The sequence below is a fragment of the Oncorhynchus clarkii genome, unplaced genomic scaffold, assembly GCF_045791955.1.
Source record: "Oncorhynchus clarkii lewisi isolate Uvic-CL-2024 unplaced genomic scaffold, UVic_Ocla_1.0 unplaced_contig_3171_pilon_pilon, whole genome shotgun sequence".
NCBI classification, from domain to species: Eukaryota; Metazoa; Chordata; class Actinopteri; order Salmoniformes; family Salmonidae; genus Oncorhynchus; species Oncorhynchus clarkii.
Window position 1 is genome coordinate 1 of NW_027258809.1, and position 52,993 is coordinate 52,993.

At 46.3% G+C, this 52,993-nt stretch overlaps 1 pseudogene; it reads right to left on the reverse strand.

Moving 5' to 3' along the window:
• Positions 1-1,208: 1,208 nt before the first annotated feature.
• Positions 1,209-30,879, reverse strand: LOC139398597 (LIM domain-binding protein 3-like; annotated as a pseudogene).
• Positions 30,880-52,993: the final 22,114 nt, after the last annotated feature.

Consider the following 52,993-nt stretch of genomic DNA (forward strand, 5'->3'; position numbering starts at 1 on the left):
CACACACACACACACACACACACACACACACACACACACACACACACACACACACACACACACACACACACACACACACACACACACACACACACACACACACACACACACACAGACTCACACACACACACACACACACATCGACACACACACACACACACACACATCGACACACACACGCACACACACACGCGCGCACAGTATACCCCCCACACATATACACACACACGCACATATACAATATACGGAAATAAACCCACAAACCACAAACACATGCACACACACACACATACAGTATACCCACACACAAGCAGTATATACACACACACACAAATGGACTTGTATGAGCGTGGCTATTTCCTGGACAAATGTCAGATCTCACATACTGCCACACTTGTTCTAAACACTTCTGTATGCCTACTGTCACATTTGAACTCAGCCAAAATGCGTCTCATGCCAAATTGTTTCGGCGGGATCATAGCTTGTCCGCTAGGTTTTCTCAGGGACACAACACGGCTGTTGCCATTTGCAGCGTGCTGAGGGAACTCGGCTGTTGTCAAGCAGCTAGCTAGCTACATTTCAGAGGCGGTGGCTTTAAAGTTCAACTCCCATAGACGGCTCTTTGTTGACACTAAATTGGCTATTCCCAAATGGCACCCTAATCCCTATTTAGTACATTATTTAAAGTAGTGCACTATGCAAGGGTGCACTGCTCAGTACACTTTAAATAGTATACTAAATAGGGAATAGGGTGCCATTTGGGAATAGCCGAAGACTCTCAATCAATTCCAAATGAACCCTTAGCCCCTCCTCTGTAGGCGCTCCTGTAGGTCTGAAAGGTTTTCAAAAGGGGTCATATGGTGCTTGATGTTATCTTTCATTTGAACTAGACTACACCTCTTCTTAAAGGCTGGATGGAATTTCCACCATATTGCTAATATCTATTCATTCTCTTCTGATCTAACAAGGTCGATATGGAATCGAGGGAAAGAACAGGGGCTAAGTTTTCTCTAGCTGCCTTTCGTTATGTTTTTTTTTTGTTTTGTTAGATACGGTTGTTAGTTAGTGACCCACACTATAACATGCCGTCATGGGGAAATTGTGACATAAGTAATTAGTCATCGTTAACGGTTCATGTCAACAGGTCTTCAGTCTACATGGTAGAGTGAGTGATCGCCATACATTACATCACACGATGATGTCACCCTTTACCTCTTGTTGTTGGGCAGGTGTAAGGCACTAACACTCCGACGCTTCTTCTTCCTCAAGCGGAGGGGCGGGAGGGTGGTGATAGGCGTAATGAGCAAGGCATCCAATAGGGACTGAGAGACCGTCCCCTCAGGTGACCTGTGTGGGGTTCTTTTAACGAGGTAGTCATGGAAACACAAGGGGTTGACAGGACAGGACAGGAGAGGACAGGAGAGGAAAGGACAGGAGAGGACAGGACAGAAGAGGACAGAAGAGGGAGAGGGGAGGACAGAAGAGGACAAAAGAGGAGAGAAGAGGACAGGGATACATAATAAGACAAGACAGGACAGGAGAGGACATTAGAGGAGAGGACAGGAGAGGAGAGGACAGGACAGAAGAGAAGAGGACAGAAGAGGGAGAGGGGAGGACAGAAGAGGACAAAAGAGGAGAGGACAGGACAAGAAGACATAATAAGTAAAGACAGGAAAGAAGAGGACAGAAGAGGAGAGGACAGGACAGGAAGACATAATACAATAAGACAGGAAAGAAGAGGACAGAAGAGGAGAGGACAGAACAGGAAGACATAATATGGTAAGACAGGACAGAAGAGGAGAGGACAGGAAAGGAGAGGACAGGAGAGGAGAAGACAGAAGTGGAGCGGACAGGACAGGAGAGCAGAGGACAGGACAGGACAGGAAGACATAATAAGTAAAGACAGGAAAGGAGAGGACAGGACAAGAAGACATAATAAGGTAAGACAGGACAGAAGAGGAGAGGACAGGAAAGGAGAGGACAGGAGAGGACAGGACAGAAGTGGAGCGGACAGGACAGGAGAGCAGAGGACAGGACAGGACAGGACAGGAAGACATAATAAGTAAAGACAGGACAGGAGAGGACAGGACAGGAAGACATAATAAGGTAAGACAGGACAGAAGAGGAGAGGACAGGAAAGGAGAGGACAGGAGAGGAGAGGACAGAAGTGGAGCGGACAGGACAGGAGAGCAGAGGACAGGACAGGACAGTATAAGACAGGAAGACAGGAAGACAGGGGGACAGGAGGAGGGCATAAGAAGGTACGACCGACAGGGTGAAGGGAACAGCTAGGACTGATGATTTCAGTGATGAATGCAGATCCACATTTACAATTACTAAAATCAATCAAGAATACATCCTAAATAGAATGCATCTACTATGATCACTAAACCTCAGGTTATCAACCTTTACACGCTTGCTCGCATGCACACACACACACGCACACACAGCACTGAGCTTTACCTGGCCTGTAAACCAATAACAGTAGAATGGGACCGTATAGCCAGAGTCGGTGCACTAGGGGTGAGGGCCGGTGGGCAGGGACCACCTCGAGGGAGGAACTCCAGTGGGTTCAACAGGAGCTCTCGCCTGCACCCATAGAACACAGGAAAAGGGGCAGCAGACTTTACACTGATAAGGACACTGGGATAGAGTAGATTGGTATGATACCCGTACCTCACTGGCTTTGGGGAGAGTAGTGGCTGTACTGCAGACACAGGAGAAAGATGTGTCAGTGGCTGTACTGGAGAGGAGCTGGGAGGGACACAGAGATAAGAGGATGGATGGATAAGCATACTGTCAATGAAGGGTTTCTTTCCTACTGTATATGGAGCCACTTGCCCAGAGAAACAAGTGCATTATACTGTTGGCACATAATGAGAAGATAATCTGGAGTGTATGCTCATATCATTGGAAAGGCCATCACTGTGTGTATCAAGAGTAGGAGGGCTGATCTATGATCAGTGTAGCGGGGCTGATCTAGGATCAGTGTAGCGGGGCTGATCTAGGATCAGTGTAGCGGTGCTGATCTAGGATCAGTGTAGCAGTCCTGATCTAAGATTAGAGTAGAAGTACTGATCTAGGATCAGAGTAGCAGTGCTGATCTAGGATAAGTGTAGCAGTGCTGCTCTAGGATCAGTGTAGCAGTCCCGATCTAGGACCAGTATAGCAGGGCTGATCTAGAATCAGTGTATTGGTGCTGATCTAGGATTAGGTCTCACCATCCGATCTTATTCAAATCAAATCAATATTTATTGGTCGGATACACAGGGTTGCAGATGTTACCGCAGGTGCAGTGAAATGCTTATGTTTCTAGCTTCAACAGTGCAGTAATAATACCTAGCGATACAGAACAATACACACACAATCCAAACAGTAAAAAAAAATTAAAAATAAGAATATCAGAACGAGCAATGTCAGAGTCCGGAGTATAAATGTAGGTTCAACTACTGTACAAAACATTAGGAACACCTGCTCTTTCCATATGATCCCTTATTAATGTCACCTGTTAAATCCACTTCAATCAATGTTGATGAAGGGGAGGACCCGGTTTTTCATTTTTTGCCTAAAATGACATACCCAAATCTAACTGCCTGTAACTCAGGCCCTGAAGCAAGGATATGCATATTCTTGGTACCATTTGAAAGGAAACACTTTGAAATGTGTGGAAATGTGAAAGGAATGTAGGAGACTATAACACAATAGATCTGGTAAAAGATAATACAAAGACAAAACCAACCGTTCTTTTGTATTTTTCTGTATCATCATCTTTGAAATGCAAGAGAAAGGCCATCATGTATTACTCCAGCCCAGGTGCAATTTAGATTTTGGCCACTAGATGGCAGCAGTGTATATGCAAAGTTTTAGACTGATCCAATGAACCATTTCCTTTCTGTTCAAAAATTTGTATCTAGACTGCCTAAATGTGCCTAATTGGTTTCTTAATAACTTTTCATGTTCAAAACTGTGCACTCTCCTCAAACAATAGAATGGTATTATTTCATTGTAATAGCTACTGTAAATTGGACAGTGCAGTTAGATGAACAAGAATTTAATCTTTCTGCCAATATCAGATATGTCTATGTCCTGGGAAATGTTCTTGTTACTTACAATCTCATGCTAATCGCATTTGCCTACATTAGCTCAACGTCCCGCAGGGGACCCACCAATCCTGAAGAATATTTATTAAAGAAGGATTTTTAAGCCTTGAGACAATTGAGACATGGATTGTATATGTGTGCCATTCAGCGGATGACTGACAAGATGGCGCTGATAGACCTGGACACCCTGTTCTTGGCTCCTAATCAACTTCGCAATGACATCTACTACATACAGTGCATTCAGAAAGAGTTCAGACCCCTTGTCTTTTTCCACATTTTGTTACGTTACTTTGTTGAACCACATTTGGCAGCGATCACAGCCTTGAGTCTTCTTGGGTATGATGTTACAATATTGGCACACCTCTATTTGGGGAGTTTCTTCCATTCTTCTCTGTAGATCATCTCAAGTACTGTCAGGTTGGATGGGGAACGTTGCTGCACAGTTATTTTCAGGTTTCGAAGCCACTCCTGCGTTGTCTTGGCTGTGTGTTAGGGTTGTTGTCCTGTTGGAAGATGAACCTTCGACCCAGTCTGAGGTCCTGAGTGCTCTGGAGCAGGTTTTCGTCAAGGATCTCGCTTTACTTTGTTCCGTTCATCTTTCCCTCGATCCTAACTAGTCTCGCAGTCCCTTCCTCATGAGGAAGGTGAGGAATCAGCCCAGAACTACACGGCAGGACCTGGTCAATGACCTGAAGAGAGCTGGGACCACAGTCTCAAAGAAAACCATTAGTAACACACTACACCGTCATGGATTAAAATCTTGCAGCGCACGCAAGGTCCCCCTGCTCAAGCCAGCGCATGTCCAAGCCCGTCTGAAGTTTGCCAATGTCCATCTGGATGATCCAGAGGAGGAATGGGAGAAGGTCATGTGGTCTGATGAGACAAAAATAGAGCTTTTTGGTCTAAACTCCACTCGCCGTGTTTGGAGGAAGAAGAAGGATGAGTACAACCCCAAGAACACCATCCCAACTGTGAAGCATGGAGGTGGAAACATCATTCTTTGGGGATGCTTTTCTGCAAAGGGGACAGGAAGACTGCACCGTATTGAGGGGAGGATGGATGGGGCCATGTATCGCAAGATCTTGGCCAACAACCTCCTTCCCTCAGTAAGACCATTGAAGATGGGTCGTGGCTGAGTCTTCCAGCATGACAACGACCCGAAACACACAGCCAGGGCAACTAAGGAGTGGCTCCGTAAGAAGCATCTCAAGGTCCTGGAGTGGCCTAGCCAGTCTCCAGACCTGAACCCAATAGAAAATCTTTGGAGGGAGCTGAAAGTCCGTATTGCCCAGCAACAGCCCCGAAACCTGAAGGATCTGGAGAAGGTCTGTATGGAGGAGTGGACCAAAATCCCTGCTGCAGTGTGTGCAAACCTGGTCAAGAACTACAGGAAACGTATGATCTCTGTAATTGCAAACAGAGGTTTCTGTACCAAATATTAAGTTCTGCTTTTCTGATGTATCAAATACTTATGTCATGCAATAATATGCAAATTAATTACTTAAAAATCATACAATGTGATTTTCTGGATTTTTGTTTTAGATTCTGTCTCTCACAGTTGAAGTGTACCTATGATAAAAATTACAGACCCCTATATGCTTTGTAAGTAGGGAAACCTGCAAAATCGGCAGTCTATCAAATACTTGTTCTCCCCACTGTATATGTGACCATAAAAAAAATGTATTTGATTTGAAGACAAAAGATTTAAGTGCCTTTGAACGGGGTATGGTAGTTGGTGCCAGACATGCCATTTGAGTGTCAAGAACTGCAACGCTGCTGGGTTTTTCACGACATCCAGCCAACTTGACACAACCATGGATAGAATTGGAGTCAATATGGGCCACCATCCCTGTGGAACGCTTTCGACACCTTGTAGAAAAGATGTGTACAGCAGTAGTTATATTGGATAAGCCATGACTAGAAAACAGTATATACATCTAAAGTGGGTAAAACAGTATGTAAACATTATAGAAGTGACCAGTGTTCAATGACTCTATGTACATAGGGCAGAGGTCTCTAAGGTGCAGGGTAGAGTACTGGGTGGTAGCCGGCTAGAAACAGTGACTATAGTTCAGGGCAGGGTACTGGGGGAGGCTAGTTACAATCACTAAGGTTCAGGGCAGGGTACTGGGGGAGGCTAGTAACAGTGACTAAGGTTCAGGGCAGGGTACTGGGAGAGGCTAGTAACATTCACTAAGGTTCAGGGCAGGGTAGGCTAGTAACAGTGACTAAGGTTCAGGGCAGGGTACTGGGGAAGGCTAGTAACATTGACTAAGGTTCAGGGCAGGGTACTGGGGAAAGCTAGTAACAGTGACTAAGGTTCAGGGCAGGGTACTGGGGGAGGCTAGTAACAGTGACTAAGGTTCAGGGCAGGGTACTGGGGAAGGCTAGTAACAGTGACTAAGGTTCAGGGCAGGGTACTGGTGGAGGCTAGTAACAGTGACTAAGGTTCAGGGCAGGGTACTGGGGGGAGGCTAGTAACAGTGACTAAGGTTCAGGGCAGGGTACTGGGCGGAGGCTGGCTAGTGGTGACTGTTTAACAGTCTGATGGCCTGGAGATAGAAGCTGTTTGTCAGTCTCTGTCCCAGCTTTGATGCACCTGTACGGTCTCTTCCTTCTAGATGATAGCGACGTGAACAGGCAGTGGCTCGGGTGGCTGAGGTCCTTCATTATTATCTAAAAAGCCAAACTGATCCTAGATCAGCACTCACTACTAATCTGAGATGCATTATGTCTCTGCATTATTATCTAAAAAGCCAAACCGATCCTATATCAGCACTCACTACTAATCTGAGATGCATTATGTCTCTGCATTATTATCTAAAAAGCCAAACCGATCCTATATCAGCACTCACTACTAATCTGAGACGCACTATGTCTCTGCAGTGTTTACCCGGGGTAGACACCGGTTTTAAACTGTCATTTTGTTACAGGGGGCTGATACTTTAACCCTAGTGTTTTCTAGAGCTGGTCCAAGTCCTTAACGTATATTCCTCTACTAACGCCCTGCATAAATGTTCATTGAGAAAGTTTCACTAAAGCCCTGGACCAAGGCTAAACCAATCACATGTTTCTCATGTTCTGACCTCACCTGGCCAACCTTCCAATGGGAGGAAAATAATGAACGGTGTTTGCTGACTCAGGGCTTTTTATGATCAATTTCACAATAATTTGTTTGCTTTGTTGTACCTGTGAATAGGTGAGAGAGGAGCCGTATGTATTTAGTCTGTAGCAGAGGAGTCGTCATTGTGATGGACATCACTAGCTTCCCAATCCGACCCAATGGCTTGAATCTCTCCTAGGACACCATCGCCCTCTAGTGGTGTCAAAATGGAACTGCTAGAGGAATGAAACAGTTGTGGAACATGATAGAGCCACACGCCCTGATCATAACGTTTGTGCTTCACCATTGCATAAATATATATATAATCATCAAATCAAATGTTATTTGTCACATGTTTTGTAAACAACAGGTGTAGACCAACAGTGAAATGCTTAATTATGGGTATTTTTCCAACATAAAGATACAAAAATATACATACAGTACCAGTCAAAAGTTTGGACACAGCTACTCATTCAAAGGTTTTCTTTATTTTGACTATTTCCTACATTGTAGAATAATAGCGCAGACATCAACACTAGGAAATAACACATATGGAATCATGTACTGTAGGTAGGGGTGGTGACTAGGCAACAGGATAGACGATAGACTGAGCTGTAACAGCAGCGTATGTATGAGAAAGTGTGTGTGTGGCATCAGTGTACATGTGCGCGCATGTTATGTGTGTGTCTGTGGACCTATGCTGTGTGTGTATGTCTATGTGTGTGTTAGTCCAGTGTGTGTGTGTATGTCTATGTGTGTGTTGGGGTCAGTGTAAGTGTGTTAGTCCAGTGTGTGTGTATGTCTATGTGTGTGTTAGTCCAGTGTGTGTGTATGTCTATGTGTGTGTTGGGGTGTCAGTGTAAGTGTGTTCATCCAGTGTGTGTGTATGTCTATGTGTGTGTTAGTCCAGTGTGTGTGTATGTCTATGTGTGTGTTAGTCCAGTGTGTGTGTATGTCTATGTGTGTGTTAGTCCAGTGTGTGTGTATGTCTATGTGTGTGTATGTCTATCTGTGTGTTAGTCCAGTGTGTGTGTATGTCTATGTGTGTGTTAGTCCAGTGTGTGTGTATGTCTATGTGTGTTGGGGGGTCAGTGTAAGTGTGTTAGTCCAGTGTGTGTGCATAGAGTCGGTGCCGGAGAGTTGAAAAAGGGTCATTGCAGGTAGTCCGGGTGGCCATTTTATTATCTATTTAGTAGTCTTGTTCAGCAGTCATGGCTTGGGGGTAGAGGTTGTTCAGGGTCCTGTTGGTTCCAGACTTGGTGCACTGGTACCGCTTGTCGTGCGCTAGCAGAGGGAACAGTCTATGACTGGGGTGGCTGGAGTCTTTGACAATCTTTTGGGCCTTCCTCTGACACCGCCTGGTATAGAGGTCCTGGATGGGAGCTCGACCCCAGTGATGTAGTGGGTGGTATGCACTACCCCCTGTAGCGACTTGCGGTCGGGGTGCATTGCAGTTTCCGTACCAAGCGGTAATGCAGCCAGTCAACATGCTCTCAATGGTGTGTAACAGGGTTGAAATAGATATCCCTAGTTGTGTGAGTTTTGTCATAATGAAGCAGTCAGGTTATGTATATGTATGAACAGTTGTGGCGACACCTGCTGTATTATTGGTGCAACTGCATCTCCGTGCGCATGATCGCGCAGCATCCAGCCAAAGAGTTGTTCAACTTTTGACGGAGGTTACGTATCGTGCTCCATGCTGCACCCAGTGTTTTCCCTTTTAAAAATATATCTGATGTATGTTAAAGGCTGAAAACGATATAGTTTTATTATCACTATCGATGTTGACATGTTATGTGATAGTGTTACAGAGTTGTGTCCTGTATTTACAATTTGATGGACATTTACAAAGTTAGCACGTTGCTGTACGCTAAAGGCTAGCTAGCATCTGTCCTGTACTTTCCTCACCTTGTGAAGTGTACTTTTATTTTTTATTTCATGTCACTCAGATTTCATGACAGATTTGCAGTTGCTCTGAAGTTTACACATTGTGTTGTGTGTATTTCTGCAGAATAAACCGTGAAAGAGAACAGCACTGTGTCCTTTGTCGATGAGCGATATGAGAGCCTTTAACAGGTGCAGCTGTAGAACGTGTTCAGGATCCTTACATGCTGACCACATCGCTCGGGTTGCAAAATAAATGTAAACACAAGTTATTCCATTATTGCACCCCCACTGCTCGCGCAAACGAGCGTCTGTGTTGCCAAGCGCTAAAATAGAAGTCAGTTCTATTTGGGACACTGAACACGGGGCAAGTCCTGCCTCTCCCATCTCCTCATTGGTTTATAGAAGCAGATACCCAGGTGCCATCTCCTCATTGGTTATACACTGATACATTGATTATGTTGACCGTTTTATGTGTGGATTAATTGTCTGAGTAGAGGACCTTGTGCATTTCAGGTAAAATAACAACTCAACGTTTATATTCCAGGACAAATTAGCTAGCAACAGCAAGCTAGCAACAGCAAGCTAGTCAGCTAAATTCAATTCAATTTGTATTAGTCACATTCACCTGACAGTGAAATGCTTACTTACGAGCCCCTAACCAACAGTACGGTTAAAAATTAAAAATAAATACAGAGAAGAATAAGAATACCGGTACAGAGTCAATGTGGAGGCTATATACAGGGGGATACTGGTACAGAGTCAATGTGCGGGGGCACCGGTTAGTTGAGGTAATATGTACATGTGGGTAGAGTTCTTTAAAGTGACAATGCATAGATGATAACAACAGAGAGTAGCACGATGCAAAAGAGGGTGGGTGGCAATGCAAATAGTCTGGGTAACCATTTGATTAGGTGTTCAGGAGTCTTCTGGCTTGGGGGTAGAAGCTGTTTAGAAGCCTCTTGGTCCTAGACTTGGCGCTCCGGTACCGCTTGCAATGCGGTAGCAGAGGGAACAGTCTATGGCTTGGGTGGCTGGAGTCTTTGACAATTTTTAGGGCCTTCCTCTGACACCACCTGGTATAGAGGTCCTGGATGGCAAGGAGCTTGGCCCCAGTGATGTACTGGGCTGTTTGCACTGCCCTCTGTAGTGCCTTGCGGTCGGTATGCTCTTGATGGTGCAGCTGTAGAACCTTTTGAGGATCTGAGGACCCATGCCAAATCTTTTCAGTCTCCTGAGGGGGAATAGGTTTTGTCGTGCCCTCTTCACGACTGTCTGGTGTGTTTGGACCATGATAGTTTGTTGGTGATGTGGACACCAAGGAACTTGAAGCTCTCAACCTGCTCCACTGCAGCCCCGTCGATAAGAATGGGGGCGTACTCGGTCCTCTTTTTCCTGGTCCACAATCATCTCCTTAGTCTTGGTTACGTTGAGGGAGAGGTTGTTGTCCTGGCAACACACGGCCAGGTCTCTGACTTCCTGCCTATAGGCTGTCTCGTCGTTGTCGGTGATCAGGCCTACCACTGTTGTGTAATCATCAAGCTTAATGATGGTGTTGGAGTCCTGCCTGGCTGTGCAGTCATGAGTGAACAGGGAGTACAGGAGGGGGCTGAGCATGCACCCGAGGAGCCCCTGTGTTGAGGATCAGTATGGTGGATGTGTTGTTACCTACCCTTACCACCTGGGGGCGGCCTGTCAGGATATCCAGGATACAGTTGCAGAGGGAGGTGTTTAGTCCCGGGGTCCTTAACTTATTGATGAGCTTTGACGGCACTCTGGTGTTGAACGCTGAGCTGTAGTCAATGAATAGCATTCTCACATAGGTGTTCCTTTTGTCCAGTTAGGAAAGGGCAGTGTGGAGTGCAATAGAGATTGCATCATCTGTGGATCTGTTGGGGCGGTATGCAAATTGGAGTGGGTCTAGGGTTTCTGGGATAATGGTGTTGATGTGAGACATGACTAGCCTTTCAAAGCACTTCATGGCTACAGAAGTGAGTGCTACGGGTTGGTAGTTATTTAGGCAGGTTAGCTTAGTGTTCTTGGGCACAGGCTCTATGGTGGTCTGCTTAAAACATGTTGGTATTACAGACTCGGACAGGGAGAGGTTGAAAATGTCAGTGAAGACACTTGCTGGTTGGTCAGCGCATGCTCGCAGTACACGTCCTGGTAATGAAATTTGACCTGTTTAAAGGTCTCACTCACATCGGCTTTCGGTGAGTGTGATCACACAGTCTTCCGGAACAGCTGGTGCTCTCATGCATGTTTCAGTGCCAATTGCCTCGAAGCGAGCATGGAAGTAGTTTAGCTCGTCTGGTAGGCGATAAATGTTTAAGGCTTTTTGACCTGTCTCAAACTAATATAATAGGTTCAGAGTTTGTTTAGATATTTAAACCTGCGTGTTGTGATCACGTTTGTGTTGGGGGACAAAACCAATTTGTGCACGATGGCGCACGATGGAGCACATGCGTGACCGATTTGGGTACGGTGTTAGGGACCATGCCAAATCTTTTCAGCCTCCTGATGGGGAAGAAATGTTTTCGTGCCCTCTTCACAACTGTGTGGGTTGTGGAGAGACTCACTTAGCTGTCATCAAGACAAAGGGTGGATACTTTAAAGAACCTCAAATATAACATTTATTTTTATATGTTTAACACTTTCTTGGTTACTACATGATTCCATATGTGCTATTTCATAGTTTTGATGTCTTCACTATTCTACAATGTAGAAAATAGTAAAACCCTGGAATGAGTAGGTGTGTCCAAACTTTTGACTGGTACTTTACATACCCAAAAATGCTAACCTCCTTTGTTATTGTAATGGGGAGCGGTTAGCATGTTTTGGGGGGCGGGGGGGTATGATATTTGTGCGTCTGTAACTTTCTCACTCATCATTATTCACATTTCCTTCAGGATTATCTGTAATCATGGTAGCATCCACATTAATGTGGAAGTGTTTAGAAACATATTCTATTCTTATTTACATTAAAAGTGACTCTAAAATGACAAAATACATTATTTACCATTCATTTCTATTGGGCACAAAATGATCTGAAACAACCATAACAAACAGCAAATGCATCCAACAAATGTGTAGAGTCACCAGCTTGATGTTATCATTGGTGCTATGAATATGGGACCAAATACTAAACTTTTTACTACTTTAATACACGTTGGTGAATTTGTCCCAGTATTTTTGGTCCCCTAAAATGGGGGGACTATATACAAAAAGTTCTGTAATTTCTAAACCGTTCACCCGATATGGATGAAGATACATTCAAATGAAACCTGTCAGTCGGCACTTTAACCTCATAGTCATGATATCATTTCCAATCCAAAGTGCTGGAGTACAGAGACAAAACAACAACAATGTGTCACAGTCCCAATACTTTTGGAGCTCACTGTATGTCCACAAAGGGACAGTGCAGAGTGAGGAGTCGATAGGTCAAAGGTGAAAAGGTCAGCAGTCAGAGAGTGGATGAGTGTGACTGTGCCTGACCTGGCCGTCATTTGTCTCAGCTATAATGGGAGAACTATTGTCAGAGAGAAGAAGAAGATAGAAAGGCTGAAATGAATGCTTCTTAACTTTATTGAAACATCATGCCAACTCATGATGACATCACATTCAAAGCACATAACAGACGTTGAGGCTAATATACCCTGTACATAATGTATTAAAGAGATTCTCCGGTACATTTGTACACTTTTTAGCCAGTATTTCTGAAAGTAGCGCTCACGAGCAAAAAGTGTTACCCGAAGATTGTGTACTATGTCACATATATGTGCCTCTCTCTCTCTCTCTCTCTCTCTCTCTCTCTCTCTCTCGGTGCATGATGTGGCTCTTGCTATATTTTTTGTTATCATCACAATACACGGTCTTATAAGTTAAAAAACTCAATCCCAGGGATGAAATGATACTAGCAGAAGTAGTCTGTTTCTAACAATAATACAACTTTTTTTCTCTCCAGAAAAACGTCCCATTTGTCTTCCAAGAGTGTCTGAATACCTTTCACAGAAAACACTTCCCCAGGACATGCCAGAGTAGGAGTGCAGAGGGGAGGAGACAGGTTAAAGAAGAATTTTTAAGCCTTGTGACAATTGAAACATGTATTGTGTATGTGTGCCATTCAGAGGTTGAGTGGGCATGACACAATATTTAAGTGCCTTTGAATGGGGTATGGTAGTAGGTGCCAGGCGCACCGGTTTGAGTGCGTCAAGAACTGCAACGCTGCTGGGGTTTTCACGCTCAAGAATTTCCTGTGTGTATCAACAATGGTCCACCATCCTAATGACATCCAGCCAACATGACACAACTGTGGGAAGCATAGTAGTCAACACGGGCCATCATCCTCGTGGACTGCTTTCGACACCTTATAGAGTCCATGCCCCAGAGGCTGTTCTGAGGGTGTTCCTAATGTTTTGTATCCTCAGTGTATGTATTTAATATGTTTGATTATTCTGTTAACCACAGCAGCAGGCCCACTGTAGCCGTCCAACCCTGTAATCAAGGGTCCTCTGCCCAAAAACGGTCCAATTTTTTGTTGGCAGTGTCTGTTTTAATTGAATATCCAACAGTACATTTCATGAGGAATCTACACCACAATGGAAATAACCCTTATGGTTTTATTGTGTTCAATCCCCAATAATATTGTGTGTCACTGGCTGGAGCAACTTCTACTTTTAATGGTCACATGATACAGTACAACCAACCAACCAATCAGCCAGTCAACCAATCAACCATCAGTAGACACTGTATCAGGTTTCAAACATGACCCAACTGTTACACTAAGATATTGCATCTCTCTGAAGAGCTATATACTATAGACCATTATACTATAGATAAACATACCATAGAACATTATACTATAGATAAATATACTATAGAGAAATATACTGTCAGATTGTGAGCCAAACTGGGTAGTAAAATTAGACGGGACACAGTCGATGACATTTGGGATGGCAGTTGTGCTCTAGGCTAATACGCACGCAAACACACACACACCCACACACACACACACACACACACACACACACACATGGCAACCCGCAAGGTCCGAGTAAGAGCTCCTCCCCCAACCAAATTAATTATTTTCTTTAAGAAAAAAAGAAAAAAACATAGGACAGAGAAAAGAGTTTTATAGATAATCTGGTGCTATTTTACACATTCTGCCATGATGCTGAGAGAAAAAGATAATTTCCTGTGATTCGAAAAAAAATTAATGGCTTATGAAATCTTCATACGCTATCTGGGGGGCACGATCTCCAGAGGGACCCCAACCCCAAAATCTTGGGGGGGGCCCTGCCTTGCGGGGGCTGCGGGGGGTGTGTACTACACCAGTGACACACTCACACAAACAGAGGGCACTATTGGAGGGTAAGGACGTTGAGTGTGCGTGCAGACACCCCGTGATGCCAGTCTCTCAGCTTGGTGTATTTCGGTCCGATCACCTGGGTGTTCACCTTTTTCACTCTGCCACCCACCCGGAAAGGAGTGAGGAGAGAGAAGAGACGGAGAGAGGAGTAAGGAAAGAGGAGTGAGGAGAGAGGGGGAGAGAGGAGTGAGGAGAGAGGAGTGAGGAGAGAGGAGAGAGGAAAGAGGAGAGGGAGTGAGGAGAGATAGAGAGAGGAGAGGGGAAAGAGGAGAGGGAGTGAGGAGAGATGGAGAGAGGAGAGATGGAGAGGGAGAGAGGAGTAAGGAGAGAGGAGTGAGGAGAGAGGGGGGAGAGGAGTGAGAAGAGGGAGTGAGGGAGAGATGGAGAGGGGGAAGAGGAGAGAGGAGTGAGGAGAGAGGGGGAGAGAGGAGTGAGAAGAGGGAGTGAGGGAGAGATGGAGAGGGGGAAGAGGAGAGGGAGTGAGGAGAGAGGAAAGAGGAGAGGGAGTGAGTAGGAGAGACGGAGAGAGGAGAGAGGGGGCGAGAGGAGTGAGAAGAGGGAGTGAGGGAGAGATGGAGAGGGGGAAGAGGAGAGGGAGTGAGGAGAGAGGAGTGAGGAGAGATGGTTGAGGAGAGAGGGAGTGAAGAGAGAGGGAGTGAGGAGGAGAGATGGAGAGAGGAGTGAGGAGAGGGAGTGAGGAGAGAGGAGTGAGGAGAGAGGAAAGAGGAGAGGGAGTGAGGAGAAAGGAGAGATGGAGAGGGGGAAGAGGAGAGATGGAGAGGGGAGAGATGGAGAGAGGAAATAGAAGAGGGAGTGAGGAGAGAAGGAGAGATGGAGAGAGGAGTGAGGAAAGAGGAAAGAGGAGAGGGAGTGAGGAGAGAGGGAGAGATGGAGAGAGGAGGGAGGAAAGAGGAAAGAGGAGAGGGAGTGAGGAGAGAGGGCGAGAGGGGTGAGGAGAGAGGAAGAGGAGAGGGAGTGAGGAGAGAGGAGTGAGGAGAGAGGAAAGAGGAGAGGGAGTGAGGAGAGAGGAGAGATGGAGAGGGGGAAGAGGAGAGATGGAGAGAGGAAAGAGGAAAGAGGAGAGGGAGTGAGGAGAGAAGGAGAGATGGAGAGAGGAGCGAGGAAAGAGGAAAGAGGAGAGGGAGTGAGGAGAGAGGGAGAGATGGAGAGAGGAGTGAGGAAAGAGGAAAGAGGAGAGGGAGTGAGGAGAGAGGGCGAGAGGGGTGAGGAGAGAGGAAGAGGAGAGGGAGTGAGGACAGAGGGAGAGGAATGAGGAGAAAGGGAGGAGAGAGAAGAGATGGAGAGAGGAGTGAGGAAAGAGGAGAGGGAGTGAGGAGAGAGGAGTGAGGAGAGATGGTTGAGGAGAGAGGTAGTGAGGAGAGAGGAGAGAGGAAAGAGGAGAGGGAATGAGGAGAGAGGAGTGAGGCAAGATGGTTGAGGAGAGAGGGAGTGAAGAGAGAGGGAGTGAGGAGGAGAGATGGAGAGAGGAGTGAGGAGAGGGAGTGAGGAGAGAGGAGTGAGGAGAGATGGTTGAGGAGAGAGGGAGTCGGGAGAGAGGGAGAGAGGAGTGAGGAGAGAGAGGAGAGGGAGAGAGGAGAGATGGTTGAGGAGAGAGGTGGTGAGGAGAGAGGAGAGAGGAGAGAGGGAGAGAGGAGTGAGGAGCGAGGGAGTGAGGAGAGAGGAGAGATGGTTGAGGAAAGAGGGAGTGAGGAGAGAGGAGTGAGGAGAGAGGGAGAGGGGAGAGAGGGGAGAGGAGTGAGGGAGATAGGAGTGAGGAGAGAGGGAGAGGGGAGAGAGGGGAGAGGAGTGAGGGAGAGAGGAGTGAGGAGAGAGGGGAGAGGAGTGAGGGAGAGAGGAGTGAGGAGAGAGGGGAGAGGAGTGAGGAGAGAGAGGAGAGGGAGAGAGGAGAGAGGGAGAGAGGAGAGATGGTTGAGGAGAGAGGTAGTGAGGAGAGAGGGGAGAGGAGTGAGGAGAGAGGGGAGAGGGGAGAGGGAGAGAGGAGTGAGGAGAGTGGGGAGAGGAGTGAGGAGAGAGGGGAGAGGGGTGAGGGAGAGAGGAGTGAGGAGAGAGGGGAGAGGGGAGAGGGAGAGAGGAGTGAGGAGAGAGGGGAGAGGAGTGAGGAGAGAGGGCGAGTGACAAAGAAAGTCAAGAAGAGGAAGAGAAAAGAAAAGGAGAATATGAATAAAACTATCTATGGAAATATAACGTCAAGTTGTAGAAAGCTACGCCATTATGACACATTATGATGCGTTAAAGACACTGTTATGGATACGTCATGAACTTCAAGTGTTACCCAAAAAGCTGAATAGTTTACAAATGGATGAACATGGAATGAGTTGCCGGTCACAACAATCCAGGAAGCATGATCACATCACACACGGGTGAGCATTCCAAATAGACCAACAGGCCCTGGTCAAAAGCAGTGCACTGTACAGGAAATGGGATGGCATTTGAGACGGAATCAAGAAGCCATGCACATCCCCAGTCATGAAGATGCTTCTATAAGGAAAGACATTGGTGGTCATTATTCAATTGAACACGTTAACGACCACAGCATGATCAAGCACTGCCACATCCACGTGGATACCAAGACTAAACTGCAAGGCGAACGCACATCATGACCACAGCACTATAATCACCTAAACACCACAGACTGCACCACGGTCATGTTCACAAGAAAACCACAGAAAGCAACACACACACACACACACAGAGGTAGTATGTCCAAGAGGAGAGGGTAGTAAATATTGTCACATTTGGAAAACACATTATTTTGGAGGACCTCATTTATAACTCTGTTCTCTCATGGGAAAACCACATCCCCTACAGACAGTCCACACTGCTGGGTGACGTTTCCCCTAGGTACAGATCTAGGATCAGCTTCCCCTCCCCCAATCCTAACCTTAACAAATAATAGGAAACATGCTAAATTGACCCAAGATTTGCATCTTGTTGTGGGTTGACGCCAGCCACTAGGCTCACCCCAGAGCCACATTCACTACAACTATGCTAAGCACAGGCCCAGAGTCAGACTTCTCAGATTGAAACAGTTTACTGTAACTCCGGCTACGCCAGGTTTATCTCAAGTGGCTTCCTCCCTCTAATTTGGTGGTCAACTAAGCATGCAGGAGTTACTGTAACAGGATTTGGGCATTTGGGATAGTGTGTGTGGTGTGTGTGTTTAGATATTCACAGGATGAATGTCCCATGTAACTACCAGAATGCCCATTGTGATGACCGAAGGCCCATTGTGACTACTAGATACCCCATATAACTACTAAATGCCCCATGTGACTACTGGATGCCCAATGTGACTATTAGATTCCACACGCAACCCCATCATCCAAATAGTAACTGTAACGACAACAACAACAACAGCACATCCATGCAAATTAAGACCACCGCGGTAAGAGCCGACCAACCAAGAGAGAACGATCACCAAGCACTTACTTTGTCTTGTTCTCCGCATCGCTCTCCTGTGCTTGCTCTACATAGGAGAGAAGAACATAACATAGCGTCACTCCACTCATCAGCACTTTTTTTGAATATATTGACATTAATAGAACCATAGAAATATAATTACTAGAAGGGGTGTCTTCATTCAAGTCAATGAGGACATAATTGGTGGACCATTGAACAGGAAGTACAGAAGGAAGTGTCCCGGTTAACCAAAAAGTAGTGCAGGAAGTACATTATTCAAATTGTGCTCGCTCAATAGTAAACTAAACTGCTCTTACATAAGTGTTAATTGTTTCCTAGGAACGCGAAGCGAGGCGGCCATCTCTGTCGGCGTCGGATGTAAAATATATCACTAGCCACTTTAAACAGTGCTACCTAATATAATGTTTACATACCCTACATTATTCATCTCATATGTATACGTATATACTGTACTCTATATCATCTACTGCATCTTTATGTAATACATGTATCACTAGCCACTTTAAACAGTGCTACCTTATATAATGTTTACATACCCTACATTATTCATCTCATATGTATACGTATATACTGTACTCTATATCATCTACTGCATCTTTATGTAATACATGTATCACTAGCCACTTTAACTATGCCACTTTGTTTACATACTCATCTCATATGTAGATACTGCACTCAATACCATCTACTGTATCTTGCCTATGCCGTTCTGTACCATCACTCATTCATATATCTTTATGTACATATTCTTTATCCCCTTACACTTGTGTCTATAAGGTAGTAGTTTTTGAATTGTTAGCTAGATTACTTGTTGGTTATTACTGTTGGGTGGTGGTGGTGGTGGTGTTGTTGGGGGGTGGTGGTGGTGTTGTTGGGGGTGGTGGTGGTGTTGTTGTTGGTTGTGGTGGTGGTGGTGGTGTTGGTGGTGGTGGTGTTGTTGGGGTGGAGGTGGTGGTGTTGGTGGTGGTGGTGGTGTTGGTGGTGGTGGTGTTGTTGGGGGTGGTGGTGGTGGTGTTTTTGGTGATGTTGGTGGTGGTGTTGTTGTTGGTGGTGTTGGTGGTGGTGTTGTTGGTGGTGGTGTTGGTGTTGTTGGTCGTTGTGTTGTTGTTGGTGGTGGTGTTGGTGGTGTTGGTGGTAGTGGTGTTGGTGGGGGTGTTATTGGTGGTGGTGGTGGTGTTGTTGGTGGTTGTGTTGGTGGTGGTGTTGTTGGTGTTGGTGATGTTGGTGGTGGTGTTGGTGGTGTTGGTGGGGGTGTAATTGGTGGTGGTGGTGGTGTTGTTGTTGGTGTTGTTGTTGTTGGTGTTGTTGGTGGTTGTGTTGGTGGTAGGATTGTTGGTGGTGGTGGTGTTGTTGGTGGTGGTGATGTTAGTGGTGGTGGTGGTGGTGTTGTTGGTGGTTGTGTTGGTGGTAGTGATGTTAGTGTTGGTGGTGTTGGTGTTGGTGAAAGTGGTGTTTGTGGTAGTGGTGGTGGTGGTGTTGTTGGTGTTGTTGTTGGTGGTGGTGTTGGTGGTGGTGGTGTGGTGAGGGTGGTGTTGTTGTTGTTGTTGTTGGTGGTGGTGGTGTTGGTGGTGTTGTTGGTGGTGTTGTTGGTGGTGTTGGTGTTGTTGTTGGTGGTGTTGGTGTTGTTGGTGGTGTTGGTGTTGTTGTTGGTGTTGGTGGTGTTGTTGTTGGTGGTGTTGTTGTTGGTGGTGTTGTTGTTGTTGTTGTTGGTGGTGGTGGTGTTGTTGTTGTTGTTGGTGGTGGTGGTGTTAGATGTTAGGGACTCACGGTGTTCAGTGCCAGTAATCTGGGCCAGGATTCGGAAGGAGCGGGACTGGGTGGTGCCACTGCGGGGACGCCAGTCCTCTGTGTCTTCCATCAGGCGCTTCTTGCTGGCGTCTCCATGAGAAGGCACATGGTAGAACTCAATGTCTGTTTCCAGAATGGGCTTCCTAGGAACCCTGCATGTGACACAACAGAGCAGAGCAGGAGACATCACTACAGTTTATCTTCCCTTCTAGAGGAGAGGAGAGGAGTACTTTATTGATCCAAACTTGGGAAATAGTTTTATCACGACAAACATCATGAATGATTACAAGGACAACGCAAGGACCGATAAACGACAACACATTTGACCCCTCCTTGTACCTTTTAGGTGGAGTTGTCCTTGGAGAGAGAAAGAGAGAGACAGAATATATGAAAAAGAAAAGGACCAAAAATATGAATATGAAAAAGTCTGATATAAAAAAAAAAGTATTTGTGTTGTGAGTACTTACTTCAGAATGCTGTGTGGTCCACTAGTGGGACGGAAAGAGGAGGGGATCATGAACAACCAGAGAATTAAAGGTAAAAGGAGAATGAAACGCAGGTAAACAACGAGAATTAAGACAGTAAAGTACATATAAAGGAATACTACACTAAAATACTATATAGTTTAGTATTGTATTTATTAGTCCACTGTTAATACAATCCCCTCAAAATGGTGAATGTCAGAAGTCAAGGTTTCAAATTAGAGCACTTTCAACACAAAGATAAAACTGTTATGACGATTAAAAATGCATCATTTAATGCTAAATGTGAACAGGAACGCTGAGTGACGATCATCAAGCAAGGCTTTGAGAAAATGGTGTAAGTCATTGTCAACTAGAATTCTTTTGTTTTGTATAGTGTGGAATGGCCACATGCTACCATGTCTATCTATTCATATGTCTGAAGCGTACATAATGACAATCGGATCTTCCAGTGTGAATGAGAGAAACAAACGGACTCAACTCCAGAGCCTCTGTGAGAATATATTTATATACCGTGTTTGCTTATCGAAAGTGCAGGGCAACGAGAGGATTTTTTATTTTATTTTTTATTTGTCCACCACAAGGTGGAGCCACTTGCTTTCGCTGCTCGTTCAAGCTACCAAGGCTCGTATTCACAAAGTGCTTCAGAGTAGGAGTGCGGATCTAGGATCAGGTCCCCCCCGCTGTCCATGTAATCATATTCATTATTAACTCAAACTCTTACTCCAAGACACTTTTTGAATACAGGCCCTGAATTAATTATTCGGTTGGACATACATTTAAAAAATAAGATGAAATATGTTCCGTGCATTTCAGGATAAATCCAATAATTTCAGTAGAATGAGGGAAGAGTAGGCTGGTTGTGGTTTAGAGAAAATAGAAAGTCTGTTGTGAAATGGGGAGTTTCTCTGCCTATGGTTAGTGTTCCTGCGTGTTGCAGAGGCAGTGATGTACAGTATGATGCAGGCAGTTGACAGGCCAAATGCTAATAAGCTGTCAATAAATCAAGACCTCTCTGTCTCCACACACACACACACACACACACACACGTACACGTACACGAACACGAACACACACACACACACACACACACACACATACACACACACACACACACACACACACACACACACACACACACACACACACACACACACACACACACACACACACACACGCACACACACGGAGAAAGACATAGTTGAGATGGACTGCTGCATGCGTGTACACAAGTCTTTGAAAGGATTGATTTATTAACAGGTTCTGACAAATGCCTGTCAACACTTCCTGTCTGGGTGAGTGATTTTCTGCCCGTGTCAACGCTGAAGCTTGCGTGTGCGTTTCTATGTGTCGGCATGTCAGCATGTCAGCATGTCTACAATTATATATGACCCTGTGTGTGTCCATATGTTTGTATGCACACATACTGTATGTGTTTGGGTGTGTGTTCTTGTACGTGTGTGTGTGTGTGTGTGTGTGTGGTATAACGTAACACAGTAGCTTGCGAGTAAACATGTGCACTGCTCCCTGAAGTAACAGGCAAACTTCTATAGAATGGCACTATGTGAGCAGGAAGTACACTTACATGGGTTAACTTGTTAATTTCCCTGTAGTATAATGGCTGGTATATAAACTCCAGCCTGGTTAGGGAGGTAGTAGTGAATGTGCATGCCATTACATTATGTCAAAAGCACTCCACAAACCAACCGTATTACACACACACACACACGCAGACAGGCAGGCACGCACGCAGACAAACGAGCACACACACACGCAGACAGGCAGGCACGCACGCAGACAAACGAGCACACACACACACACGCAGACAGGCAGGCACGCACGCAGACAAACGAGCACACACACACGCAGACAGGCAGGCACGCACGCAGACAAACGAGCACACACACACGCAGACAGGCAGGCACGCACGCAGACAAACGAGCACACACACACGCAGACAGGCAGGCACGCACGCAGACAAACGAGCACACACACGCACACACCACACTTGCATGCTTTACACACGCACTTTGTCACAGGATTTGCTGGCTGTAGAGTGAAGGAAGGGAGAGAGCACATGGTTGATATTCTCATATGGAAAAGAGAGTATTAAACCTACCCAGAGAGACAGTATTAGACCTACCCAGATAGACAGTATTAGACCTACCCAGACAGACAGTATTAGACCTACCCAGACAGACAGTATTAGACCTACCCAGACAGACAGTATTAGACCTACCCAGACAGACAGTATTAGACCTACCCAGACAGACAGTATTAGACCTACCCAGACAGACAGTATTAGACCTACCCAGACAGACAGTATTAGACCTACCCAGACAGACAGTATAAGACCTACCCAGACAGACAGTATTAGACCTACCCAGACAGACAGTATTAGACCTACCCAGATAGACAGTATTAGACCTACCCAGATAGACAGTATTAGACCTACCCAGACAGACAGTATTAGACCTACCCAGACAGACAGTATTAGACCTACCCAGATAGACAGTATTAGACCTACCCAGACAGACAGTATTAGACCTACCCAGACAGACAGTATTAGACCTACCCAGACAGACAGTATTAGACCTACCCAGATAGACAGTATTAGACCTACCCAGATAGACAGTATTAGACCTACCCAGACAGACAGTATTAGACCTACCCAGACAGACAGTATTAGACCTACCCAGACAGACAGTATTAGACCTACCCAGACAGACAGTATTAGACCTACCCAGATAGACAGTATTAGACCTACCCAGACAGACAGTATTAGACCTACCCAGATAGACAGTATTAGACCTACCCAGACAGACAGTATAAGACCTACCCAGATAGACAGTATTAGACCTACCCAGACAGACAGTATTAGACCTACCCAGATAGACAGTATTAGACCTACCCAGACAGACAGTATTAGACCTACCCAGACAGACAGTATTAGACCTACCCAGATAGACAGTATTAGACCTACCCAGACAGACAGTATTAGACCTACCCAGACAGACAGTATTAGACCTACCCAGACAGACAGTATTAGACCTACCCAGACAGACAGTATTAGACCTACCCAGATAGACAGTATTAGACCTACCCAGACAGACAGTATTAGACCTACCCAGATAGACAGTATTAGACCTACCCAGACAAACAGTATAAGACCTACCCAGATAGACAGTATTAGACCTACCCAGACAGACAGTATTAGACCTACCCAGATAGACAGTATTAGACCTACCCAGACAGACAGTATTAGACCTACCCAGATAGACAGTATTAAACCTACCCAGATAGACAGTATTAGACCTACCCAGACAGACAGTATTAGACCTACCCAGATAGACAGTATTAGACCTACCCAGATAGACAGTATTAGACCTACCCAGACAGACAGTATTACACCTACCCAGACAGACAGTATTAGACCTACCCAGATAGACAGTATTAGACCTACCCAGACAGACAGTATTAGACCTACCCAGATAGACAGTATTAGACCTAACCAGATAGACAGTATTAGACCTACCCAGACAGACAGTATTACACCTACCCAGATAGACAGTAATAGACCTACCCATATAGACAGTAATATACCTACCCAGATAGACAGTATTAGACCTACCCAGATAGACAGTATTAGACCTACCCAGAGTGACAGTATTAGACCTACCCAGATAGACAGTAATAGACCTACCCATATAGACAGTATTAAACCTACCCAGATAGACAGTATTAGACCTACCCAGATAGACAGTATTAGACCTACCCAGATAGACAGTATTAGACCTACCCAGATAGACAGTATTAGACCTACCCAGATAGACAGTATTAGACCTACCCAGATAGACAGTATTAGACCTACCCAGATAGACAGTATTAGACCTACCCAGAGTGACAGTATTAGACCTACCCAGATAGACAGTAATAGACCTACCCAGATAGACAGTAATAGACCTACCCAGATAGACAGTATTAGACCTACCCAGATAGACAGTATTAGACCTATTCAGATAGACAGTAATAGACCTACCCAGATAGACAGTAATAGACCTACCCAGATAGACAGTATTAGACCTACCCAGATAGACAGTATTAGACCTACTCAGATAGACAGTAATAGACCAGTAGATGACAAATCAACAACCCCTCTGAAATGAAAGGCACACAACCACATGCACTGACGGCACACACATGCAGGTATTTCACCTGAATCCCTCCCAGGTGTAATTCCCCTTAGGTACAGATGTAGGATGATCTTTCCCTCCCCTAACTGTCAGTGGAGAAAATGCAACCACTTGACTAGGGAAGAATCCATTTAGTCAGGTGAAGATGTTCAGTGGCCAGCTTCAAAGGATACTTCAGGATTGTATCTTCTTCCCCAGAGGCAGATTAACTAGTGGATACCATTTTTATGTCTATGTCCAGTATGAAGGTAGTTAGGGGTAGTTTTGCAAGCCAATGCTAATTAGCGTTAGCGCAATGACTGGAAGTCTATGGGTATGTGCTAGCAAAATAATCTATGGATTTATGTCATTCATTTAAAATCACAAAAATGTTGGTACCAATTGCATATTGCACCTTTAAATTCTAACTTGAACCCTGAATCTAAACTCGAACTACATCAACGTGTCTCTTGATTAATTTGATCAAATTGAGCTACATTTCCATTCCCAGGAAAAACACTTTGTATGGATTACACAGGCAAGCCGATAATCGAAAACGCTGATCAAAGTCAGATAATCTGCCACGTGTAATATGTTGAGGATGTTTCCCAATCATGAGGAGTTGAACCTCTGCTCCACTTCACTAAGTTACAGAGTCAGTCGGACAACAACACAGTCTGTCTAACACAGTCGGACAACAACACAGTCTGTCTAACACGGTCGGATAACAACACAGTCTGTTTAACAATGTCGGACAACAACACAGTCTGTTTAAAGCAGTCGGACAACAACACAGTCTGTTTAACAGAGTCGGACAACAACACAGTCTGTTTAACACAGTCGGACAACAACACAGTCTGTTTAACAGAGTCGGACAACAACACAGTCTGTTTAACACAGTCGGACAACAACACAGTCTGTTTAACAGAGTCGGACAACACAGTCTGTTTAACACAGTCGGACAACACAGTCTGTTTAACAGAGTCGGACAACAACACAGTCTGTAACACAGTCGGACAACACAGTCTGTTTAACACAGTCGGACAACAACACAGTCTGTCTAACACAGTCGGACAACACAGTCTGTTTAACACAGTCGGACAACACAGTCTGTTTAACAGAGTCGGACAACAACACAGTCTGTCTAACACAGTCGGACAACACAGTCTGTTTAACACAGTCGGACAACAACACAGTCTGTCTAACACAGTCGGACAACACAGTCTGTTTAACACAGTCGGACAACACAGTCTGTTTAACAGAGTCGGACAACAACACAGTCTGTCTAACACAGTCGGACAACACAGTCTGTTTAACACAGTCGGATAACAACACAGTCGGTTTAACACAGTCGGGCAACACAGTCTGTTTAACAGAGTCGGACAACAACACAGTCTGTCTAACACGGTCGGACAACAACACAGTCTGTTTAACAGAGTCGAACAACAACACAGTCTGTCTAACACAGTCGGACAACAACACAGTCTGTTTAACAGAGTTGGACAACAACACAGTCTGTTTAACAGAGTCGGACAACAACACAGCCTGTCTAACACAGTCGGACAACAACACAGTCTGTTTAGCAGAGTAGGACAACAACACAGTCTGTTTAACAGAGTAGGACAACAACACAGTCTGTTTAACAGAGTTGGACAACAACACAGTCTGTCTAACACAGTCGGACAACAATATAGTCCAACACAGTCTGTTTAACAGAGTCGGACAACAACACAGTCTGTCTAACACGGTCGGACAACAACACAGTCTGTTTAACAGAGTTGGACAACAACACAGTCTGTCTAACACAGTCGGACAACACAGTCTGTCTAACACAGTCGGAAAACAACACAGTCTGTCTAACACAGTCGGACAACACCACAGTCTGTCTAACACAGTCGGACAACAATATAGTCCAACACAGTCAAGCAAAGCATCCTAATGGTACGTGCACGTTGTCCAGTTCACATGTCCTATATAGGACCAGTGGACCAGTGTAGATGACATATTTACAGCACCACGGTGCTAACGGCTGTGCATTATTACGACACACTCACTGATAGGAGCATAAGATGGCCTCGATCCCAAATGGCACCCTATTCCCTACATAGTGCACTAGTTTTGACCAAAGCCCCATCAGCCCTGGTCAAAATTAGTGCACTACACTCTAAGAAAAAAGGGTTCCAAAAGAGTTCTTTGGCTGTCCCCATAGGATAAAACGTTCTGGTTCCATGTAGAACCCTTTCTACATGAAACCAGAAGGTTCTCTCCTATGGGGACAGCTAAATAACCATTTTAGGTTCTAGATAGCACCTTATATTCTGAGAGTGTACATAGGGAATATGGTGCCATTTGGGACGCAGAGACGGGATCAGACGGGATCAGACGGGATCAGACGGGATCCATCTGAGCCTGAGGAGAGACTGGCGGAGAGAATTAAACCATTACTGGGAGATCTGAATCACAACCTGAGCAGAGTTACTGGTGTGGCTGGAAGGAGAGAGGATGAGAGAAACCAGGAAGAAATCAATCTGTCTGACTCTTCTGACTGTCTGACTGACCTTTCTGACTGTCTGTCTGATTGACTGTCTGTATGACTGACTGTCTGACTGATTGACTGTCTGACCTTTCTGAATGACTGACTGACTGACTGACTGACCGTCTGACCTTTCTGACTGTCTGACTGACTGACTGTCTGACCTTTCTGACCGTCTGACCTTTCTGACTGTCTGACTGACTGACTGTCTGACCTTTCTGACCGTCTGACCTTCTAACTGTCTGACCTTTCTGACTGTCTGTCTGACTGTCTGTCCATCTGACTGATTGTCTGTCTAACTGTCTGTCTATCTGACTGTCTGTCTGAGTGTCAGGACCAACGTGAGCTGGATCATCCAGACAGACAGACAGTCAGTCAGTCAGTCAGTCAGACACGTGTCGACTAAGCAACAGAACAGCTGTCTGGGGTTTAACTCCAACATGGATCCAGCAGATGTGTTGTAGTGACTCTGATACAGATAAACCCAGTTGTGTGTAATGGTAAACAGAGTTCAACCATCTCCATGTTATCACCACCACTGTACCTTCTGGTGTATCCTCTGTGATAAGGCTGTCTATGTACTGAATGGGTATGTGTGCCACTTTGACAGAACAGCCGCAATAAGCTAGTGAGATAGTAGGGGTGTTATAGAGGTGTCATATTCTGGGTAATATGATTTTGGGGACAAGCAGGGAAACAGAGACGCCCTCTGGCATCCTGTCCCCCGGGGCTAGGGGTCACATAAGACCACCGTGTGTGTGTGTGTGAGTGTGTGTGTGTGTGTGTGCATTTATCTATGTGTGTGTGTGCCTGTGTGTGTGTGTTTTGACAGCTTGATGCATCGACAGCTCATATGCACACAGCCAAAACATCAGGCTCAACCTAGACGGTAAAGCTTTCTTCCGACAAATGGTAAGTTTAGGAAAAGCTCCCCACCATCAACCTCATTAAAGCCTCCCATACTGCACCATACAGTAAACAGATAGGGTTACAGCAGGCTAAAAATATGCACGGCGTCAGAGTATCTCCTCTAGCCTGGGACTCACAGAGGGAAACGGGGGTATGTCATGGACTGTCGGAGATTAGAGACGGACGGACGGACGGACGGACCAAAAAATACAAAAATACTCTTCTCAGTCTATTCCACAAACACACACACACAAAAAAAGATACATCCAGAGTGTATAACATTTCAATTTCAGATCAAAATCAGCCATGTTAGTCAACAAATTTAGCTAAACACTCTCACCGGCTCTATCCCATACGCTTGCTGGCACAGACACAGTAAAAACAAAATGTCTTCTACTGTGTGTTACCCATCAAATGTCAACATTTCATATATGTGCTCATTTGAATTACAGCTCTGGTGTACAATAACAAAGTGACCTAAAAAAACAAACACCTTGTAGCATTATAAATAACGCGCAAACAGAGTGGTTATAAATACATATGACGCAGTACGAATGGACGGACGGACGGACGGACGGACGGACGGACAGGAGGAAAGTAAGGGGGAGAAAAAAACTAGACAAAATGTCCGGATTGTTTCGCTACTGTTCTACTTGTATTTACTGTGTACAGCCAATGAGTAATTCAACTATTACTAACTACAAAACATAAACATAGTTCTTCCCCTACGCCTAAATCTGCCATTGTGCCCGTACCTTGTGGTTTCACAATAATATTTCCAGTACTGGGAAAGTTTGACCTTATTTACTTGAAAAAACACTAAAAACAAAAACAGCTTTTTGCTTTAGTGCCTCAGTGCCAAAACACGTTTTACCCAAACCACCTGAACCCTGATAAGTTCAGACCTAAACCACCTGAACCCTGACAAGTTCATACCTAAACCACCTAAACCCTGATAAGTTCATACCTAAACCATCTGAACCCTGACAAGTTCATACCTAAACCACCTGAACCCTGATAAGTTCAGACCTAAACCATCTGAACCCTGACAAGTTCAGACCTAAACCACCTGAACCCTGATAAGTTCAGACCTAAACCACCTGAACCCTGACAAGTTCAGACCTAAACCATCTGAACCCTGACAAGTTCAGACCTAAACCACCTGAACCCTGACAGGTTCATACCAAACCACCTGAACCTTGACAAGTTCATACCTAAACCACCTAAACCACCTGAACCCTGACAAGTTCAGACTTAAACCACCTGAACCCTGATAAGTTCAGACCTAAACCATCTGAACCCTGACAAGTTCATACTGGCACTTTGAACATGAGCAGTACCAACTAAACAGCTTCAACACCTTCATTGTTAATTTAGTAAAATTACTCCTACGTTCCAAATGGCACCCTATTCTCTTTATGGTTTGATACTTTTGACCAGGGCTCATAGGATAGTGTACTATATAGGGAACTGGGGTCCATTTGGAACTCAACCTTCATCTCAACTGATTTACACCTCAAATAGTTCTGTTGCTCATCTAAAACTGTCTGCAACAACATCCAGTAGGCTACACACAATGGTGAAAAGTTAATATTAGATGACTGTTGTTTCTGAACTTTAAGGTTCTGTTTCACTGTGGTAGCAGGCCACTACACGATCCAATGAGAACTCACATATCCACATCCAAGCTGTCATATCATATTACAGTACTGTAGCTCCTGTAACAGAAAGGTAATTCACAGTGACACACAGTGCTGTACATGATGGACCCAACCTCCTAATCCCTAACCATGGTTTAACCCCAGTTTCATACTGAGACGTTTAGGGCAACATCTCTCCATTGGACCCAGGTGAGGGAGGAAGGGAGGATGAGTAAAAGGGGAGGAGCCTGTTAGTGCCACTCACCCGTTCAACTGCACAGCTCCTCCCTGGCTCTCCGTTAGGCCCCGCCTCTGGCCCATGGCCACCTCGCAGGCGTTCTCGTTGGAGTAGAGGTTGAAGGGCGTGTTATAGACAGAGGGCTGGGGTGCGGCAGGGAGGGAGGGGGGTGAGGAGCAGGAGGAGAAAGGGAAGAGGGGCTGGGGTGGAGGAGGAGTGCGGGCTAGGGTGGCGGGGGTGAAGGCAGAGGATGCAGAGGGAATGAAGGCGGAATGGGGGGAGCGTGCGATGGGGTAGTCCCTGTCCTCTCTCCCGCAGCCCCCAAAGGGCCGGGCAGTTTTGTTGTATGGGGCGCTGGGGATAAGACTGGTGGGCTCAGTGGGATGGTGGTGGGAGGGGGGGTGGTGGTGGCTGATAATAGCCACAGGCTTAATGATCTCTGATGGCTCGACCTACATGTTGGAGGAAAGGCATGCAGGATGCATCATCACATCAACACAACACATGCAACACTGATGTTTCCACAGCTCTCTTAGAAACAGCCAAAAAGGCACTTTGTAAGGGCAATTATCTTAACCAAATCAAAGATTACTGTATCGTTCTGCCCTTTCGCTTAGAAATCGTTAAAATACTAAATTATCCCTCTGAGAAGAGAGAAGCATCAGTTTTTATTTGATTTGAACTGAAACCATAAAAACAATGGAACAACTAGGCAATTACTGTATTAAAATGGAATAACTAGGCAACTACTGTATTAAAATGGAACAACTAGGTAACTACTGTATTAATATGGAACAACTAGGCAACTACTGTATTAAAATGGAACAACTAGACAACTACTGTATTAAAATGGAACAACTAGGCAATTACTGTATTAATATGGAACAACTAGACAACTACTGTATTAAACTGGAACAACTAGACAACTACTGTATTAAACTGGAACAAAATAGAATGACTTTACAAATGGTGGTCTTGTTCCCAGCATGCAACACAGATGTTGTGTGACATCATTTCAGAGGGGCCCAATTTATGCAAAGACATTCAATGTCAATCAAATGAACTATGTTCACTTTTTTACAGTAACTAGCTGGAATACCAATGTTGAATCAGAAATGTTGTTAGGTCTATACCTGGCTTAAAGGGGGAGAGAATCACATCGTCTGTGATAAACATACGTACCTTCGGAGCCACGGGAGGTTTTGGGACGGTGGAGGCTCTGTGAAGACAAGAAGATAATTAAGTAGTGGATGTACGCGCTTGTAGCACGTTGTCTGGGCTACATTGGTGACATCACAACTTCCCTGAGATCTGAAGCCAACTTTCACTCACAGAGTGACAGATCAGTATCTTGCTCTGTCAGCTAAAACGGCTGACGTTGAGTGGTGTGTGTTGTTGTGCAGAAGGTTGTGAGTTTGAGCCCCACTCGGATCAGAACAGAATGCACTTGGTTACTAATATGCCAGCGTTATCAGCCACGAACACACCAAATCATGTGTCAATGTAACTTTGTCCACATTGCAAATGATAGACAGAACATGAAAATAGAGTCACACGTAGCTTTACTAAAAAAGTGTCTGTTTTCAATATGTAATGCCTCAATTGCATGTTGTCCCCATTGCGGCAGACATTAGACCTGCCACAGTTGAGTAGCACTCTTGATGCTCCTAAGAGCATTCTGTTCTGCTAAGATCATCTTTTCATTTTGGTGGGAGCTGAAATAAACCCCGGCAATTATGAGGGAAACATTTTGACTTGAGCTCTGAATGGAGCGCAAGAGGCAGTTGCCGAGAGAGAGTTTGTTGTCATCGAACTTGGCAGCATCCAAAAGTGATCCCTGTCCGTGAAACTTGGATTACAGACAGAAAGAACATAGGTCACATTAGATGCCAGCTGTTGAAAGTCTATTAAAGCAACCCCATCTATTTGATACCAATGAATCTGGTGCCCTGAGGAGACTGGCCAAAGCTGGCCCTCAGAGACATTTCAATGTCAGCAGCTAGATTAAACATTCTAGAACATCTCGGAGTCACCATAAACCTTTCCAGGACGGTTTCCCTGACCGTCTCTGACCCCTTCCTGTGCTTACAGTCTCTTCCCTTGACCAAGTCTCCCTTGTAAAGAGGTCTTCTGAGCTCAACGGGAGAAGAAATACAGGGGCAATTACTGCAGTTTCAAGCTGAAAGACCCTCTCTTGTAATGACCAACTTATAAGCAACTTTGAACAGTCAACTTTTGACTTTGAAATGTAGACGAAATGTAATGGAAAAAGAGTTGCGCTTGCTTAAGCTAATGAGCTAATCACCATCAAGCTTGACATAAAGCAAAAATGGACGCAAGAACAGGTTTCAGTAAATTTAGCAGCCAATGGCTGCTTACCGGGGGCCCCCTATGTTAAGCCATTAGAGTATCCCTTCGTCTGGGCTGTGTTACATGGGACATAATTTAGAGGAGATATGATAGCCTATTAATCATACACTCCCACATCTCCCCTGTCCTGTCTGGGGACAGCCCAGCATCCCAGAGCATAACCAAAGTGCTCTGACACCTTGGCATTCATCTCTCTTCAGGCCGGGGTGAAGTTTTCCGTAGGTACAGATCTAGGATCAGCTTCCCCTCCCACAAACCAAACCTTGATAATTGTTGGGGAAATTAAAAACAGACCCAAGATCAGCGTCTAGGGGCAACTTCACCTGACACCTCGGCATCCATCTCCCTCCCACAGCGCTTTCTGACCTGTGGATGGATCAGCCATCTCAATCACACCCCACAGCTTGCACAAGCCCCTTTACAGGTCAGCCTATGGGAATGTGTTAGGGTCAGAGAGAGAGGGTGGGGGGACTACTGCTGCGTATTGACTGAAGCATAGCAATGAATAAATAAGATTGAAAGTACAAACAACAATCAGATCAGATTGTTGCTTGTCCAGGCATCCTTTCAGCGAGGTTTTCTCTGTTTCCATTGGCTTTAAAAGAATGTCTTAATTCAATATGGCTGGGCTTTTACAGTATGTTGGGTGTATTGTATGTTCTGTGTGCTTTGTTACTGTGGATGCAGACACTGACGGATGACTCCAACACTGACGGATGACTCCAACACTGACGGATGACTCCAACACTGATGGATGACTCCAACACTGACACCGACGGATGACTCCAACACTGTTTGATGACTCCAACACTGACGGATGACTCCAACACTGACGGATGACTCCAACACTGATGGACGACTCCAACACGGACGGATGACACCAACACTGATGGATGACTCCAACACTGATGAATGACGCCAACACAGACACTGACGGATGACTCCAATAGTGATGGATGATGCCAACACTGATGGATGACTCCAACAGTGTTGGATGACGCCAACACTGATGGATGACTCCAACCATGACGGACAACTCCAACACTGACGGATGACTCCAACACTGACACCGACGGATGACTCCAACAGTGATGGATGACGCCAACACGGACACTGACGGATGACTCCAACAGTGATGGCTGACGCCAACACTGATGGATGACTCCAACCATGACGGACGACTTCAACACTGACGGATGACTCCAACACTGACACTGACGGATGACTCCAACAGTGATGGATAACGCCAACACGGACACTGACGGATGAATCCAACAGTGATGGATGACTCCAACACTGACGGATGACTCCAACACGGACGGATGACTCCAACACTGACGGACGACTCCAACACTGATGGATGACTCTAACAGTGATGGATGACGCCAACACAGACACTGACGGATGACTCCAACAGTGTTGGATGATGCCAACATTGATGGATGACGCCAACAGTGTTGGATGACGCCAACACTGACACTGACGGATGACTCCAACACTGATGGATGACTCCAACACTGATGGACGACTCCAACACTGATGGACGACTACAACACTAATGGATGACTCCAACACTGATGGATGACTCCAACACTGATGGATGACTCCAACACAGACAGAGGACTCTGACACTGACACATGACTCCAACACTGATGGATGACTCCAACACTGATGGATGACTCCAACACTGACACTGACGGATGACTCCGACACTGACGGATGACTCCAACACTGTGCCATGAAATGGTATCAATCTCCACAGAGCAGAAAATGTTGAACAATAAAGCCCAGTGTTAGATTTACTGTGGGAGATTAGAATGAGGACAGAGCCAGGAGAGATCGGGTGAAGGGGAGCGTGCCTCCTCCTCTTCCCCAGGGATGGAGGCAGTTTGGTGGTGAGAGAACAGAGGTTGTGCAGGCGCTCTGGAGGTGCTCTGGAGGTTCCCCCAACCACTTCCCCTCACTGTGATGCATTGTATACATGCCACTCCCCTCCTGTCTTTGACTGAGTTTTATGGGGGAGACATTTCACACAAGCTCTATTTATGTGTGTAACCCCATAAAAATAATGTGTTTTACGCCTTGCCTGGACGAGGCTGTAAATACTTAATTCTCCCATACACAAACACACCCCATATGGGTGCACCCTCAGACAAACACAGACAGACAGACAGACAGACAGACAGACAGACAGACAGACAGAAAAGCGGGGCGCGGTCCCATGGATGCCAGGCCTGACAGGTTGTGCCAGAGCACATTTCATGGGCTTTTGGAATAACACAAAGGACAAATGGCTGGTCAAACCACTCCCTAACACCTGTATACAGACTCTCACAGCAGCAGCACAACATGCTGCTTCTATGATGTGTTCAGCCCCTAAGGTTTAAAAACCAGAAGCTCTATCCAAAACCAAGAGGCTGACACGTAAGGTTTAAAAACCAGAAGCTCTGACCAAGACCAAGAGGCTGACACATAAGGTTTAAAAACCAGAAGCTCTAACCAAGGCCAAGAGGCTGACACCTAAGGTCTGACCAAGACCAAGAGGGTGACACATAAGGTCTGACCAAGATCAAGAGGCTGACACGTAAGGTCTGACCAAGATCAAGAGGCTGACACGTAAGGTTTAAAAACCAGAAGCTCTGACCAAGACCAAGAGGCTGACACGTAAGGTTTAAAAACCAGAAGCTCTGACCAAGATCAAGAGGCTGACACGTAAGGTTTAAAAACCAGAAGCTCTGACCAAAACCAAGAGGCTGACACGTAAGGTTTAAAAACCAGAAGCTCTATCCAAGACCAAGAGGCTGACACGTAAGGTTTAAAAACCAGAAGCTCTATCCAAGACCAAGAGGCTGACACGTAAGGTTTAAAAACCAGAAGCTCTGACCAAGACCAAGAGGCTGACACGTAAGGTTTAAAAACCAGAAGCTCTGACCAAGATCAAGAGGCTGACACGTAAGGTTTAAAAACCAGAAGCTCTATCCAAAACCAAGAGGCTGACACGTAAGGTTTAAAAACCAGAAGCTCTATCCAAGTCCAAGAGGCTGACACGTAAGGTTTAAAAACCAGAAGCTCTGACCAAGATCAAGAGGCTGACACGTAAGGTTTAAAAACCAGAAGCTCTGACCAAAACCAAGAGGCTGACACGTAAGGTTTAAAAACGAGAAGCTCTGACCAAAACCAAGAGGCTGACACGTAAGGTTTAAAAACCAGAAGCTCTGACCAAAACCAAGAGGCTGACACGTAAGGTTTAAAAACCAGAAGCTCTGACCAAAACCAAGAGGCTGACACGTAAGGTTTAAAAACCAGAAGCTCTATCCAAGACCAAGAGGCTGACACGTAAGGTTTAAAAACCAGAAGCTCTGACCAAGACCAAGAGGCTGACACGTAAGGTTTAAAAACCAGAAGCTCTGACCAAGAACAAGAGGCTGACACGTAAGGTTTAAAAACCAGAAGCTCTGATCAAGATCAAGAGGCTGACACGTAAGGTTTAAAAACCAGAAGCTCTGATCAAAACCAAGAGGCTGACGCGTAAGGTTTAAAAACCAGAAGCTCTATCCAAGACCAAGAGGCTGACACGTAAGCGTGTTGGTTTGTGTTTTCCTGGAAGATACTAGGACATTATTGACTGCAACAAGAGACCATTTTTTTTGCCTTGGTACTATTTCCACAAGTATGTAGTAACATTTCACAACTCTTGGTATGAAATTCAAAACAGATAATCAAAAAGGCTGTTTTTCAAAACTTGAAGCACATTTTCAATTGACTAAAGTACAACACACTTTTTTCACCAAAATGAATCTGTGTTTCATCTAGAAACACCTTTCATATAAAGTAACTGCCTTTCACAATGCAATGTTCACAATACTTTTCATATGATTCTCTTCTCATTTCTTTAAATACATTTGACCATCACTTAATCCAACTGTGTTTAAGGGTTAACCGCTTGGTAAACATATAGATTTTAAAATAAGATGTTTGTCAAGTTTACACATCTAAATTACATGTATAATACATGATAAACATACATAACTACTCATGTTTCCTAATTGATTTCAGTGGTAACCACAATTGGTCACCATATAAAAGAGGGTGTGTGAACACAATTTCTTTCAACATGGAGCAGGATAGACAGCAAGGGAGAGGAAGAAATAAAAAGAGCTTGTGGACAAGGAGCCCGTCAGAGAGGTGGGCAAGGGCCCAGTCAGAGAGGTGGGCAAGGGCCCAGTCAGAGAGGTGGACAAGGAGCCCGTCAGAGAGGTGGGCAAGGGCCCAGTCAGAGAGGTGGACAAGGAGCCAGTCAGAGAGGTGGGCAAGGGCCCAGTCAGAGAGGTGGACAAGGAGCCCGTCAGAGAGGTGGGCAAGGGCCCAGTCAGAGAGGTGGACAAGAAGCCAGTCAGAGCGGTGGGCAAGGGCCCAGTCAGAGAGGTGGGCAAGGGCCCAGTCAGAGAGGTGGATAAGGGCCCAGTCAGAGAGGTGGACAAGGACCCAGTTAGAGAGGTGGGCAAGGGCCCAGTCAGAGAGGTGGACAAGGAGCCCGTCAGAGAGGTGGGCAAGGGCCCAGTCAGAGAGGTGGGCAGGGGACCAGTCAGAGAGGTGGGCAAGGGCCCAGTCAGAGAGGTGGGCAAGGGCCCAGTCAGAGAGGTGGGCAAGGGCCCAGTCAGAGAGGTGGACAAGGAGCCAGTCAGAGAGGTGGGCAAGGAGCCCGTCAGAGAGGTGGACAAGGAGCCCGTCAGAGAGGTGGGCAAGGGCCCAGTCAGAGAGGTGGACAAGGAGCCCGTCAGAGAGGTGGGCAAGGAGCCCGTCAGAGAGGTGGGCAAGGGCCCAGTCAGAGAGGTGGACAAGGAGCCCGTCAGAGAGGTGGACAAGGAGCCCGTCAGAGAGGTGGGCAAGGAGCCCGTCAGAGAGGTGGGCAAGGGCCCAGTCAGAGAGGTGGACAAGGAGCCCGTCAGAGAGGTGGGCAAGGAGCCCGTCAGAGAGGTGGGCAAGGGCCCAGTCAGAGAGGTGGGCAAGGGCCCAGTCAGAGAGGTGGACAAGGAGCCCGTCAGAGAGGTGGGCAAGGAGCCCGTCAGAGAGGTGGGCAAGTGCCCAGTCAGAGAGGTGGACAAGGAGCCCGTCAGAGAGGTGGACAAGGAGCCCGTCAGAGAGGTGGGCAAGGAGCCCGTCAGAGAGGTGGGCAAGGAGCCCGTCAGAGAGGTGGGCAAGGAGCCCGTCAGAGAGGTGGGCAAGGGCCCAGTCAGAGAGGTGGACAAGGAGCCCGTCAGAGAGGTGGACAAGGAGCCCGTCAGAGAGATGGGCAAGGAGCCCGTCAGAGAGGTGGGCAAGGGCCCAGTCAGAGAGGTGGACAAGGAGCCCGTCAGAGAGGTGGGCAAGGGCCCAGTCAGAGAGGTGGACAAGGAGCCCGTCAGAGAGGTGGGCAAGGGCCCAGTCAGAGAGGTGGACAAGGAGCCCGTCAGAGAGATGGGCAAGGGCCCAGTCAGAGAGGTGGACAAGGAGCCCGTCAGAGTGGTGGACAAGGACCCAGTCAGAGAGGTGGACAAGGAGCCCGTCAGAGAGGTGGGCAAGGGCCCAGTCAGAGAGGTGGACAAGGAGCCCGTCAGAGAGGTGGGCAAGGAGCCCGTCAGAGAGGTGGACAAGGAGCCCGTCAGAGAGATGGGCAAGGGCCCAGTCAGAGAGGTGGACAAGGAGCCCGTCAGAGAGGTGGGCAAGGAGCCCGTCAGAGAGGTGGGCAAGGGCCCAGTAAGAGAGGTGGACAAGGAGCCCGTCAGAGAGGTGGACAAGGAGCCTGTGAGAGAGATGGGCAAGGAGCCCGTCAGAGAGGTGGGCAAGGGCCCAGTCAGAGAGGTGGACAAGGAGCCCGTCAGAGAGGTGGACAAGGAGCCCGTCAGAGAGGTGGGCAAGGAGCCCGTCAGAGAGATGGGCAAGGGCCCAGTCAGAGAGGTGGGCAAGGGCCCAGTCAGAGAGGTGGGCAAGGGCCCAGTCAGAGAGGTGGGCAAAGGCCCAGTCAGAGAGGTGGACATGGGCCCAGTCAGAGAGGTGGGCAAGGGCCCAGTCAGAGAGGTGGACAAGGAGCCCGTCAGAGAGGTGGGCAAGGGCCCAGTCAGAGAGGTGGACAAGGAGCCAGTCAGAGAGGTGGGCAAGGGCCCAGTCAGAGAGGTGGACAAGGAGCCCGTCAGAGAGGTGGGCTCCTTGTCAGTCAGAGGTGGGCAAGGGCCCAGTCAGAGAGGTGGACAAGGAGCCAGTCAGAGAGGTGGGCAAGGAGCCCGTCAGAGAGGTGGACAAGGAGCCCGTCAGAGAGGTGGGCAAGGGCCCAGTCAGAGAGGTGGACAAGGAGCCCGTCAGAGAGGTGGGCAAGGAGCCCGTCAGAGAGGTGGGCAAGGGCCCAGTCAGAGAGGTGGACAAGGAGCCCGTCAGAGAGGTGGACAAGGAGCCCGTCAGAGAGGTGGGCAAGGAGCCCGTCAGAGAGGTGGGCAAGGGCCCAGTCAGAGAGGTGGACAAGGAGCCCGTCAGAGAGGTGGACAAGGAGCCCGTCAGAGAGGTGGACAAGGAGCCCGTCAGAGAGGTGGGCAAGGAGCCCGTCAGAGAGGTGGGCAAGGGCCCAGTCAGAGAGGTGGGCAAGGGCCCAGTCAGAGAGGTGGGCAAGGGCCCAGTCAGAGAGGTGGGCAAAGGCCCAGTCAGAGAGGTGGACATGGGCCCAGTCAGAGAGGTGGGCAAGGGCCCAGTCAGAGAGGTGGACAAGGAGCCCGTCAGAGAGGTGGGCAAGGGCCCAGTCAGAGAGGTGGACAAGGAGCCAGTCAGAGAGGTGGGCAAGGGCCCAGTCAGAGAGGTGGACAAGGAGCCCGTCAGAGAGGTGGGCAAGGGCCCAGTCAGAGAGGTGGACAAGCAGCCCGTCAGAGAGGTGGGCAAGGGCCCAGTCAGAGAGGTGGACAAGGAGCCCGTCAGAGAGGTGGGCAAGGGCCCAGTCAGAGAGGTGGACAAGGAGCCCGTCAGAGAGGTGGGCAAGGAGCCCGTCAGAGAGGTGGGCAAGGGCCCAGTCAGAGAGGTGGACAAGGAGCCCGTCAGAGAGGTGGACAAGGAGCCCGTCAGAGAGGTGGGCAAGGAGCCCGTCAGAGAGGTGGGCAAGGAGCCCGTCAGAGAGGTGGGCAAGGAGCCCGTCAGAGAGGTGGGCAAGGGCCCAGTCAGAGAGGTGGACAAGGAGCCCGTCAGAGAGGTGGGCAAGGGCCCAGTCAGAGAGGTGGGCAAGGGCCCAGTCAGAGAGGTGGACAAGGAGCCCGTCAGAGAGGTGGGCAAGGAGCCCGTCAGAGAGGTGGGCAAGTGCCCAGTCAGAGAGGTGGACAAGGAGCCCGTCAGAGAGGTGGACAAGGAGCCCGTCAGAGAGGTGGGCAAGGAGCCCGTCAGAGAGGTGGGCAAGGAGCCCGTCAGAGAGGTGGGCAAGGGCCCAGTCAGAGAGGTGGACAAGGAGCCTGTCAGAGAGGTGGACAAGGAGCCCGTCAGAGAGGTGGGCAAGGAGCCCGTCAGAGAGGTGGGCAAGGAGCCCGTCAGAGAGGTGGGCAAGGAGCCCGTCAGAGAGGTGGGCAAGGGCCCAGTCAGAGAGGTGGACAAGGAGCCCGTCAGAGAGGTGGGCAAGGAGCCCGTCAGAGAGGTGGGCAAGGGCCCAGTCAGAGAGGTGGGCAAGGGCCCAGTCAGAGAGGTGGACAAGGAGCCCGTCAGAGAGGTGGGCAAGGAGCCCGTCAGAGAGGTGGGCAAGTGCCCAGTCAGAGAGGTGGACAAGGAGCCCGTCAGAGAGGTGGACAAGGAGCCCGTCAGAGAGGTGGGCAAGGAGCCCGTCAGAGAGGTGGGCAAGGAGCCCGTCAGAGAGGTGGGCAAGGGCCCAGTCAGAGAGGTGGACAAGGAGCCCGTCAGAGAGGTGGACAAGGAGCCCGTCAGAGAGGTGGGCAAGGAGCCCGTCAGAGAGGTGGGCAAGGGCCCAGTCAGAGAGGTGGACAAGGGCCCAGTCAGAGAGGTGGACAAGGAGCCCGTCAGAGAGGTGGGCAAGGGCCCAGTCAGAGAGGTGGACAAGGAGCCCGTCAGAGAGATGGGCAAGGGCCCAGTCAGAGAGGTGGACAAGGAGCCCGTCAGAGTGGTGGACAAGGACCCAGTCAGAGAGGTGGACAAGGAGATGTGTCCTTTCCCATGGGAGCCTGATGCTAATTACCTCGACAATGTGCCCTTCTGTAAATCATGAATGTAGAGCCTTAATGTATACCCTGGCAGACTAATACCCTCCAGCTACAGAGAAAGACTTGACCACTGGGTTTTTCATTCATTAATAATTAAATCTCCTCCTCCTCCTCTTCCTCCTCATCTTCCTCCTCTTCCTCCACCTCCTCCTCTTCCTCCTCATCTTCCTCCTCCTCCTCCTCCTCCACCTCCTCTTCCTCCTCTTCCTCCACCTCCTCCTCCTCCTCTTCCTCTTCCTCCACCTCCTCCTCTTCCTCCTCTTCCTCCTCCTCCTCCTCATCTTCCTCCTCTTCCTCATCCTCCTCTTCCTCCACTTCCTCCACCTCCTCCTCCTCTTCCTCCTCATCTTCCTCCTCATCCTCCTCCTCTTCCTCCACCTCCTCCTCCTCAAACCTCCTCTTCCTCCACCTCCTCCTCCTCCTCCGCTTCCTCCACCTCCTCCTCCTCTTCCTCCTCATCTTCCTCCACTTCTTCCTCCTCCTCCTCCGCATCCACCACCTCCTCCTCCTCTTCCTCCTCTTCCTCCACTTCCTCCACCTCCTCCTCCTCTTCCTCCTCATCTTCCTCCTCCTCCTCCTCCTCTTCCTCCCCCTCCTCCTCCTCTTCCTCCTCTTCCTCCTCCTCCTCCTCTTCCTCCTCCTCTTCCTCCTCTTCCTCCTCCTCCTCCTCTTCCTCCACTTCTTCCTCCTCCTCCTCCGCTTCCACCACCTCCTCCTCCTCTTCCTCCTCTTCCTCCACCTCCTCTTCCTCCTCATCTTCCTCCTCCTCCTCTTCCTCCCCCTCCTCTTCCTCCTCTTCCTCCTCCTCCTCCTCTTCCTCCTCCTCTTCCTCCTCTTCCTCCTCCTCCTCCTCTTCCTCCACCTCCTCCTCCTCCTCCACCTGCTCTTCCTCCATCTCCTCCTCCTCCTCTTCCTCCTCATCTTCCTCCACCCCCTCCTCCTCCTCATCTTCCTCGTCTTCCTCCACCTCCTCCTCATCCTCCTCATCTTCCTCCTCTTCCTCCACCTCCTCCTCCTCCTCTTCCTCCTCTTCCTCCACCTCCTCTTCCACCTCCTCTTCATCCACCTCCTCCTCTTCCTCCTCATCTTCCTCCTCTTCCTCCACCTCCTCCTCCTCATCATCTTCCTCCTCTTCCTCCACCTCCATCCTCCTCTCTCTATTGCACATTTCCTGTTGTTTTTCTTGTGCTCCTTCTTTCTCTACACAGTTAGATCTTTTTTTCTTTTTTTTTAAATGCAAAAACCATAATCAGCACAGCCTTCCCAGAAAGCAGTCATCATTCCTGAAAGTTGGACACACTCTGAGGCCATCTCTCTCCCTTATTAGGAAGAGAAGCAGGAATTAAGTGTTTTCGGAGCGCTGTTTTCCCTTAAACTGAAGCAGACAGACAGACTCCCTTCTCTCCAGAGTGAACGTCAGGGCACCACTAAAGGCCCCTGACGGACGGGATTGTTCCCACATGTGTGTGTTTGTGTTTGTGTGTGCGTGTGTGCGTGTGTGTGTGTGTGTGTGTGTGTGCGTGTGTGTGTGTGCGTGTGTGTGTGAGATAGAGCGTGCGAGAGAGAGAGAGAGAGAGAGAGACAGAGACAGAGAGAGAGAGAGTGAGAGAACACTTGTCTTTTCCCTGTGCATCCTGGTAAGGCATGCTAATAGGCTGATTGAGTCCCACATAACAACTTGATTCTTTGCTATTTTTAAGACCAGAGTGGAGAGTTATCTAAAGAGCACTTAAAATAGTGTGGGGAGCTGTGGCTGGTTCTTTTTATCTGGGCTCACACTACGGAGGACGGAGGTCAGACAGAGTGTGTGTGTGTGTGTGTGTGTGTGTGTGTGTGTGTGAACGTGTGGGCGCCCACGTGCACAGCAGTCATATCTCAGCAGAGGAACAAGAAGGTTGACCAACATCACCACATGTCCTTTTGGAAGCCTGACAATGACCAGACCTGGGGAAAATACAGATTTTAACACAACAGTGTTTTCCTCAATGTATTTCAACCAGATCACAGTTAGCTGGACTAAACATACCGGTATTTCAACATATCAAAATACTTTCAAAATATACTGTATATGGCCTGTAGATGTGGACCAAAGAGCAGTCTAAGGTGAGCATTAATATGACCCGGGTCTGTCTGGGGTCAAAACACAAAGACAGCTTCCAGGCTATAAACCTATAACCTCAGATCAATGTTACCAGACAGTCTGTCTGGGGTCAAAACACAAAGACAACTTCCAGGCTATAAACCTACAGTGGGGAGAACAAGTATTTGATGCACTGCCGATTTTGCAGGTTTTCCTACTTACAAAGCATGTAGAGGTTTGTAATTTTTATCATAGGTACACTTCAACTATGAGAGACGGAATCTAAAACAAAAATCCAGAAAATCATTTTTGATTTTTAAGTAATTAATTTGCATTTTATTGCATGACATAAGTATTTGATACATCAGAAAATCAGAACTTAATATTTGGTACAGAAACCTTTGTTTGCAATTACAGAGATCATACGTTTTCTGTAGTTCTTGACCAGGTTTGCACACACTGCAGCAGGGATTTTGGCCCACTCCTCCATACAGACCTTCTCCAGATCCTTCAGGTTTCGGGGCTGTCGCTGGGCAATACGGACTTTCAGCTCCCTCCAAAGATTTTCTATTGGGTTCAGGTCTGGAGATTGGCTAGGCCACTCCAGGACCTTGAGATGCCTCTTACGGAGCCACTCCTTAGTTGCCCTGGCTGTGTGTTTTGGGTCGTTGTCATGCTGGAAGACCCAGCCACGACCCATCTTCAATGCTCTTACTGAGTGAAGGAGGTTGTTGGCCAAGATCTCGCGATATATGGCCCCATCCATCCTCCCCTCAATACGGTGCAGTCGTCCTGTCCCCTTTGCAGAAAAGCATTCCCAAAGAATGATGTTTCCACCTCCATGCTTCACGGTTGGGATGGTGTTCTTGGGGTTGTACTCATCCTTCTTCTTCCTCCAAACAATTTTTGTCTCATAAGACCACATGACCTTCTCCCATTCCTCCTCTGGATCATCCAGATGATCATTGGCAAACTTCAGACGGGCCTGGACATGCGCTGGCTTGAGCAGGGGACCTTGCGTGCACTGCAGGATTTTAATCCATGACGGTGTAGTGTGTTACTAATGGTTTTCTTTGAGACTGTGGTCCCAGCTCTCTTCAGGTCATTGACCAGGTCCTGCCGTGTAGTTCTGGGCTGATCCCTCACCTTCCTCATGATCATTGATGCCCCACGAGGTGATATCTTGCATGGAGCCCTAGACCGAGGGTGACTGACCGTCATCTTGAACTTCTACCATTTTCTAATAATTGCGCCAACAGTTGTTGCCTTCTCACCAAGCTGCTTGCCTATTGTCCTGTAGCCCATCCCAGCCTTATGCAGGTCTACAATTTTATCCATGATGTCCTCACACAGCTCTCTGCTCTTGGCCATTGTGGAGAGGTTGGAGTCTGTTTGATTGAGTGTTTGGACAGGTGTCTTTTATACAGGTAACGAGTACAAACAGGTGCAGTTAATACTGGTAATGAGTGGAGAGCAGGAGGGCTTCTTAAAGAAAAACTAACAGGTCTGTGAGAGCCGGAATTCTTACTGGTTGGTAGGTGATCAAATACTTATGTCATGCAATAAAATGCAAATTAACTACTTAAAAATCATACAATGTAATTTTCTGGATTTTTGTCTCTTACAGTTGAAGTGTACCTATAGTAAAAATTACAGACCTCTACATGCTTTGTAAGTAGGAAAACCTGCAAAATCGGCAGTGTATCAAATACTTGTTCTCCCCACTGTATAACGTCAGATCAATGTGACCAGACAGTCTGTCTGGGGTCAAAACACAAAGACAACTTCCAGACTATGAACCTATAACCTCAGGCTAAACATCAATTCAATTTAATTCGGCTCAAGTTTTTCACTACGCTTGGCAAGCTTTTCACTAGGAACGATTAACAAAGGTCCAAGCACAAAACAAAGTATTGGGTAACACCAAAAGTGGTGAGAAAAACCCCGAACCCCAGATTTTGAGCTTTGAGAGGAGCCAGACTGACACCAGAGAGACCAAGATATATAGGACAAGAGTTCATAGATGTTCTCCCACCAGGCATAAATACGTTGAACAAAGGTTTTATGAACATCATCTCTCATACCTTTTCAACATACTGATGTTGAACATCTATGCAATTTCTGGTTGAAAAAATGCTTAGATTTCAACCACAAATCAACATCAGGATTTCAAGCGTTGGTTTATTTTTGTTTGTTGACAACTTAAACTGTATTAACCAAAAACGTACGTTGATTTTAAATTACGTCAGGTTTTTGCCCCGGAAGACCAGCACTGAGTAATGGTCCACTGAGACAGCAAAAGCTGTAGTCAATATTCCAATAGATTCACAGAGTCTGTATGAGGCCTTTAGGATTCAGCGAAGGACCATGAAGCAACCCACTGGTGACGTGAGGAGTGAGGTTGATGAAAAAGGAGTCTTGTTTACAGCCATATATTGCACAGACAGGCATATACTGCACAGACAGGCATATACTGCACAGACAGGCATATACTGCACAGACAGGCATATACTGCACAGACAGGCATATACTGCACAGACAGGCATATACTGCACAGACAGGCATATACTGCACAGCCAGGCATATACTGCACAGACAGGCATATACTGCACAGACAGGCATATACTGCACAGACAGATATATACTGCACAGACAGACATATACTGCACAGACAGACATATACTGCACAGACAGACATATACTGCACAGACAGACATATACTGCACAGACAGATATATACAGTATTATTTAACTGACAAATATACAGCCCTATAAACAAAAGCAGTACATCACTGTGCAGTACATCACTGTGCAGTACATCACCGTGCAGTACATCACCGTGCAGTACATCACTGTGCAGTACATCACTGGGCAGTACATCACCGTGCAGTACATCACTGTGCAGTACATCACCGTGCAGTACATCACTGTGCAGTACATCACTGTGCAGTACTTCACTGTGCAGTACATCACCATGCAGTACATCACCGGGAAGTACATCACTGGGCAGTACATCACTGTGCAGTACATCACTGTGCAGTACATCACTGTGCAGTAAATCACCATGCAGTACATCACTGTGCAGTAAATAACTGTGCAGTACATCACTGTGCAGTACATCACTGTGCAGTACATCACACAGAGCCTGCATCCCGACACCCTATTCCCTATGTAGTGCACATCTTTTGACCTAGTGAATAGGGCGTCGTTTTGGTCAGAGACAGAGAGCAGCAGAACATAATTGAAGTAACCGTATAGGGCCTAGTAGTTTATCATGGTGGATGGCCAAGAGTTTCTGAATTTGATCAAGGCTGAATCTGATCGAGAATCTGATCAAGGCTGAATCTAATTAAGGGTTTTATCATTTTACAAGTTGTCTGTCCATCAAAATATGAATATTTTCCCAGAGAGTCAAACAAAAACAAGCATTCACTTGAAACACTACGGTAAGTCCCAGATTCAGGAACAGTAGGTTAGTCCCATATCCAGGAACAGTAGGTTAGTTCAGGAACAGTGGGTTAGTCCCAGATTCAGGAACAGTGGGTTAGTCCCAGATTCAGGAACAGTGGGTTAGCTGCCTTGTTCAGGGGTAGAACGACAGATTTTTACCTTATTAGCTCAGGGATTCGATCATGCAACCTTTCGGTTACTAGTCCAACCACTAGGCTAACTGACACCCCATAGTAATATAGTCTTTTATAGCTATGGTTCTTAACAGACTGACCCGGCATAGAACCAAACACACGGTGTATCACTGAGGAATGCAGGGAGGCTGTGTCTGGTGTGTTTACAGCCTAAACCTCAGTCTTAATGAGTCTTGTATATAACAATCTAAATCTCATTCTTAATGAGTCCTGTTTATAACAGTCTAAACCTCATTCTTAATGAGTCTTGTTTATAACAATCTAAACCTCATTCTTAATGAGTCCTGTTTATAACAGTCTAAACCTCATTCTTAATGAGTCTTGTTTATAACAATCTAAATCTCATTCTTAATGAGTATTGTTTATAACAATCTAAACCTCATTCTTAATGAGTCTCCTGACAAGGGGTTATACTTCCTCAACATTTTCCTAAAGGAACCTCCACCACAATGCATTAAAATCCTGTCTAAAAGACTTCTATTGTAATTGTATAAACAAATGACTCATGTCCAGCACATGGAGTGTGTGTGAGTGTGTGAGTGTGTGTGTGTGTGTGTGTGTGTGTGTGTGTGTGTGTGTGTGTGTGTGTGTGTGTGTGTGTGTGTGTGTGTGTGTGTGTGTGTGTGTGTTTTTGTGTGTGTGTGTGTGTGTGTGTGTGTGTGTGTGTGTGTGTGTGTGTGTGTGTGTGTGTGTGTGTGTGTGTGTGTGTGGTTGTGGTTGTGTAGGTTGACTTGGCCTTGGTCTGAGGGAAAGTCACAACCACGGAACGCTTTTGCCTTTTAGATCCTAATGAATAAAATTATATTGACAGGACCTGATCCTAGATCAGCACTACTCCGAGACACTTCATGTATGTAGACCAATGTCTATGCACACTGGGGAGAGAAAGGGGAATAAACAGAAGTAAAACCGGCATTGATATATTTTGAAGAGACAGTGAGGTGTATAAGTGGGATCAGGTTGATCAGGGGGATCAGGTTGATCAGGTGGATCAGGTTGATCAGGGGGATCAGGATGATCAGGGGGATCAGGTGGATCAGGTTGAAAATAAAAGACTGGTTCAGGTGTGCATTTTTAAGTCATAAAGCTGCCTTCAGAAAGTGTTCATACCCCTTAACTTATTCCACATTTTGTAGTGTTACAGACTGAATTCAAAACTGATTAAATAGAGGGCGGATTCAAATACCTGAGCCGACAAAGTACATATCTGTCGATGTGCCCTTGAGCAAGGCACTTAACCCTAATTATTTCTGTAAGTCGCTCTAGATAAGAGCGTCTGCTAAATAACTAAAATGTAAGTCATAAAGCTGGTTATACACTACCGCTCAAACGTTTGGGGTCACTTAGAAATGTCCTTGTTTTCCATAAAAACATACATGAAATTAGTTGCAAAATCAATAGGAAATATAGTCAAGACGTTGACAAGATTATAAATAATGATTTTTCATTGAAATAATAATTGTGTCCTTCAAACTTTGCTTTCGTCAAAGAATCCTCCATTTGCAGCAATTACATCCTTGCAGACCTTTGGCATTCTAGTTATCAATTTGTTGAGGTAATCTGAAAAGATTTCACCCCATGCTTCCTGAAGCACCTCCCACAAGTTGGATTGGCTTGATGGGCACTTCTTACGTACCATACGGTCAAGCTGCTCCCACAACAGCTCAATAGGGTTGAGATCCGGTGACTGTGCTGACCACTCCAGTATAGACAGAATACCAGCTGACTGCTTCTTCCCTAAATAGTTATTGCGTAGTTTAGAGATGTGCTCTGGGTCTATGTCCTGTTGTAGGAAGAAATTGGCTCCAGTTAAGCGCCGTCCACAGGGTATGGCATGGAGTTGCAAAATGGAGTGATAGCCTTCCTTCTTCAAGATCCCTTTTACTCTGTACAAATCTCCCACTTTACTAGCACCAAAGCAACCCTAGACCATCAGATTGCCTCCACCATGCTTGACAGATGGCGTCAAGAACTCCTCCAGCATCCTTTCATTTTTTATTTTCCTTTTTTCACGATGTTTTACTTTGTGAGCCGAACACCTCAAACTTAGATTTGTCTGTCCATAACACTTTTTCCCAATCTTCCTCTGTCCAATGTCTGTGTTTTTTTTGCCCATCTTAATCTTTTATTTTTATTGGCCAGTCTGAGATATGGCTTTTTCTTTGCAACTTTGCAGCATCCCGGAGTCGCCTCTTCGTTGTTGATGTTGAGACAGGTGTTTTGCTGGTACTATTTAATGAAGCTGCAAATTGAGGACTTGTGAGGCATCTGTATCTCAAACTAGACACTCTAATGTCCTTGTCCTCTTTCTCAGTTGTGCACCGGGGCCTCCCACTCCTCCTTCTATTCTGGGGTTAGTGTTAGAGAGTTGTACGAGATCTTCAGTTTCTTGGCAATTTCTTACATGAAATAGAATTCATTTCTCAGAATAAGAATGGACTGACAAGTTTCAGAAGAAAGTTATTTGTTTCTGGCCATTTTGAGCCTGTAATCGAACCCACAAATGCTGATAGGGCAGACACTCAACTAGTCTAAAGAAGGCAAGTTTTATTGCTTCCTTAATCAGCACAACCGTTTTCAGCTGTGCTAATATAATTGCAAAAGGGTTTTCAAATGATCAATTAGTCTTTTAAAGTGATTGACTTGGATTAGCTAACACAATGTGCCATTGGAAAACAGGAGTGATGATTGCTGATAATGGGCCTCTGTACGCCTATATAGATATTCCATTAAAAATCTGCCGTTTCCAACTACAATAGTCATTTACAACATTAACAATGTCTACACTGTATTTCTGATCAATTTGATGTTTTTCTTTCAAAAACAGCTATTTCACATGTGAAACTGCAAAATGTACAATGTTGTTAGGGTGGAAAGAATTCAGCTTCATATAATAGATCACTTGCGCACTGACAAATACACACACACACACACACACACACACACACACACACACACACACACACACACACACACACACACACACACACACACACACACACACACACACGTGACATGGTAGTGAGCGCTTTGGGAGTTATCCTGTGAGTGACATTCTGAGGGCCTATAAACAGAGTAGACAGACAATGTCATTAAAGTGACAGTAAAATAAAAGCTGGCGAGTTATACCTACACTTATGGAATGCATCAATCTCTCATTTTCCTCTATAAAAACAGACTGCGTTGTTCTACAGATAAGCTACATGGATCGGAGAGACACACAAGCTCACGGGTGAAAAATGTGTTGCGTAACTAACTGATCGTTGGACTCGAGACTACCTGTGTGAATGATGTCATCCAGTGCTTCATGTGGCCTAACAGCATTGATGACACAGGCTGACACCTCTCACTGGCTGTACGCTGCACATACCATTTCACTGTGGAGAAAACTGAGTATTAAGCATGCACAGCAGGGCTGGGTTCAAGTTCAATTGCAGTAAATTCAGAAAGTGATTGGATAAACATTTGGAATCAATATTATCTTCGATACACTGAGAAGTCAGTGAAAATAAAAGCACTTTTTTTTTTCAATTATTGAATTGGAATTTCAGTTCCCTTCCTCAAACTGACACCAACCCTGGTGCACAGTGCTATTGTTGGTAGTAAGAATACAAGGGAAGTATTCTTGGACATGTACAGTGCAGATTACAATGGATCCCACTCAGCCCATGAAATGTTGCCTTTCCAGTCCCGAGAGCTGGTGTCTGTAGACAGAGCAGAAAAGCTCTGTGATGATGATAAAAGCTTTCAAAAGTCTATTGTTTTTTACTTTTATTTAACTAGGCAAGTCAGTTAAGAACAAATTCTTATTTTCAATGATGGCCTAGGAACAGCGGGTTAACTGCCTGTTCAGGGGCAGAAGGCCAGATTTGTACCTTGTCAGCTCGGGGATTTGAACTTGCAACCTTCCGGTTACTAGTCCAACGCTCTAACCACTAGGCTACCCTGCCGCGTGAAGGTCCATGTAGTAGTAAATTGAACCCCAATGTCACTACAGTACTGCTGTCATCATCTCCCGGAGACAAACAGACAACCGCTTAAAGGGGCGAGTTCAGGGAAAGTACATCTTTAGATATTTGCTTCCTTAATTGAAAGCAGTCTAAGAACTGACTGCAAATCAAACTCTATGCTTTTGTTAAACTAGCCAACTAATTTGTCTAATATCGTTTAAACTGTATGTTGTGTTGTTGTATATATTCTACCACAACCGGATGTATTACTACTGTGTATTACTAGCCTGTTATATTTGGGATTTTGCTTCTACTTTGACTTAACTATGGGACTTTCAACTATTGATATTGATATTTGGTCTGCGCTGTTGAGGAGAGTTTGAAAGTTAGCATTTCACTGTACCATTTACACCTGCTGTATCCTGTATCGAATACACTTTGATTTGATCGTGCTAATATTAGCATTTTCAGAACCAAAAAAAAAAAAAGAAGCAATATAAGTCCATGTAAATCCGTTGATCTAAAAAAAAAGGAATGGCAGGAACTCAAAGTTGGTGTAAAAAAAAGTCAGTTAAAATGTTTTCTGAACTGTAGCAATGAGGCTTTCTCAACAGATTCACCGTGATTCTCCTAGAACTCAGCTATGTTGGCCACTGTGGATGTGTTTGTGCATTTAGAGCACCTTTGATAAATATCCCATGAGTGTTGGAGACAAAGACAGGTGTACAGATAGTCAGGGACAGGCGCCAGGATGGATAAGTTGGACGGGCTTTTCATTTCCATAGGCGGGCACGTTTTTTCACAGCACCTCCTGTGTGCCAGCACCTGTTAATATGTCTAGTAGTAAAGACCAAAGGCAGACAATGTGTTTTTCAAGTCTGGGGAAGCTTACAATTTACCGATCTGCGTGCCAGTTATAATTATTTTTTATAATGCACGTTTTTGTGGAACAGTTTAATTTCAATAATAACGTTTTTGTTTGTCAAAATAATTGTCTCGTGGTTAATCATCAAAGTCTGAAGTAAAAATGTAACTATGACGAGAGCACCAGCCTCTGCCATATGGACACGTTAATATACTGTGATCCGTTGGCGGCTAAAGAAATGAGAGCAGTAGACCTACAACTTCTGTCATCAACTACGTTAAATACGTAGGCCTGAAGCCGACAAATAAAAACAGTAGAAAATATCCTGATGAAAATTCTGGTTCTTTCAATCACATTCATCTCTCTACTCTTCCTTTCTATCAGTCTTGACCTGAGCTACTGTATATTGTATCAAATCATCACTGGGTCCGGCCTGAAGCTGTCGCTATGTAACTTGAAACATTGTTTCAACTAGCCTATTGCGGGCCCTCAGAGTTTCCAACGACAGCTGTTTTTTATGAAGTTTCCACTAGATATTTGTATTTTTGTATTTATTATGGATCCCCATTAGTACCTGCCAAGAAAGCAACTACTCTTCCTGGGGTTTATTATGGATCCCCATTAGTACCTGCCAAGAAAGCAACTACTCTTCCTGGGGTTTATTATGGATCCCCATTAGTACCTGCCAAGGCAGCAGCTACTCTTCCTGGGGTTTATTATGGATCCCCATTAGTACCTGCCAAGGCAGCAGCTACTCTTCCTGGGGTTTATAATGGATCCCCATTAGTACCTGCCAAGAAAGCAACTACTCTTCCTGGGGTTTATTATGGATCCCCATTAGTACCTGCCAAGACAGCAACTACTCTTCCTGGGGTTTATAATGGATCCCCATTAGTACCTGCCAAGAAAGCAACTACTCTTCCTGGGGTTTATTATGGATCCCCATTAGTACCTGCCAAGACAGCAGCTACTCTTCCTGGGGTTTATTATGGATCCCCATTAGTACCTGCCATGACAGCAGCTACTCTTCCTGGGGTTTATTATGTATCCCCATTAGTACCTGCCAAGACAGCAGCTACTCTTCCTGTGGTTTATTATGGATCCCCATTAGTACCTGCCATGACAGCAGCTACTCTTCCTGGGGTTTATTATGGATCCCCATTAGTACCTGCCAAGAAAGCAACTACTCTTCCTGGGGTTTATTATGGATCCCCATTAGTACCTGCCAAGAAAGCAACTACTCTTCCTGGGGTTTATTATGGATCCCCATTAGTACCTGCCAAGGCAGCAGCTACTCTTCCTGGGGTTTATTATGGATCCCCATTAGTACCTGCCAAGAAAGCAACTACTCTTCCTGGGGTTTATTATGGATCCCCATTAGTACCTGCCAAGAAAGCAACTACTCTTCCTGGGGTTTATTATGGATCCCCATTAGTACCTGCCAAGAAAGCAACTACTCTTCCTGGGGTTTATTATGGATCCCCATTAGTACCTGCCAAGGCAGCAGCTACTCTTCCTGGGGTTTATTATGGATCCCCATTAGTACCTGCCAAGAAAGCAACTACTCTTCCTGGGGTTTATTATGTATCCCCATTAGTACCTGCCAAGGCAGCAGCTACTCTTCCTGGGGTTTATTATGGATCCCCATTAGTACCTGCCAAGACAGCAGCTACTCTTCCTGGGGTTTATTATGGATCCCCATTAGTACCTGCCAAGACAGCAGCTACTCTTCCTGGGGTTTATTATGGATCCCCATTAGTACCTGCCAAGGCAGCAGCTACTCTTCCTGGGGTTTATTATGGATCCCCATTAGTACCTGCCAAGAAAGCAACTACTCTTCCTGGGGTTTATAATGGATCCCCATTAGTACCTGCCAAGAAAGCAACTACTCTTCCTGGGGTTTATTATGGATCCCCATTAGTACCTGCCAAGAAAGCAACTACTCTTCCTGGGGTTTATTATGGATCCCCATTAGTACCTGCCATGACAGCAGCTACTCTTCCTGGGGTTTATTATGTATCCCCATTAGTACCTGCCAAGACAGCAGCTACTCTTCCTGGGGTTTATTATGGATCCCCATTAGTACCTGCCATGACAGCAGCTACTCTTCCTGGGGTTTATTATGTATCCCCATTAGTACCTGCCAAGACAGCAGCTACTCTTCCTGTGGTTTATTATGGATCCCCATTAGTACCTGCCATGACAGCAG